The sequence below is a fragment of the Geotrypetes seraphini genome, chromosome 6, assembly GCF_902459505.1.
Source record: "Geotrypetes seraphini chromosome 6, aGeoSer1.1, whole genome shotgun sequence".
Taxonomy (NCBI): Eukaryota; Metazoa; Chordata; class Amphibia; order Gymnophiona; family Dermophiidae; genus Geotrypetes; species Geotrypetes seraphini.
The window spans coordinates 204,679,646-204,744,916 of NC_047089.1; the positions used below are offsets into that span (position 1 = coordinate 204,679,646).

Sequence of the window (65,271 nt, forward strand, 5' to 3'; positions counted from 1 at the left end):
AGCTGGTGTTATTCTAAAAGCGTACCGCGCGATTTAGCGCGCAGTAATTTTGTGCGTGCGCTAAAAACTTAGTAAAAGGAGCCCATAGTCTAGCAGATATTCAAAGCTATTTAGCTAGCCAGGAATCAGTGGCATAGCAAGTTTATTTAAAATTTGATTGATCACCTAATCATATATTCAAGGCGATGCACAATTCTAAAAACAGTTTATGACAATGTACAGGGAAACAAATATTATACCAGATGCATGATTTACAGGATAAACAGAACCAATATGGAATGTAGGGATGGAAATACAATAATTGAAGGCAAATGAGGAGTTTTGGGGTGGGTTTTTTTTTTTTTTTTAAAGAGTTGAGTCTTCAACAGGGTTTTACGATGTCTAGCAGTCAAAAGCATCTTTAAAAAGAGAACATTTCAACTGGCTCTTAAATCTATCAATATTTCGTTCTTCCCTCAAATAAATTGGTAAGGAATTCCACAGTTGGGGAGCCACAACCGAAAAAATATATTGTCTTTGTGTATTAATGGTTTTAAGTGAAGGAACAGTTAGCAGTTGTTGGTCACTAGACCAAAGTATTCTAGTGGAAGCATAGGGAATTAGAATCCTATCAATGAAAGCTGGGAGCTTATAGAGCTGAGCCTTAAGTCTGGGGCAGTGTCACTCACTTCCACCCCCGCCCCGGTCTTTCCGCATTCCCATGCTACTCTCGCGCCTTCCCTTCCCACCCCTGTACCTTTTTTAATCTTTGTCAGTGCGAGCAGTTTCTCCATTCTGCTGCTCGCATTGATGTTGGCTTTCCCTTTGATGTCATTTCCTGGCCCCGCAACCTGGAAGTGATTTCAAAGGGAGCCCGGCTGCGCAAGCAGCAGGCTAAAGTAGTTGCTCACAGTGGTGAAGATTTTAAAGAGGTAAGGGGGTGCAGGGAAGGGAGGGTACAAGCATGGCATGGGGGGCAGAGAGGTGCCAGAAATAGCTCCTGGCAAGCTAAATAGTACATAGCCACCTAATATTCAGCATGAGATGGCCACTGAATATTAGAGGTTAGTCAGCTATCCATGAAATTCAGACTGCTGAATGGCTAAGTCGAGCAGCCAAAATGATCCACACAGAGCCTATAATGGCTAAGGCCAGCTATGGGCACTGAATATGGAGGTGTCCCCTGAGGATGGAGGTTAGTACTAACATATTTATCATCCTAAATCCAACATCTCCCTTCGCTTTTCCCCAGCTCCTCTCTATCCTGAGTCTAACATCTCTTTCTCTGTTTTCCCTCCCTCTTCCCCTTTTCTCTCAGTCCCTACATTTCTTACTTTCTCTTCCCTCTATGCCTCCCCTCGGCCCCAAATCTGGTATCTCCCTCTCTCTCTGAACTCCTCCTCCAAACACACACACGGTACCTCCCCCTCTCTGAACTCTATTCCCCCAATGGTCCAGCATTCCCCCCTCTCTTTGAAACCCCATCCTCATGTTCTACCATAACTGTATTTCTGGTGTCAGGTCAAAAACGCGCCGGGACAAAGGCGCACGCAGACAACTGAGTGCAATGCGGAGCCATGCGCCGAAGAAAATGACTGTTTTAAAGGACTCCGACGGGGGGGCGGGGGAACCCCCCACTTTACTTTATACAGATCGCGCCGCGTTGTGGGGGCGTTGTGGGGGGTTTGGGGGGTTGTAACCCCCCACATTTTACTGAAAACTTTACTTTTTCCCTAAAAAACAGGGAAACAGTTGTTTCTAGTATAATGAGGGGGGTTACAACCCCCCAAACCCCCCACAATGCCGCCGCAATCTGTATTAAGTAAAGTGGGGGGGTTCCCCAACAAAAAACCCCGTCGGAGCTCCTAAAAACACTCTTTTTCTTCGGCGCGCACTTCCGTCTTGCGCTCAGTTGTCGGCGCGCGCCTTTGTCTTCGGCGGTTTTGTCTATGAACCATATTTCTCCTTTGAGTCTAGAGCTCACGACCAGTGGCAGCAATTCACCTAAGCTGTTGGGGGCCAGCCTTGGAATCTTCCCTCTGTGGTTTCTCACCCCTGAGAAAACTACTACTACTACTAATCACTTATATAGTACTGAAAGGTGTGCGCAGCGCTGTACATTTTAACATATATAGCTGGTCCCTGCTCAGAAGAGCTTACAATCTAACTTGGACAAACAGACATGACATATAGGGTTGGGGATGCAGAACCCAAGGTGAGAGGAGTTAGGAGTCGAAAGCACTCTCAAAGGCTTTTAACTGGGCCTTGAACACTGCCTGAGACAGAGCTCACTGTAGGGATTCAGGCAGCTTGTTCCAAGCATATGGTGCAGTAAGGCAGAAGGGATGGAGTCTGGAGGCGGAATACCACAGTGTAGATGAATTGCTGCTGCTGCTGCTGCTGCTGCCAGCAAGCTCTAGAATCAAAGGAAAGACACTGTTTAACATAGAATATAAAGGGTCAATGTCAGAGAAAGAGGGGAGATGCCAGGGTGCAATATAGACATCTACATTCTTTTTTAGGATAGGTACCTCTTAGGTGCCCTCAGAGCACCTATTTAAGAATGCCAATTATAGAATATCCTTCATTATAACTACTTTTTTACTTCTTTTATTTATTTTTTATTTATTTATTTAATTTTCTCCCAGGAGAGCTCAGAACAGTTTATATGAATTATTCAGGTACTCAAGTATTTTTCCCTTTTTACTTCTTTTATTTACTCCATTTTAGGTCTTACGCTCTGTTTCCCCCTATTCAGCAGGACCATTTTCTGTTTTTTTAAACTGTAGTCCTCCTCCCCCATTTAAAGCAATAGGCACCCCCTATAAATTTCTTTTGTGCAGTGTCTTCGGGGTTACTCTTACCCTCCAGTTCAGAATCCAGCTACACTCTATAAATAGTTTGCCTCCAAAACCACAAAGGCCTTATGATTTGTTGGCAAAACATACATCATATAGCCTAGTCTTCTCCTGACCCTGATGCTATTCTCTCATGCTTCTGACAGTTCCTGGACTCGATGTGTTGTCTTGAGAGTAATAGCTCATGACAATATGTGGGGCACATTTGATGCACACAAACAGAATTGCTCATTTGGGCATGTTAAAGTTTGAAAGGTTCATACAGAGGTGTTCACGTTTCACATGCAGACATCCTGCTAATTCTAGCCTCACCCAATCGCACTGTACACATTCACTCAGTGTTAGAGGCAATAAACAAGCTGGCTGTCATATTTCTTGAAGGCCTTTGCATCACATGCAACCATTACTGCATAATTGAACTGTACAATTATCCCTCAGGCCCAAAGTGTTTCAAGACTCAATAGAAGCATTAAGGTAATTATGTGGCTGATTAATTAACAGTACTAAAGTGAAATGATTGCAATATTCTTTGTTAGCTCTTTAGCTGTTAAGGTCACCTTAGTTTACAAAGTGGTTTGAACTTTCTAATTGATAGCATAACAAAAAAAATATACTGTATAGATAGTAAGTCATTGGCAGGGCAATATCGCTAGCACCCATCCTATTCCCTCTTTTTACTTGCTCCCATTCCACTGTGTTCTGAGATTTGTAGCTATTGGAGAGGGAGCACAACCTCCACAGTACTTGAGAAACCAGGCATGGATCAGGCCAATATGATTGATGTGTATTGGGTAGCTGTAATATTTTTTGGAGCTCAGGGGTCATCCCCTCAGTAGCTACTCACATCCCTGATTTATCAGGAGCTTGAGCACAGGCTGTTTGGTTCCTTCCTAGCTTGGCCGGCTACATGGTCCTCACCCCGTAGCGGCAAGAAAGTTCTCAGGTGTTGAGGTTCAGTATATCATCAGTCCAATTGGCAGCCCGAAGATCAAGTTCATAGAGAAAACCTATGAGGTAGAGTTTGTCTCCATGTTCCATTTGTTCCAGCTGCACTTCTAAGCTGAGGCAGGCAGGCAAGCACCAAATGGCTATTATAGTCTAAGGGTAAAATCTGGAGGGGTCTGGAAAAATGAAATTTGAGGGTTTCTGGGGCCAGAGCTAGGGTTCCCCTCTTCCAAAACCCCTATCCCTGTAATTTATGAATTTCCGAGGAGCCACCCACCCTCCCCCCCCCCCACAGATTTCTTTCTACTGTCATGAAGAAATTTGCACACAGTTATGTGCAAGACTTTTTATAGTTCCATAGTTTATTAAAATTTGATTAAACGCTTTACATAAAATGCAAAGCATTGTACAATAAAAGTTGTTTAAAATATAATTAGGGAACAAACTACAAATAATAAACATAGTCGTACGAGCCAAACCAATTTGAGGGGGAGGAGGTTTGGAAAACAAAAGGGAAAAAAGGGAAGAACTATAATATGTAAGAAAAGAAAACATAAACGGGAAGAAACAGTAGGGTATGATAGGGTAGGGATTGGTAGAGAGAGAAGAAAAAAAAAGTGAAAAAATCCTAGATAAAGATTGTGTAAAAGGATTAATCAGTTGTAGGCATCTTTAAAAAGAAAGCATTTTAAACTACTCTTGAATTTATCCATATTATGTTTTGTTCTGATGTTTAGAGGGAGAGACTTGCAAATTGAAGGAGCAGTGACCGAAAAAATAGAACCCCAATGGATGCCAATGATTTTTAGTGATGGGACATTAAGAGTGTTTTGTGAGGCGGCAGCAAGTTTTTAGCGAGTGATTCCAGCTGCCATTTTACCCTTCCACTGCCATGTACCTACAGACCTCCAAACAGACTGGAGTATTTGCCTATCTCTGTGAAGAATATAGCAATTGTGTAAACATATAATGGGAGGCTCTCAAAAAATAAGATCTTCATGATAACTAACTTACACCAAACTCAAGATCTTTTAATCATAAAAATATTGTTAAATAGTGACCACAGTGCTCAGTTAAAGTAACACCTAAACACTGGTAAAGGTGTTAGCAAACACATCATAGCACTCCCTATCTGACAGTTTTACAAAGAAATCTAATAGTCACGGACCTGTTTGAGAACAGGGCAGTCTGTTCTCAATCAGGTCCGTGAACCCACTATATATAAAGGCACATGGCAGACCTCACAGCAAACCAAGAAGAAAACCACAGCATGATGGCTGAAACATCGGTTCTTTCTACACAGACGCGGCAAGACCCAGAAACCTACTACAATCAGGTTTAGGTGTTACTTTAACTGAGCACTATGGTCACTATTTAACAATATTTTTTATGATTAAAATATAGTTCTTGAATTGGGTATAAGAATATAGCAATCTCATATTCCTATAGACCTCCAATAGACTAAAGCTAATCAACCTTGACAACTTGGGATGGTTTCAACTTATTTATTCTTAATTAAACCCTTTGGCCCTTTAATAAGGACCTGATGAGGCACCAGAATTTAATTCACCTTGCTCTAATTATAGCATAATCAGGGCACCTAGAACATGTTTAAATTTTTGTACTGAAGAGAGATTATTAGCGTTTCAAAATTGATATGTTCATTAAGAACATAAAAATAGCCTTACTGGGTCAGACCAATGGTCCATCAAACCCAGTAGCCCATTCTCACAGTGGCCAATCCAGGTCACTAGTACCTTGCCAAAACCCAAGGTGTAGCAATATTCTATGCTACCAATACTCTCTAAAATTGAAAGGGGATAGATTCCGTACAATCATAAGGAAGTTCTTCACCCAGAGAGTGGTAAATAACTGGAACGCTCTTCCAGAGTCTGTCATAGGGGAAAACACCCTCCAGGGATTCAAGACAAAGTTAGACAACTTCCTGCTGAACCGGAACGTACGCAGGTAGGGCTAGTCTCAGGGCGCTGGTCTTTGACCAGAGAGCCGCCACGTGAGCGGACTGCTGGGCATGATTGACCACTGGTCTGACCCAGCAGCGGCAATTCTTATGTTCTTAGGGCAAGCAGTGGATTCCCCATGTCTTTCTCAATAATAGACTATGGACTTTTCCTCCAGGAACTTGTCTAAACCTTTCTTAAAACCAGCTACGCTATCCGCTATTACCACATCCTCTGGCAATGTGTTCCAGAGTTTAACTATTCTCTGAATGAAAAAAAATTTCCTCCTATTGGTTTTAAGATTATTTCCCTGTAACTTCATCGACTGTCCCCTAGTCTTTGTAATTTTTGACGGACTGAAAAATCGATCCACTGCCGTACAGAACAGCAGTTACAAAATCCAGCTCCCAAGAATTCATCACCAGATTCAGCTTAAGTAGAGGGTAACCAAATTTATGACAAATAGACTGATTAGAAAAACACACATGAAATTGTATCTCATGGATAACTGAAGAAAACCTGAAGGCCAGACCTGCTGGGGGGTTCTTGAAATTCTGATTTAGGAACCACTGTTGTAGGGGAACATGGAAGAGACCATGCTTTTTGCCAGTGACCTGGAGTCCCAGATAAGTGATATTCAGTCTGGGTGACAGTAGTGTAAAAAAAACTTTATTAATTTCTTTCCTCAAAACCAACAAGCTGCGTATATGGTGATTGATCAAGACCTCAGTACTGGGAAGACTATAATGGTGTTTCACAGTTTTTACCCCGGGCTGTAACGATTCATGTGACCAGCACCAAACGAATACCTAAATGAGTCTGCAATATACATCAAAAGTCTTGTCTTGATTGCAAATATATATATCTTCATGAAAATACTGTTTTATATTATTTTACACACAGCGCTCTTTTGAGTGAAAAGGAATAAAAAAATGCTTATAAGCAATCCACAAACTAATTTATCAAAAAAAATATATTATCCTTCAATATACAGTGGTGCCTCGCATAACGGACGCCTCGCACAGCGAACGCTGCGCATAACGAACTTTTTGTCTTGCTCCCTATAACGAACTTCGTTTCACACAACGAAGTCGCCCGAGGGGCCCGGGGGGGGGCGGAACTACTCTCGCCGCTTCCTAATGTGAGCCGGGAACAGCAGCACCCTCCTGTCTGAATGTAGTGTTCCATCATCTCCCTCCACCTTACCTTAGATGCCGAGTTTTCCGGCTTTCTTTTTCGGCCAGCCACACACTTTCAAAGAGCAGCACATGCGCGCATGCTCTGTTGTTCAATCTTCTCCTCTGACGCAACCGGAAACCGGAAGTTGCAGGAGAGGAGAACATTGATCAACTTCAGCAGCTGCGCGTGCACAGCTTTTTGAAAGCATGCGGCTGGGTGAAAAAGAAAGCTGGCAAACTCTGCATATAAGGTGAGGTGGAGGGAGGGAAATGTAGGGCTGCAGAACGAATTATTTTGTTTTACATGTATTCTTATGGGAAAACGCGTTTCACACAACGAACGTTTCACATAACAAACTTGCTCCTGGAACGGATTAAGTTCGTTGTGTGAGGCACCACTGTATAGTAATGAAACTGAAGCAGTGAGAAAAACTTAACTGAGTCCCACAGAAGTGTTGTTACTACTCGACAGAGCTCCGTTTCGCTTGCTTCATCAGGAGCAGAAATGGGTGCATGTCCGTGAAAAATGCATATAGAACGGCAGCGATCCTTCGCTGCTATAGTGTTCAGATGAACACTATAGCAGCAAAGGATCTCTGCCAATAGGGATGTACATGAGTGGAATGCAGGTGAACGCACAGATGTACTTGTAAATTAGAGAATACAAGAACTTATAAATTATAGAATACAAGAACTTAAACTTGTTCCTGCATATACATAGTTGAGGACATTGAAGCCGTCTGCGCAATGTGCAGTGGTAGCGAAAAGGGCAAACAGAATGCTAAGAATGATTAAGAAGGGGATCACGAACAGATCGGAGAAGGTTATCATGCCACTATACTGGGTCATGGTACACCCTCACCTGGAATACTGCGTCCAGCACTGGTCACCGTACATGAAGAAGGACACAGTACTACTCAAAAGGGTCCAGAGAAGAGCGACTAAAATGGTCAAGGGGCTGGAGGAGTTGCCGTACAGTGAGAGATTGGAGAAACTGGGCCTCTTCTCCCTTGAAAAGAGGAGACTGAGAGGGGACATGATCAAAATGTTCAAGATACTGAAGAGAATAGACTTAGTAGATAAAGACAGATTGTTCACTCTCTCCAAGGTAGAGAGAACAAGAGGGCACTCTCTAAAGTTAAAAGGAGATAGATTCCGTACAAACGTAAGGAAGTTCTTCTTCACCCAGAGAGTGGTGGATAACTGGAATGTTCTTCCGGAGTCTGTTATAGAGGAAAACACCCTCCAGGGATTCAAGACAAAGCTAGACAAGTTCCTGCTAAACCGGAACATAAGCAGGTAGGACTAGTCTCAGTTAGGGCACTGGTCTTTGACCTAGGGGCCGCCCTGTGAGCGGACTGCTGGGCACGATGGACCGCTGGTGTGACCCAGCAGTGGCAATTCTTTTGTTCTTATGTTCACTTAAATGTGCATGTATTTGTGACTACATATGCTAGTATTCTACAAAGAAAAGTTGAAAATGAGGCGTGTCAAGATGGCGACGATGTGAGGAGCAGTGAGAGACGCGCTGAGATCTCTCTGAGTTTGCTTAACTCTGACAATAATTATACCTCGATGCCCCATACAAAGAGGAAAGGGGTGGTTAAGGGTCCTTCCCCACCGGCCCTGGCGTCCACCCCGCTGCAGCAAACTATGGACCGCTCTTTTTCTGCTCTTCCGGCACCTGTAATTTCCGGAGTGGAGAGCCTGGCTTTGGGCGGCGAGGTGAGTGAGTCGCTTGACCTTTCGGGCATTGAAACATCTTTGTCTCCTCCGGTTGCCCTCACACCTCCATGTCCAGCGACCGCCGAGACGCTGAGGCGAGAGATACGCGATCCCGGAAGTGGATGCGCGGGGGTCTCCTGACGAGGGCACAGCATCCGAGCCTGGTCAGCTGATGGAAGCAAGCAAGAGTGGGGAGAATTTGTCTTCACCGACGGAGGTTTCCTTGCACAATATCTGGTCTTTGCTTCAGCGGAAGGAGACAAAAATGGAAAAATCGTCTGAGAACATAAGAACATATGCAATTCCTCCACTGGGTCAGACCTGAGGTCCATCATGCCCAACAGTCCGCTCACGTGGCGGCCCAACAGGTTCAGGACCTGTGCATTAATCTTCTACCTATACCCCTCTATCCCCTTTTCCTGCAGGAAATTGTCCAATCCTTTCTTAAACCCCAGTATCGTACTCTGCCCTATTATGTCCTCTGGAAGTGCATTCCAGGTGTCCACCACACGTTTGGTAAAGAAAAACTTCCTAGCATTCGTTTTGAATCTGTCCCCTTTCAACTTTTCTGAATGCCCTCTTGTTCTCTTATTTTTCAAAAGTTTGAAGAGTCTGTCCCTCTCTACTCTCTCTTCGCCCTTCATGATCTTGTAAGTCTCTATCATATCTCCTCTAAGTCTCCTCTTCTCCATGGTAAAGAGACCCAGTTTCTCCAATCTCTCAGCGTATGAAAGGTTTTCCATCCCTTTTATCAGACGTGTAGCTCTCCTTTGAACCCTCTCGAGTAACGCCATATCCTTTTTAAGGTACGGCAACCAGTACTGGACGCAGTACTCCAGATGCGGTTGCACCATCGCCCGATACAACGGCAGGATAACTTCTTTCGTTCTGGTTGTAATACCCTTCTTGATTATACCTAGCATTTTATTCGCTCTCTTAGCGACCGCTGCGCACTGTGCCGTCAGCTTCATTGTCATGTCCACCATTACCCCCAAGTCCCTTTCTTGGGTACTCTCATTCAATAAGATCCCTCCCATCGTGTAGTTGTGCCTCGGGTTTCTGCTTCCCACATGTAATACTTTACATTTCTCAATGTTGAACTTCATCTGCCATCTCGTCGCCCATTCTTCTAATTTGTTCAAGTCCCTTTGCAATTCTTCGCAGTCCTCTTTTTTCCGAGCTCCACTAAATAGTTTGGTGTCATCCGCAAATTTTACTATCTCACACTTCGTCCCTGTTTCTAGATCATTTATGAATATATTAAATAGCAGTAGCCCGAGCACCGAGCCCTGCGGAACACCACTCATAACCTTCCTCCAGTCCGAGTAGTGGCCCTTCACTCCTACCCTCTGTTTCCTATCCACCAACCAGTTTCTGATCCATCTGTATACGTCTCCTTCCACCCCATGGCTCTTCAGCTTCCGGAGTAGACGTTCATGAGGCACCTTGTCAAAAGCTTTTTGGAAATCTAGGTATATGATGCCACGGGGTCTCCTCTGTCCATCCGTTTGTTAATTCCTTCGAAGAAGTATAATAAGTTAGTTAGGCACGATCTCCCCTTGCAGAAACCATGTTGGCTGGTTATCAGAAGGTCGTTTCTTTCAAAATGTTCATCGATGTTTTCTTTTATCAGTGCTTCCGCCATTTTCCCTGGTACCGAGGTCAGACTAACTGGTCTGTAGTTTCCCAGGTCACCTCTTGATCCCTTCTTAAAGATGGGTGTAATGTTGGCCATCTTCCAATCCTCCGGGATCCCGCCTGTTTTCAGGGATAGGTTGCAAATTTGCTGCAATAGTCCCGCTATCTCCTCCTTTAATTCCTTCAGAACCCTTGGATAGATTCCGTCCAGACCCGGGGATTTGTCAGTTTTTAATTTTTCTATCTACCTGCGCACATCTTTAAGGCTCACTTCCATGGTTGTTAATTTCCCTGCTTGATTTCCATAGTACAATTGCTCAGGTTCCGGTATGTTGGTTGTATCTTCGTTTGTAAATACAGACGAAAAGAACATGTTACGTCTTTCCGTGACTTCTTTCTCCTCCTTCACCACTCCCTTCCTGTCTCCGTCATCCAGTGGTCCCACCTCCTCCCTTGCCGGCTGCTTCCCTTTAACATATCTAAAAAACGGTTTGAAATTTCGTGCTTCCTTGGCTAGCCTCTCTTCATACTCTCTTTTGGCTTTTCGAACCACACGGTGACATTCTTTCTGATACATCCTGTGCTCTTTCCAGTTCCCCTCAGTTTTGTCCTTCTTCCATTTCTTGAATGAATTTTTCTTATTGCCTATCGCTTTCTTCACTATTTTAGTTATCCACGCCGGGTCTTTTGTTTGACTCTTTTTGCACCCCTTTCTGAATCTGGGGATATACAGATTTTGCGCCTCGTTCACCATGTCCTTGATAAAAGACCAGGCATGTTTGCCATTTTTTGGAAGTGTTCCTAAGTTTCTTCCTTATCATTTCCCTCATTGCTTCGTAGTTTCCTTTCCTGAAGTTAAAACTTGTCGCTATGGTTCTCTTTCCTTTCGGTATTCCTACTTCAACCTTGAACTTGATCATATTATGATCACTGTTTCCCAACGGTCCCACTACTTCCACTTCTTTTGCACTCTCGCTTCATCTCGGCTTCCATTTCTTCATCGATATCTCCGGTTTGCCCAGGTGGATGATAGTATAGGCCCACCTTTATTTCAGGCCCTTTGCTTCCCAGTATTTTAACCCATTACGATTCCAGCTTGTTAGTTGTCTCTGCTGAGTAGATTCTTGTCGATTGTATGTTTTCTTTTATGTATAGGGCTATTCCACCTCCTTTCTGTCCTGACCTATCCTGGTGATAGAGCTTGTACCCCGGCAGTGCTGTATCTCATTTGCTTTCCTCATTCCACCATGTTTCAGAGATTCCAATGATGTCTATGTCCTCTGCATTGGCAATGACTTCTAATTCCCCCATTTTGTTTCTTAGGCTCCTTGCATTAGTATATATGCAATTTAGATCCTGGTATTGTGATTTCTTCATTGCCTTTCCCTGTGCTTCGGTTTTTAGTTTCTTCTCTTTTGTTACAAGCCTTCTAACCTCTTCTTCTTGGTTAGATGACTCCTGTAATTTGTCCCTTGTTTCTTCCCAGCCTTTATTCCCCTTAGTATCTTCATGGGATACCTTCTTCCGAATGGTCGATGCTTAGTCGACTGTCGGCTTTCCCCTTCCTTTTAGTTTAAAGTCTGTTATATTCCTCTCTTGACGTTGTTTGCTAGAAGTTTAGTTCCTGCCGCACTCAGGTGCAGTCTATCTCTCCTGTAGAGCTTGCTCTTGACCAGAACGTTGTCCAGTTCTTCACAAAGTGGAATCCTTCTTCCTCATACCATTTCCTCATCTACGCATTTATTGATTGTAGTTCCTCTTGCCTTTTCACATCTGCCCTCAGTACCGGTAGGATCTCTGAGAACGCTATCTTCTGGGTCCTCATCTTCAGCGTCCTTCCCAGAATCTTGAACTGGCGCTAAATATCAAGAAAACAAAAATTATGATCTTTAATTGGAAAAACAATCTTAATCTCAAATCCCCATTTATTCTAAATAATACTATAGAGATTGTTCACAATCTAAAAATTTTGGGAGTTATAATCGACGATAAACTGATTTTCCATGAACATATCAATAATATAGTCAAATCCTGCTTCTATAAACTGCGGCTAATAAGATCGATCTCTAAATTCTTGGAACCTAAATCTCGTAACATTCTCATCCATTCTTTAGTTATATCAAAGATCGATTATTGTAATTCCTTATTAATTAACATCACTCAAAAAGAAAAACGACGTCTTCAAATCATACAAAATACCGCTATCAAATTGATTTACAATGCAAAGAAATTTGATCACGTTACACCTTTATTGATCGAAGCTCATTGGCTTCCTATAAGCCATCGTATTTTATATAAGGTATTGTTGCTTATATTTAAAACTCTAACCTACCATGAGCCCCAGTTTGTATCAAGAATGTTAATCCCTTACAACCCCATTCGTTCTTTAAGATCATCCTCCCAAAATTTGTTAGTCATACCCTCTTTGAAAACAATAGGAACAAGAAGATCAGACATGTTCTCTGTCATGGGCCCACAATGGTGGAATTCTCTTCCTCAATACATTACCATCGAAAGAGATTTACATTCTTTTAAAAAATCCTTGAAAACATACCTTTTTAAAGATGCTTTTAATTCTTAATATTATTTAATCTATTCTTTGCATTTTAAATTTTAATCTAACCCTTTCCCTATGTTTTTCCCCCTATATGTTTTCTTAACTAAGACAGATGTAATCTTTTCCCTCTCTCTCCCTCCACCTCAAGTTTGTCCTGTCTCAAATTATGTTATTGAGTTTTAATTTTACTCTTAATATTTTATGTTTTATTTTTGTACATCGCTTTGTAAACAGATTTAGCGATATATCAAATGTTAATAAACCTTGAACCTTGAACCTTGATCAGCGTGCTTCTTCTGTAGTCTCTCCTGATGACATCATTCATCTCCGCTCCTTCCAGGATCTTTCCAATTTTGTCCACGATGTCCTTGGTTCTCGCTCCTGGGAGGCAGGTCACCAGTCGATCCTCTCTCCCTCCTGCTATGTGGCTGTCCACATGCCTCAGGATCGAGTCTCCCACTAGGATTGCTGACTTACCCTTCTTCAATTTTCGCTTCGGTCTCAGGTCAATGTCCTCGGTGTGCTTCGCTCTTTCTTCCTCAGGGCATCGACTAGCCAATTTCTCCTCCTCTTGCGCTATTCATCTGTGGGTGTCTTCTTCTTCTTTGAGGTCATCTGCTTCTTGTTCTCCTTTCCATGTTGGTGTCGGTGCAACTTCATCTTTCATCTGAAGTTCATTTTCTTCCACCCTCCTCCTGTATGCTTCCTCAATGAATTTCTCGAGTTCCCTGACTTCCTCCTCAATGCGTCTCTCACTCATGAAGTCTTCAGCTGTCCTGGTTGGGTCTTCCGTGGTAAAAAGTCCTTGTAGTTCCTGTATCTTGTCCTCTAGTCACTTGACTTCCTTCTTCAAACTTTTCAGCTCCTGACACTGACCGCATACATATGACTGTCTCCCTTAGGGGAGGTAGTCATACATATGACAGTCTGTGCAGAATACTGGAAAGCTCATCTTCTGATTTCCCTCTGATTCCATTGTCGTTCCTGCTTTAAGATAACAGTTAAGATTACGTTGTGACCTGTAAGTGCCCTCTCTGCCTGCTTTGTGCCCCCTTTCTCTCTCCACCTGCTGCTGGTATCCTCTCTCTCTCTGCCTGCTGCTGGTGTCCTCTCTCTCTCCGCCTGCTGCTGGTGTCCTCTGTCTCTCTGCCTGCTGCTGGTGTCCTTTCTCTCTCTCTCTGCCTGCTGCTGGTGTCCTCTCTCTCTCTCTGGCTGCTGCTGATGTCCTCTCTCTCTCTCTCTCTCTCTCTCTCTGGCTGCTGCTGGTGTCCTCTCTCTCTCTGCCTGCTGCTAGTGATCTCTCTCTCCCTACCTTGCTGTCTTTTTCTTTAGTGTGCTGTCCCTACCTTACCTTTACTTGTGTGTGCTTCTTTTATGCCTGCCGCGTCCTTACTTGCTGTCCTTTTCTGCTGTCTTCTGGTGTTGATTCGGCCCTTCTTGAGGCTCTTCGCAAAGGCGCTCTCGCCGAACAGCTGCGCGCCGTTGGCTCCTCCCCTTTCAAGAGGGAGTTCGGCTGATGACCCTGTCGATGCGGTGGGGGTGGGCAGAACTTACTCTCGCCGCTGCCCCTAGCTATCCACTTGTCTCTGCCTCCCTCCTCTGCTCGTTGGTTTGCTGTTTAGCTTGCCTTTTCCTCCTCTCTCAGCTGCTTCTACCCTCCTCTCCTGCTGCTGCTGATCGCCGCGTGTGCCGTTGGCTCCTCCCCTTTCAAGGGGGAGTTCAGCTGATGACCCTGTCGACGCGGTGGGGGTGGGCGGAGCTTACTCTCGCCGCTGCCCCTAGCTATCCACTTGTCTCTGCCTCCCTCCTCTGCTCGTTGGTTTGCTATTTAGCTTGCCTTTTCCTCCTCTCTCAGCTGCTTCTACCCTCCTCTCCTGCTGCTGCTCCTCTCCTGCTGCTGGAGAAATTAGACTCATTGACTAAAACTGTGGAAACAATGAAATTGGACTCTGTGGCTCAAACTAAGCAGATGCAGGAGGAGATACTGCATTTACAACAGTTTAAGGTGACTTCTATTAAAGATAATACTTCTATACATAAAAAATTAGAGCAATTTGAAAACTTTAATAGACGCTTGAACCTCCGTATTTTAAATTTTCCCCAAATTCCGGGTATATTGCCCTTTGACTTATTGAAAAGATATTTGATTGAAAATTTAAAGATTTCCTCAAATTGTATTCCTCCAGTAAATAAAATTTACTATTTACCAAATAAGAAGATACCTGGAAGAGAAGGAGGAGAGAATGAGATTGAGAAAGATAAAAAAACAAAAAATAATGAAATAGAATTTGCTAATGTGACTGCTCTTCTTGAACAAACAATAACTTGACACTGATAGAGCTACGCTCTTAGTATCATTTGTTTTTGAGCAAGATGTGAATATGATTATGAAATTGTTCTTTAAAAACTCACAAAAGAGATTTGGGGGTACTGATTGACAGAACCCTAAAGCCTTCGGCACAATGCGCGGCAGCGGCGAAGAAAGCAAACCGGATGTTGGGCATGATTAAGAAGGGGATCACGAGTAGATCGGAAGATGTAATAATGCCACTTTATAGAGCAATGGTCAGACCGCAATTGGAATACTGTGTACAACACTGGTCTCTGTACCTCAAGAAATATATAACTCTGCTGGAGAGGGTACAGAGGAGAGCCACTAAACTTGTCAAGGGATTAGAGAATTTGAGCTACAAAGAGCGCCTTAGGAAATTGGGACTGTTTACCCTCGAGCAGAGAAGACTGAGAGGGGATTTAATAGAGACTTTTAAATTAATAAAATAGACCAAGAAGAAGCATTACTAACTTTTTCGGAGGTGACACGGATAAGAGGTCACAGACTAAAACTGAGTGGCAGCAGGTTCAGGACGAATGTCAGGAAGTTCTTTTTCACACAGCGAGTGCTGGGAATTTGGAATGCTCTCCCAGAGGATGTTGTGACAGAGATTACTGTTCTGGAATTCAAGCGCAAGTTGGATGCACACCTTCTTGCAAATCATATTGAGGGCTACGGAATATCTGGGTCTCCAATCAGGAGTAACTAAATGGGCCGCCGCGTGTGCGGATCACCGGACTGGATGGACCTCGGTCTGATCCGGTGAAGGCTTTTCTTATGTTCTTATGTTCTTATGGGGAACAGAAAATATGGATATACCCTGACGTCGCAAAGACTGCGAAATAACGGAGGAAAGAATTTCTTTCTATGCGTCAAGATACTATTAATTTGGGAGCAACTTTTCTTCTAGCATACCCCTGCAAATGCTTGGTTAAGTATTTGGGAGTCAAATACACATTTTTTTCTCCAAACCATCTGAAGGAATTCTTGGATGTGAAGAAGATCATCAAGGACTGAGGGATAACGAAATTTTAATCTGGTGCTTAGATACATTAAGCCTATTTGTTAATTAAATTCTTCTTTAATTTTTCTCTCATATATTTTCTTGATTGACCACCCCCCTAAAATTGTGGTCTAAGAAGGGGATAAAGAAATACTTTTTATTTCTATAAGTATGAGTTTATAATACATCTGTGCTGTTTTTGCCTCCCTGTGTTTATTGTAGCATGATATATTCATGTAAATTTTGTTGAATAAGAAATAAATAATTAAAAAAAAGAAAAAAAGAAAAGTTGGTGCCTACTTTTTTTATAGAATGGGCTTCAAGTATATGCTGTGCCTAGTGCCATACAATTATCCAAGATCACTCATGTACATCATTCTATTATGTGGATGACATTCAAACCTTCTGTTGTATCACTGACTTTTCTTCCATCACTGATCTCAATGACTGTCTTACTCATGTCTCAACCTGGCTAAAGTCCAATCATCTTTTCTTGAATTCTGCTAAATGTGAATCTACTCTATTTTCTATGCCTTGTGATTCTGCACCCCCCCCCCCTCCCACCTTTCCCTTTATAGATGGTCACCTTCTCCCCTACAAGGAATCCACCAAAATTCTATGTATTCACTTTGTCTCAAAGCTTACTTTCAAGCTTCAAATAGACAGCTCCTGGCTGGTTAAATCACTTGTTCAAGGCTTACGCATTATATTAAGCAGCTCTTTAACCAGATGCGCCTCTGAAAATATCTGACTACTGCTCAACTCAAAACCAGCTATTTGGGGAGCATTCTGGGGTGGAGTCAGCACATAGCCTATTAATTGCCAATATTTAGCACTTAACCAGCCATGGTTACTACATAAATAGGACCGCATGTAAGTCAGTCCTACATTTATGTGGTTTATCATAGCCAGTTAAATGCTGAATATCACACTAACATGCTATGATTTTGCTAGCTCCATAAACCTGGGAATTCAATGCCAGAGCCCAGTTGTGGCATCGAAATTCTAGAGATAATGCTGACAGCGATCAGCAAAATGCTGATCACTGCTAGCTGAATATCTGGCCCAAAGATTATAAGATTCTATAATATATGCTTTCATAATTTAGATGCAAGCATTGGCACCAGCTCTATGGCAGTGTAAGTGCTCATGTCTGAAATATACACTGTAAATATTCATCTCTCTGCAAAGGGAACTTGTATACTGCCTTTTTGTTGCTTTGGCATTTCAAAGCTGACATTCAAAGTGGTGGGCACTGGAGGATTAAGTGACTTGCCCAGGGTCACAAGGCACAGCACTGGGATTTGATCTTACAACCTCTACAGCCCTTCCCATGCAGCATTCCCCTTTGTGTCCCTGTTCCTATGCTCCCATCCATGCCCACTTTTTCCCTGTGTTCAGCTTCTCCCCTCTCTTACTCCCTTACATCAATGTGTCTCTCACCCTCTCTCTTTCCTCCCTCCCTCCGCTATGTTCAATATTTCACTCCCTCTTCCTTCATCTCCTTGACTCAGCTTCTCTCATTCCCTTCCCTTCTCTCTCTTCTTCTCTGCAGGTCCTGCACCTCTCTCTCTTCACTTGAGTCCAATACCTCTATCCCCTCCCTTCAGCACCCAGGTGTGGGTCTAGCACTTCTCCCTTTCTGCCAGCTCCAGTCTCCCCACCACATGGGCCCAGCATCTCTTTCCCTCGCCCCCTCCTCCCCCCAATCTCCAGACCAGATCTAGCACCTCTGTCTCCCTTCCCTTCAGCTCTAGCTCTGGGGCCAGATAGTCAGCAGCACCCCTGCCCCCCACCCACATATACACACACAATGGGTCCAGCAACCCAAGCAATCCCCCATTCATTGGTGCACCAGCCTCAGCAAACCCTCCTCCATGGTAAAAACAACCCATCAACTTCATAAATGTTTAAATAACCAATTCTCCAGGACCTCAGCGACACCATATTTTTCTCTAAGAAACCCCGGACACATGACCCTGTCCTGTTCCACCTCCAGCCCCACCCTGTTCTGCCCCAAGCCCCGCCCCCACAAAGCCTCCTCTCTTCTTCCTGATGAGCTCGCATCTGGAGGGCCTGGAGCATGTGCATGTGTGTGTGACATTATCCGCGCATGCTCAGAGGCCCTCCAGGTGTGGATAAATGTTGGGTTTTGAAAAGTCCATCCAGGAGCCAGGACAGTCGTCTAAAAAAAGGACATGTCCAGGTTTTTCTGGATGTCTGGTAGCCCTAGGTTTTAAGGTGGCTCTGTCACTGTGAGGGGGTGCAATTAAGGGAGAGGAGCAGCATCCTATACACTCTTTCATATATTCTTCTGTAGCATTTCTAACCAAACAGAGATCAGAAGATCAAACCCAGGTCCCTCCACATTGTAGGATGCAGCACTGCTACTGAGCCATCAGGTTTGGTTCTTCTGCTGAGCCATATGTGGTACCCTCTACTTTTCAACTATATTTCAATGTCATCACTCCAGTTTCTTCTCCCCCCCCCTCCCAAACTGACGTAAAAAAATATTGAAAGGAGTTCTTAGTTGCACAGAACACCTCATTATAAAGCAACAAAAGATAGAATATGAACCACTGGAAGCCCTACAATTACTTTTCCTTAATTAGGCCCATAATTAAGAAGTGAACACACTGAAAAAGACAGATTCGTAGATGACAAACATTCCGTTTTGTTTCAGTGTCAGTCACTAATTACAGACAAAGGCAGTCACAACTGATCTATCTGCTACCAATTATGATTCTGATAGAAATCTTTTTATTCTGCTGTATGTACAGTGAATAAAAATATCCATTTCTGGCACTTATAACAGCTACGGAAGGTGTCAATATAGTGGTTTGGCATATACAAGTGTTTTCCCATCCAAAGGCTCGATAAATGTTATTATAGTTGACCAATCCATCGCAAAATTCATGTGAAGACCAACCATGATTTGCCTTACTGAAAATCATCAGCAAGAAAAAGTGTAATAAAATATAGGTGAGTGTCAGGTGGGTTAATAAAAGTTTTTTAACTGTTTTTTTTGAAGGTTAGGGGTCAGCTGGCACTTTATCCACACTCTCCGCACATCTCTATCAATCAATAAAACAGTTCTGTACGATGAAGGGTTTATTCAGATTTGGAGTTCAGATAATTGAGACTATTCTTCAGAGCAACTATGTGCACCGCTTCTATCAATCAGGCAGATATAGGCAAGTTAGATAATACATGCTGGGTTTTACTAAACAGCGCTAGAGATTTTTAGTGCGGGCCGGTGAGAAATGCTCTGACACTCATAGAAATTGTATGAGCGTCAGAGCATTTACCTCGCTGGCCCACACTAAAAACCTCTAGTGCTGTTTCATAAAAGGGTTTCATGGTTTTTACTGTATATTCTCTAATCCTCTATTCTTAGTTGTATTTCTTAGAGTAAAGCTGATTCTTCCTAGAGGTGATATTTGGTGTTGAAGGCTTTACCTTGGTTGAACTTCTGGGACTGTTTCCTGCAGTGGCATACCTAGTATATTTGACATATGAGGCTGATCATTTTTAACACTCCCTCCTATAAATTAAAAAAAAAATTATTTTTAGTAATAATCCATGAGTCACACAGCAAGGGCATAACTAGGAAAAGGCAGCATCTTAAACACTGCAGTGAGCACTAGAACATCAATACACTGATTGTAAAACTAAACAGCCAGATTAGTAGAGATCGATCCTACACAGTCAATGTTAACAGAAAACCGTGTCTTTTTCATTCACGCAGAAAACAGATGCACCCTTGTCCATAATGGAACAAGTAATCACAAACTAAAATTAGAAATATGTAAACAAAAGTTAAACCGAACCGCAAAGAAGACAGACTTTGCATTCGAAGGGATGCTGAAAGATTTTCAGCCCAACCAACTTCCTAAATTTTGGGCGCTATTTTGCCACTGCATTGTCTGCCCTGTTTTTTTGTCCCTTCCATAAACTATCTACCCTCTCCCCTTCCATCCAGCCTGAGCCCCCTCTCTCCTTTTTACATGATTCATTCCAGCTTCACCCCTCTCTTCATATTAGACCTATCTCGAACACCTAGCAACGTTTATGTTTACCATGCCTATTCTCCACCCCCTAACCACACCTACTTTTCAGGTAGGCATCATTAGGTGTTGGAGGGCAACTCGACTTAGGCATCACTAGGCCGATATAAAAATATACAAGCATAACACCTATTATCAATTAAAATAATTTTTTAAGAAGTTTTTAATGGCCTAATCTAGATGCCATTTATAGAATCTGGCCCTGTATTCTAAGGTGCCCACAATGATGCCTGTCTCATCTTTTCTCTGCACAGTAGATTTGTATTTATTTCTAGCAAACAAACCATAGTGAGAAAAGGCTGACAAAGAGGATTTCATGGACAGCAAATCTAATTACTACATGAAATAAAATGATGTAAGTATCATGTATCCCAATGTTCTACCATTGCTCTTAGCATTAAGCATCCAGCAGAAGAGATGCAATTGTATAGGGCATTTAAAATTAAATGAATACTCTCCAAATGAAAATAGCATCCTTTCATTGTCTATAGATTGTTTCATTGAAATAATATATTTTATGCTCCACATAAAATTCTGAATCCTAATTTGCTGGCAGTTCATAGATGCAATTGAAAGAGAAGAAGAATTATGAGCACACAATTCAATGGGATTAAACTAGACCTGGCTTCAACCTGTCCCTCACAACAGAGTTTTCTCTAACCTGTCCTGAATAGCTGTAGTAGAAATCGTGAGATAGAGTTGCCTGCTGTATAGATGCACTATAGGTAAATCATTCTCATGATCTGAATAACCTAGAGCCAGTCTGATTTGAAGGATCTATTACTAAAGCTTAGTGTGCATTAATGGAATTAATGCTTGCTGAATGCTATGCAGTCTATTTTATATCTATAGGCTACATGGCACTTAGGCCCTGATTCTATAAAAGATGCCTATAGTAAGGTGCCTAGGTTGACGTGCTTAGCCGATCTAGACACCTAAATTATTTTTTTAATTGGCTTAATTAACACTAATTGAAAGTGCCATTAAAAAAACAATTGAAAAAGATTTTAAAAATTAATTTGTCGGTAGGTACCTAACTCAGTAGGGGCAAAGTTTGGACATGGGTTGATCTACCTTAGGTGCACTCATTTAGGCCAAGGAAACCCTGGCCTAAATAGCAGTGCGCTGCTAGATGTGATTCAATACACAGCAACTAGTGGTTGATTGACAACCACTCCAAATAGCACTTAGGAGTTAGATTCCATTTATAGAACCAGAGCCTTGGCATGCACTAATTCTATTAATATGCACTAAGCTTTAGTAAAAGAGCCCCTAAGTGTACTTTCAGGGTAAGGTTTGGAAATACTGTCTTATGACATAGAGATTATGCAAGATTGGATACTGAGAAGCATTAAGTGACAATAAGTTCCTAGGATCTGCAAGCTTACAGAAAAACTTCTATCTGAGGAGGGGGCTAGGAAGGTTGAATAAGGGTATTGCAACTAAAGACTTTTATAGGCGCCTCCAGAAAGCAGAACCTCATAGAAACTGGTGTTACTCATAACAATTTTTGCTTAAGCCTTTGCTTATACTGTTTTTATTTGGAAGTTGTCTCCTTTTGCCAAAAAGATTCAGGATGCCAGATTCTAGCCTGAACTAACTCTTTATATGATAGAGGTGTGTGAAGTGGGTGGATCACCAGTACCAACGAGCACCCAATGAAATTGCTTCTGGCCCTGATCCACCAAGAAGCCTTATATATTTTTATAAAGTAACTCTCCTAAGACTTCTCCAGGTAAAATATATCCCCCCTTTTACAAAACAGCGCAAGAGGTTTTAGCACCAGACGGCACACTGAATGCTCTGCGCTGTGCCAATGCTTATAGAAACTCTATGACCATCAGCAGCGCTGAGCATTTGGCACGCTGGCCAACACAAGAAACCTCTTGTGCAGTTTTGTAAAAGGTGGGGGTGGACAGTATCATAGTTACTAATCACGATAGTAGAAAAAGGTTGATCAGCCTCATCTAAGCACAGTTCTCATCTATCATTACTCAGATAATTATTGAAAAATTAAAAAAGCTTTGAGCTGCTAGGGGAATGATGCATAGCTCTCTACTCCTTGTCCTTTAAAATGTAAGAGATAATTTTTGCCCAACATTCAGTAACCAATTAAGGGCATTTAGCAAAAGACTAGCACATTTCTAGCCCCTTCCATTATCCTTGTTGCAATATGCTGGACTATCCTTAATTTCATAATTATCTTCATGAAGCAAATTGTAATAATTGAGGTGACTGAGTACAATCGATCACATAGCCATTTTGAAAGCAGTTGAAGAAAAAGGTGAAGCTATCTCACCTCCCTAATTAGTGGTAAAGATTTCTTATCTATGGCATTCACTTGACTTTCAAGCAATGAAGAGGGATTCAGTAGGACATCAAAACTTTGTACTTCAAATAGCAAGGTATAGAAACATGACGGCAGATAAAGGCCAAATGGCCCATCTAGTCTGCCCATCAGCAGTAACCATTATCTCTTTCTCTCTCTGATAGATCCCACGTGCCTATTCCAGGCCCTCTTGAATTCAGACAGTCTTTGTTTCCACCACCTCTTCTGGGAGACTGTTCCACACATCTACCACCCTTTCTGTAAAAAAGTATTTCCTCAGATTACTTTGGAGCCTATCACCTCCTAACTTCATCCTATGCCCTCTCATTGCAGAGTTTCCTTTCAAATGAAAGAGACTTGACTCATGCACATTTACATTATGTAGATATTTAAATGACTATCATATCTCCCCTCTCCTGCCTTTCCTCCAAAGTATACAGATTGAGATCTTTAGGTCTGTCCCCATACAAGTTTCAAGTTTATTAGTTTTTAATATACCGACCATCAACAAATATCTGGCCGGTTAACAATAAAATTTAAAAGGGTAAGAAAGATAAAAGATAAAATAATAGGCATTTAAAAATGAATAGAGTGAACATAGATAACATCAACTAGACAAACTTGAAAGTGAGGGTAAAAGAGAAGGGATGGGAAAAGTTACATATTTGAGAAGAAAAGGAGAAAGTGGGAATGGGATAAAACGTATAGGGTAGGGTCGCTTTGTTAAAGCGGTCGGTTGCTTAAAAGAGAAAAGGAAGTAAAAAAAAATAAATAAATAATTTTTTTTTTTTTTTTTTTAGAAAAGGAAAACAGAAGGTAAGTCTAAACACAGCCGAATGCATCACGAAATATTCTAAATGAGGTTTCACCAGAGTCTTATATCCTAATTCTACATATGGCACTCAAAATTGTGTGTGCAAATGTAGGTACAATCTATGCATTGTGACAGGGAGAGTCCTGTCATGCTGGAAGAAACCCTGCAGTGTTCTAAATCTATCCCTAAACCTTCCCCTAGAAGCAGGCAGGTTAGGGAAACTGTCCTGCATAATTTATCCCCAGTGGCAACCCAAATAATTGTAATTGTTCGCGATATAGATCAGAGTGACAAATTGTAATTCACGTTTTATGTTACAGATTCACTGTCAGACCCCTGAGGAAGCCCACTATTGGGTGAAACAGGGCCCGTTGGGTTGCGAATTGCCACAGACTGAGAACCAGCTGTTACAACGTATTACTGAAAGATAAGTGCTGGTTACTTCAGTTTCTAGTTGCTTTTTAACATGAAGTATTTATCCTAACACTTTATAACGCACGTAACAATTGCTTAATAAGCGCATTAATCTGTATGAGTTTATTCTTTTGCTCGATGAAAGATACCTTATCCCTGCATTACTTGGTTTAAAAACCTTGAAAAACCAACGCAGGCGTCTGAGAGCTTTAGAGACCATTCAGATCTTTATTGGTGACAATTCTTTAAGTCCTATTTTTGGTTTGCACTTTTCGTAAGAGGACGTCATCCATTGTGGTTTATATAGTGGGGTTTACTGTTAAGCAATGGCCGCCGACAGGTGGAAAACTATTTTTAGTTTTACCTCAGAACGAGTGGGTAAACTTTTGGATGTCTCCAAGCAATTTGACACCATTCAACACACTAATGACATAGTAACATAGTAACATAGTAGATGACGGCAGATAAAGACCCGAATGGTCCATCCAGTCTGCCCAACCTGATTCAATTTAAATTTTTTATTTAATTTTTTTTCTTCTTAGCTATTTCTGGGCAAGAATCCAAAGCTTTACCCGGTACTATGCTGCACTTTGGACTGATGTGACTAAGTTGTTTAAATCTACAATAGGCATGGAAATTAACAGCCACATGCTTATTGAATATTGTACAAAAGAAAGAATACCAAGAGGCTTGCGCATTAACAAAGCGCCACAGATTTTCAAAGATGACAGCCAGTTCCTTGAAACTTGGAATAAGATCTTAAATAAAGGCGCACTTGATTTGATGCTATTAATCATAGAAAACAGCAATAAGATTATTAATCAACAGAAGGAGCAGTTAGATAAAGAATTAATCATTCTAAAGGAGAAGATGGTAGAGGTTGATTTCATGAGTTAATTGAAAATATGGACAAGTTCAAAGAGAGTCTAAAGAAGAATAAAATGAAGAAGTTTAAAAGGGACAAACAAGATTACATCAATAATAGAGTCTATCCATGGATGTATCAGTCTGATAAGAGCGATAAGAGGATAGACGACACAATCAGTTCTGATGTCTCCACATCCTCCACTACCAGTAGCGGCGGCAGCTCTGCCACTTTTTTAAGAAGAGGCCAAAATACAAGACGTGGCCGCACAAGAGTGAACAGAGGGACACAACAGTCCAGACCCCATACCAGGTCCCAGATCCAGAAGAATCAGTGGTAGTCAATCTGTCCAAGAGAGTATTCAGTGAACCAGAATTGAGGGTGTTATCATATGGTCTATCATTCGTTCCTTCGACTCCTTTCGATGAGTTTCAGTTCCATATTGATTTAGAAAAATTTATAAGAAAATTGCAATTAAAAATTTATTTTTTTGATAAACCAAGTACGGAAGATTGTACCATTCTGTCTCCAAAGACAACATGGTCTCCACCTATACCGTTGGATTTAATCATCAGCGCATTTAAAAAGTGTGTACTTTAAGATATTGAGAACTGGCAACAACTAGGTACACATTCTTTCAGCAATTTAAAGAAAGAAGAACAGCTAGCAATGAATACTTTGAAAAGAGATGAGACAATAATTATAAAGAAAGCTGACAAAGGAGGGGCCATCGTAGTAATGGAAAAAGAAAAATATCATCAAGAAATTATGAGACAATTAAATGAAGAAGACACATACGAGAAACTATCAATGGATCCTACGAAGAGATTACAAAGACAAATTTCTAAAATAACTAATCAAGGAGTAATGGCAGGTTTTTTAACTTCAAAAGATTATAGATTTTTAAATAAAAAAGCACCCATGATTCCAGCATTTTATGTATTACCAAAAATACATAAGAGTTTAAGTAACCCGCCTGGTAGACCTATTATCTCATCAAGAGGTTCTTTACTAGAACCACTTTCCATGTTTGTTGATGAATTTCTCAAGCATGAGGTGGTAAAAATTGAATCATAAGTACAAGATTCTAGAGACATAATGGTTCTACTAAACGAAATCCATGCTGATAGTTTCCCTTTCATTTTAGTCACACTTGATGTCACTTCTTTGTACACTTCAATCCCCCAGGATGAAGCCTTATCGACCATTCAAAAGGTTTTTGACACTAGAGAGAGACCTCATAACATTCCTACATCATTTTTGTTAAATTTGGCAAGACTTTCTATGAAAGAAAATTTCTTCCTTTATAATAACAAGTTTTACAGACAACTGAAAGGAGTAGCGATGGGGGCAGTGTTTGCACCCTCCGTAGCCAACCTTTATATAGCAGAATTTGAGGCAAATTGGATTAAACACTCTCCTTTTGAGAACTGCACATACAGTTGGTCCCGATACATAGGTGATATTTTAGTACTTTGGAAGGGTAATGAGAAAGATCTTTATAGGTTTTTAAATTGGCTTAATAGTTGCGACACCAACATAACATTCACGATGAATTTCTCTAAAACACAGCTGGTATATTTGGATCTGACGATCATTCAACAGGAAGATCATTTTGAGTTTGACATCCATACTAAACCAACAGATCGCAACACTTTTTTGAATTTCAACAGCTGTCATCCGGCTAGCCTCAGAAGAAACCTTCCTTTCTCACAGTTCTTACGTTTAAAGAGAAACTGTTCCACTGTTAAAGGTTTTAAAAAACATGCAAAATTGTTAAGTAAGAAACTGGAAAAAAGAGGTTAGCCTAAAAACATCTTGATGACAGCGTTTAAACGTGCAAAATATTACCAAAGAGACTGGTTATTGCAGAAAAAAATGAGAACCAAGGAAGATTTAATGACAGACAAATGTACCTGTGTGCTTTGCTATTCGGCACAAGGTAATGAGGTAGCAAGGATTCTTAAAGAAAATTGGAAGATAGTACAAACCAATCCTATCTTTAAAGATTTAGATTTACAGATAGCCTTCTCAAGTGGCAGAAATCTGAAGGATCTCCTGTCCCCGACAGTAAATTATGTCGCTGATAAACCATCCAGAGTGTTACCCCTTGGTTTCTATAAATGTGAACACTGCAGCATTTGTCAATTCACGATATCTCAAAAAACATTTATTAATCCTGGAAATGGTAAAGAATATGAGATTAGGCATTTTTTGACTTGTGACTCAGACCATATTGTGTATGTGATTAGGTGCCCATGCAATAAGTTATATGTTGGCATAATCAACCCGTTCTTTTAGAACCAGGATGGTCAAGCACAAGTCTAACCTCAAATGTAACAGACTAAATGCCCCTTTAGTAGAACATTGTATTGAGATGCAACACCGTTTCTCTGATTTAAAATTTTTTTGCATTGACAAAAAAGTGATCCATGTAAGAGGGGGGGATAGGAAATGCAAATTACAACAGAGAGAATCCCGCTGGATCTTCAGACTAGGCACATTGAAACCTAGGGGACTCAACACATCTGTAGATTGGCATTCGTTCTTTTGAGTCCACCAGTCTTTATCATATAACTTGACCATATCAGTTCAGCATATCATTTATATATACATGTCCGTTTGAATTTTTTGTTACACAGGGTAATTTTTTAAGAGTTTAATTCACAGGAGTCTATTAGTATTAGTTTATTTTCTTGTGTGGGTTTATCATTTTTTCAGTTATTAGGTAAAGGATTTGTGTGTAGAGCATCAGGAGACTTCAATGAGCATGCGCGGTGCATAATAGAATCAGCTGTGGATAAGCTTAAATGCGCATGCGTGGCGTTAGGCAGCCGCCAGCACCATTTTTCAACTTTTTTCAACTTTACGAATTAGGCTTTAGAAGCACAGTAAGTACCCGTGGGCATTTTGTAATTGTTCGCGATATAGATCAGAGGGACAGATTGTAATTCACGTTTTATGTTACAGATTCACTGTCAGACCCCTAAGGAAGCCCACTATTGGGTGAAACCGGGCCCGTTGGGTTGCGAATTGCCACAGACTGAGAACCAGCTGTTACAACGTATTACTGAAAGATAAGTGCTGGTTACTTCAGTTTCTAGTTGCTTTTTAACATGAAGTATTTATCCTAACACTTTATAACGCACGTAACAATTGCTTAATAAGTGCATTAATCTGTATGAGTTTATTTTTTGGCTCGATGAAAGATACCTTATCCCTGCATTACTTGGTTTAAAACACCTTGAAAAACTAACGCAGGCGTCTGAGAGCTTTAGAGACCATTCAGATCTTTATTGGTGACAATTCTTTAAGAATATAGATAGATATACATGTAAATCCATTAATGGTGCATCCATAAGTCAAACATGCCTTCTAAAATGACCTTTTAAGTATACTGCTTAACAAAAATATAACAGCGTTCCTTGTGAAATTTCTCTGTGCCATAAGAAACAGCAATTCAACATGCTGCACTATATTGCTGGCTGCATCCTGGCAAGAAGCAAGCTAAAGTTATTGGTATTTCTTTAGATTTGATTTACAGTGCCAGCACTGCAGTACCACAGTGTATGCCACTAAGGTTGTAGGGTTATGGTTAAAGATAGTGAGCAGATGTGTGAGATTTAAAAAGGTGTCAAAAATGATTATTTATAGAGGCCTTTTCTCGAAAACTGCTCACTTTAATAATACTGTTGGAGAGTTTTTTATATTCATTGTATTGTTTTAAAAAACTGTGTATGTATCTAGTGAACCGCATACGTTTAAGCGGAGTATACGTTTTTTAATAAATACATTTACAGAGCAGGATTTCGTGGTTATCTAGAACATTTTGATTATAACAGAGTGATAACAGTTCTATAAATTTCAAAAGCCCTCTTCAGTCCTGGCTAAAGAACAGCACCATACCAAGGGCTTTGCGAACAATGTGGAGGGGTGCAAACATTGCTCCGAGCCATCTCCTCTCATTTGAAATGGCAGAACAGGCAGGGCATGGCACGCCAGTGGGCAAGTCACACAGAGTGAAACTGTAGCTCAGTATGATTCTGCTAAATAAATTAAACAAAATCTATGGGTTAGAGAGCCTAGAAATCTAATTAACTGAAAAAAATGGACTAGGATTACCCCCTCCCCCCACTGGCATTACTTGAAAGAAAATCCAACACATTAAACAAAACCAAACAGAGAAATTGCTTGGCGTATTTCCATTAAAACAGCATGTAAATCCTAAAGGCCTTGATTGACAAGTGTAAACATGTCAGCCACGTCGCCAAAGCCCCAGAGGAGACCATCGACCCTGCCTGCAGGGTCAAACCAGTCCCTCTCCGCCTCCCCCACAGCCGGGAGAGGAAACTTTTCGGGTTTTTTTTTCTATTTTTTTACTTTTGTTATCTCTCTTCCTTCTTCAGCGACAGGAGCCAGCCCGCGCCGCCAAAGCCACAGAGGAGACCATCGGCCCGAGTTGAGAGGAGCGTGGGAGCACTGCTCCGCCCCTCTCCCGAGCAAGCAGGAGACCTCGAACTTAATAAACCTAAAACACCAGCGACAGGAGCCAGCCACGCCGCCAAAGCCCCAAAGGAGACCATCGGCCCGAGTTGAGAGGAGCGTGGGAGCACTGCTCCGCCCCTCTCCTGAGCAAGCAGGAGACCCCGAACTTTTTTGTTGTTGTTCTTGCCGCAGCTCGGTGGACCGCGTGCTGCCAAGAACCGCCCCTGCACAGCCGGAGAGGAGCGTGGGAGCACTGCTCCGCCCCCTCCCGAACCAGCAGGAACCCGACTGCGAAGCACCTGCGTGAGGCACCCGCACAGGCAGCCTCCGATACCAGCCTACTGACCACAGAACCTTGCCCAGACCACAGAGACCACAGAGACAACCACTGATCTCCACTACTGTCACAGTCCCAGCAGCCCGACAAAGTCACAACTGTCTCAACCCCAAAAAGGAACTCCTTCCCACGAGACAGACCCAACAGCACCGACTATCCAGCCTCCCGGTCTCGTGGTTACAGTCCAGATAACCCTAACCGGACAAGTATTACTGTTACTTAATACTCAGTTGTATAGCCTTGCTAGACCTGTACAGACTATAGCACCACTGTATTGAAACTACATTGTTTATCCTTTCTACATTGTTTAACCTACAGGAATCTACTAAACCGCTCTTCGACCCGCGAATCTAGTACCCCCCAATTACCGTCCCCCCTGCACTAATCTTGACCTCCCAAGCAAAAACACAATAAAAAAAAAAAACATCCTGAGTCATCTTGCCCCCTTTTTTTCCCCCCTATAATCACCCGCAGGAAACTCCCCAACTTCTCCAACCGCAGTTAACTGCAGGAAACGTTACCCATTGGTCTTTATAGGACTGACACACACCTTGAGTTAAGTTTTAAATACCTAGTTACATTGGCTTTCTTCTAGAACTAAAACCATCTTCTCTAATGATTATATATATATATCACAGAATGTTATGATAAGAGGTGACAAACTCAAAAGCAAGCTGGAAATATTTTTCTAAAAATTCTGAAACTGGGTTGCTTTAAATCAGGCACTTGTGTGCCTTATTGTAACAAGATATCTGTGGACAGCTGCAAGGCTGCTATATTTTTGAATAAAAGAAAAAACATGCAATATAAGAACTTTTACAAGACTAGTGTATTGGAAGTTTTTCAAACCATCAGGATTGCTAGCAGTATGAAGGAAACTTAGGGCTCCTTTTACGAAGGCGAGTTAGGGCCTTAACGTGCGGAATAGCGAGCACTACCGCCTCCTCTTGAGCAGGCGGTAGTTTTTCGGCTAGCTCGCGCTAATCCAGTGCGTGAACTAAAAATGCTAGCACACCTTCGTAAAAGGAGCCCTTAGTGGTCTGTTTAATAAGGGGCTTTTTTACTAAGCTCTGTTAGGCATTAAGGCATTAACGCACACCTATTACAATTTAAAAGGGTTTCCCGTGGGATGCACTCAGGCATCCTGAAGTACATATGGTATTTATACGCACAAAGGCCCTGATTCTATAAATGACTCCTAAACTTAATTTTCTTAATTGGCTCAATCGGCACCATTAAAAAACAATTTTAAAAAACATTAAAAAGCAATTAATTAACTGGTAGACACCTAACTTAGTAGGTGCCTACCACTTTGAGGTAGGTGTCTATTCTGAGGCACCTACCAGCAGGTTGGCATGGTTAGGTACAGAATCCCTGGCCTAAATGGGAGTGCACCTAAGGTTTCAATGCCTACCGACACCTAAGGGTTGCTTAGGTGCCACTAGGCACAATTCTATAAATGTTGCGTAGAACATGACTGACACATGCGCTTAACAGCATCTAGGAGTTAGGTGCCATTTAATGAATCAGGGCCAAAGGCCCTGATTCTATAAATGATGGCTAAATTTAAGTGCCTAGATCAGCACGCCAAGTCGATCTAGGTGCCCAACTTAATTTTCTTAATTGGCTTAATCGGCGCCATTAATTGAAAGCACCATTAAAAATAATTAATTAGATGGTAGATGCCCTAACTCTGTAGACGTCTACCACTTTGAGGTAGGCATCTACTCTAAGGTGTTTACCAGCAAGTAGGTCTAAATGGAAGTGTACCTAAGGTTTCAATGCCTACTAGTACCTAAGACCACTTAGATGCCTCTAGATGTGATTCTATAAATACCACCTAGCGGATGATTGACAATTGTACTCAACAGCACCAAGGAGTTAGTCACCATTTCTAGAATCAGGGCCAAACTATGCATAAAAGGTTTTTTCTTTAATTTTTTCCATTGTGGAGGTATGTTGGAGTTAGAAAGTGAGCGTTTCTACACTAATCAGTTAACATATCTACATTTAATATGTGCTAACTGATTAGCACACGAGCCCTTATCTGCTACAAAATTGTTTCGCTATAAGCGCTCACACACTAATCTTTGTTAATGTCCACATGGTTGCTACAGAGATGGACTTTTCTTCTTACTACAGAGATTACATTCCAGGGGAGGGGGTTCCCTCTCCTTTTTTTTGCAGGGTAAAGTTAGAAATTCTAATCGAATATACAAAATGCATATATGATTAATTACATTTTAGTGAACTAATAACGTAGGAACTTTCATATTCAAGGGTTCAGATTGAAATATAATTACCTCTAAAAATTGTACTGGGGGATGCATATAGGAAAATGTAGGGTTTACTCCCCTTTTCTTTCACTGAGACACGGGATTTTCAGTGCATGCTCGTAAATGACTTAGTAACATGGGAGCAGTAGTTTGACTCTTAAAGAGAAATGATTTAAAGCTGTGTGTATGGATAATTTTTCCTCTGTAAGTATATTATATTGTAATACTTTTTCCTGGTTTCTTCTTTACCTTTTCTTTATTAGATAAGCTAGTATTAAAATGTAACTTTTAAGAATTCTTGTGTGAGGGGGACAGACACTCCCCTAATATGCATGCAAGTGCCTTATATGGTATCAAGTATTCATGACCAATTATATGCAGGCAATAAAATGTCGTCATGTATTAGGTATATTTAAGTGAACCTAGCAGAATGGAATTTTGAGGGTGTTAAGTCGGGGAAGTTGTATTTATACTACCTGATTTGCAATGTGCCTCCATTGTACAAATGAATGCCTTGAAACAGGACTGTCTGTAAACTTTGAATAAAAAATATTTGTTGGGAAATATTTGTACAATTATCATCATTTCAGTGCACCTATGAGCAGGGTAGAACTAAAACTCTGCTCAACCCCTATGCTACATAATAGCAATAATGCTTGTTTATTGGCCGTACACAAAAATTTTTACAGCATGGCATTTTAATAATAATGAGCTGTGGAGCAAGTAAATGTATGAAAAGTAGCACATTATGATATGAATATGAATGCAATATGAATGAAGAAGCTTGCATTAACCTTCACAAGCTGTGATATTCACTGAATGTTAATAGCATCTCAAGAGGTATAGTTAACTTACTGGGAGTATCAATTTACAGGTGTAATAGTGTCATAGGAGCTAGGGATGTACCAAAAATAGTCCCCCACCCCACCCCTAGTCTCTTAAAACAAAACAGTGTCCCTGCAGACTAATCCTCCCACTCTGATCCTGTAATCCTTTTTACATATTGAAATTTCAATACCCCGCCCCTTCCTTCCATCACTAATCCCAGTCCTTTCACTAAACTCAGAGTCTCAAATTCCATGTGGGAGGGAGAAGCAATTTATTTAATGACTCATTTTAAAACGTCCATCTAAAATTATGATGCGCTATAAACTAAACTTTGAAAATAATAAGATCAAGATAAACACACAAATAAAACACATTTCTACTGTGAAACAATAATCACATTTAATATCAAATACAGAAGAAGCCCTTTAGCCCCACAAAGTCACAATTTTATAATAAGTCACTTAGGTTGAAATGTCAAGCAGGCTTTTTTAAGCCTAAACACTGACAGGTACCTAATATGCGAGAAAAATGTCCCATTAAAGCTACAAAAATTACAATTAAACTATATAAATTCAAACCAATATATGAGGGGCTGCTAAAGTTCCCAGCCCAACCAAGAAGAGAATGATATGGAGCCATGAAACTTATGAGTTATTCCACACTTTTCTTGACACTTTTCATTCCAATGATATGAAAAAAAATGAAAACTGTTAAGAAAAGTGTGGAATAACTCGTAAGTTTCATGGTTCCATATCATTCTGTTCTTGGTTGGATGAGAACTTTTTAGCGGCTCACTCGTATTTTAGAAAGACTATGCCTGCTGCACAAATTCTGCTGCCAGAGCTCCTTGAACTGAGTTTCAGTAGAGATTCCTATAGTCTTAACTAGTGTTCAAAACAGAATGATATTAGAAGCTATTTTGATGCCTTGTGAGGCATCCTTAATGGCACCCCATTGTCCCTTAACTGAATACATTCAATCCGTATTCCATTCACTATTTAACTTCTTGTTACTCTTCCTTAAGGCAATTAAAAACAGTACCTTGCTATTTTTGTGATTGCCATACTCATTTCTACTTTCTTTTCTAGATAAGAAAAGAGTGTTGAGCTCCTAAAAGCAATGATTTAATTCAGAAAATAATACTGAGTTTGCTATAATTATGACACAAATATTTGCAAACAAAATGGTCACCCTAGACTTTAAAGCCTTTTTTGTGTTTTCTCTTTTTCATTGAAAACATTTTTAAAGAGCCACTGTTCCTACATGGGTTTCACAGACCAGCAACCATGTTGTAGCTGAATGCATTCTTTATCAGCTCAATTTTGTTTTTGAGACAAGGTGCTTACTGCTGTTCAGTTTTATACCTGTGGTGACCACATACATGCGATACTGAGCTCTGTGGAGGAAAAAGGCAGTAGTGTTAAACATTGGAGGGAAAAAAAATCTAAAGTCCCAAATACTGCCAGTAATGCAGTGAAGAGAGCAGTGTTGCCACGAGTCAATTTTAAGAAATTAGTTGGGGTGAATGGATATCGATTTTAGGCTTCTAGAGGTTCATGCCTCTTCTTGTTCACTGTCGTGTGTGCATAAATTACATATGCACATTCTGAATGTGTTCATTCTGAAAATAGATCTCTAGTCCTGCTCTTTCCTTCTGCTACATCAGGGGTGTCCAATGTCGGTCCTCGAGGGCCGCAGTCCAGTCGGATTTTCAGGATTTCCCCAATGAATATACATGAGGTCTATTTGCATGCACTGCTTTCATTGTATGCTAATAGATTTGGGGAAATCCTGAAAACCCGACTGGACTGCGGCCCTCGAGGACCGACATTGGACACCCCTGCCCTAGAGGGAGTGGATGACTCAAGAAGTGATCTACAAAATGTAGAAAAATGACCTGAGGTCGGTCAAGTAAAGTTTAATGCACAGAAGTGCAGTGATGCACTTGGTTTTAGAAATCCAAAGAAGATGTATGAGATATGGAGCTAGAGGCTAATAGGCACAGTTCAGGAGAGAGACCTGAGTGATAGTGCCCGCCAATTCTATAAAACTTAGACACTCATTATAGAATCACACTAAGCATGCTTAGGAGGCACACAGTATCCTAACATTTAGGTGTCCCCAATTTATGCCAGGGTTTTTCTATGCCTAAATGTAGGCACCGATATCAGAGCCTAATGGCATCTGATTCACAAAGAGATGCCTAACTCAAAAACATGCCCATAATCCACCTCCTAACTACGCCCACATAGTGTAGGCGCTTTGGACTAGGTGCCTACTTTTTATAGAATTGCGTTTTTCGAGTTAGGTGCCTAACTTTCAATTACGGTAAGTCCAATTGACTGAATGTGATGTGTTGAGTGCCCAAATCAGCACTGATTAAGCCTATTGCTCGAATTAACCTAGGCGCTGATATCAGGGCCTAGCTTTAGGCGGACTATATACAGTAGAGTCAGGGCCCTAGTGCCAAGCTTCTAGCCCTGGTTCTGACTGAGCTGGAGTCCCCACAGAGCAGAAGGAAATTAAGTCAAATAAATAAAGCCAGCATAGGTTCACCCATGCAAAGGTCTTTGACCTGATGCTAAAAGTATGGGCAAACAAATTGCAGCAAAAAAGCTTTGCATTCTGTTTTAAGTATTATTTGTGATGCTGGAATTACACGTACCTATTCCTCACTTTCATTATTTTACATTTAAAAAAGAGAACATTCGATTCATGTAGATTGAAAAAAAAAAAAAGGAAAAGGGTAATTTTGTCAACCACTTTTCTGTGCAAAACATTGATTTATGATCGTAAATAGTCTCTTATTAATTATTCCAAGATGAAAAGAGGCAAATCCAACTGCAAATATTAAATGTCCAGAAAGAAAAGAGTGGAGGAGTCACAGACTAGTGTCAAACCAACTAAAAGGTCATGAATTTGATATATTTTAAATGGTACAACCAAAACAGTTTACATGTACAGGTATTATTAAATGCAAATACTTTATCCTAGTGATCTCACAATCTAAGGGGTTGTTTTGGGGTTTTTTGTTATTGTTGTTGTTTTTTTTGGGGGGGTTGTACCTAGGAAAAAGGAGGGTAAAGTGACACCCAAGGTACAAGGGGCTACAGTGGGAATTGAATGCTATTCCTAAGGGTCGCAGATCACTTCACTAACCAATAGGCTATTCCTCTACTCCCAACTTTAATAATAGTCTCTCCTGCTCCCGAGCATCATCCGATCCCCCTGCCTCCTCCCCTCTGGCAGTCAACAGCAGTCCAATCAGGTCCAGATGTGGAGTCCACACATGGCCCAACATTATCTGGGACTAACCCCCCTCCCCTTTTACAAAAGCATAGCGTAGTTTTTTTGCACCGGCCGCAGTGGTAACATTGTAGTTCAACCTGTTTCCCTCTTGTTTCATATATTGTCAGAGTCTTAAGGTATTTTTTTTGTATTTTTATTAAAGCCCTGTTTTTATATTTGTAAATCACATTGGATCACAATATTGCGATCAAATCAAATTTTAAATAAACTTGAAACAACTCCGATGCTCATAGAATTCCTATGAGCATAGGAGCTGTTACCACTATGGCTAGTGCTAAAAACTGCATAAAGGGGGGGGGGGGGAGTAATTTAGCTGGCACCAGTAAACATTTTTTTAAATGATGACTGCCATTTCCTGAATATTGACCAGAAAATCTTTAATAAATGATAGTGGTACCTTGGTTTACGAGCATAATTCGTTCCAGAAGCATGCTCGTAAACCAAAATACTCGTATATCAAAGCGAGTTTCCCCATAGGAAATAATGGAAACTCGTTTTGATACGTTCCCACCCCCCACCCCCTGTACAAACCGGCACCCCCCCACCCCCACCCGAACAACTTGAACTTCCCCCCCCCCCCCCCCTCTGCCGGCCTTGATCATGCATCTGCGCATGCTCAAGGCCTTCTAATTCTCCCTCTCGCCGAGGGGCCCTTGACAAATTAATCCTGCCCTGGCTATTAGCTAGGGAAAACTTCTCTTATTGAGCTATCTGATCTCTTATATCTTTCTCCCTGCTTGAGTCCCAGCCCAGAGAGGCTGAATTACTTTCTTAATGTCTAACATCCCCTTCTTCCCAGAGATATAACTGCAGCTTCAGTGAGGAAAAACCCCTGAATCTCTCACACTCTTCTTGGTTGGGCTGAGAACTTTTCAGCACCCCCATGTACCTTGCTTGGAAGCTGCTTATGGCCTCCTAGTGGTTACCAGTCCTGGCCCTTGTCCCAACCAAATAAATACTGTTTATATAGGGGTTCCCACTGCTTTCTGGGCATAACACAGAAATCACCTATTACATGCAGGTAGAGTTAAATCAAAAATAGGGGTGTTTTTTTTAACATATTGTGGCCGGGCACTAGGTAGGTTGTAAGCCCAGCCTAGTGTCAACCCGGTACATGCATCGAACCGAGCAGCTAAGTAGAAGTTGGTAGAGAGGAGGGTAAAGCACAGTCAGAAAGTTCAATGCAAATAATGCTTCTTCTGCAGCCAAAGTTTTATTCAAAGGCAAAACAAAACATGTGCAGTTCAAAACCAGTACTCACAGAAGTTGCTCTTCAAATAATTGTACCCCAAAATTTCTCAGCTTCAATCAGCCATTTTAAGCTCCTCTTGCATTCTTATTGTGATTAACCAAAAAGGGGGTGGGGCATTTTCTTTTATGCTGACACCTTTGTAGTTCAGTTCCAGTTAGGCTTTGGGAGCCTGCCTCAAATCAGTTCAGGGATCCCTACAAGGAATGGCAAGTCACATGCTCATTTATACTTCTGCCCTTACTCTTTTCAAAGTTCACGTTTCTTTTCCCTACCCCTTCAGCCAGGCTTTGGCACTAGATTCAGCCTATCAACCAGACCAATATACTCTTTCAAGGAGTGGCAAGCAAATCCATCACAACCCCTCTGAGCTTTATGTAAGTAAGGCCAAGGGCATGAGGTACTTCCACCCAAAACAACATGGTTAAAAAAGATAAGTAAGATTAGGATAATATCTGAATGGGATCAAGGAGGATTGTAGCCTGATCGAGTTATATTACTCTGTTGGTAGTCTGAAGATCCCTTAAATCTGCTGTATTGACTTTCACTTTGTTTTTAACATTATGACACCTCCAAAATTATGACGCCACCAATCTATCCCTTCCTTTGAGAGTCCTACAACATGGGTAAAAGTGCATGTATTGTGGAGCCACATGCAGAACTTGACTTTTAAGTTACAAATTTTCAGACAATTGCTGTGTTTAAAACACTTTTTATCAGTAGAATTTGCTCAGAAAATTGTTCTCCCAGTTGGGAAAAGTAGAAAAAAACAGCCATTACTATCTTAGCAGCAAGGGATATGGGTACTGGGTTGCTTGTGCTGAATCATTGCAGGTTACAATAAACCTTTATTGAGTCAACCTAATTATCTGAAGACAATGATGTACATGAGATCTTGAGATTGTATAGAGTCCTCTTCATCAGATACATAGTTGGTGTTCAAATGCACCACTATCATATTTTCAGTTTATAATTTCATAATCAATATTACAAGAAAAACTTGTATGGAGAAAACAACCAAATGCAATCAAGATAATAGTTATTCAAGAACTGTTCAATAAACAGCTAAAGTGAATTAATACATAAGATCTAATCTGCCTGCAATAGTAAGGGGCACCTAGCACAATCAATCCCAATGATAAATATCACAGGAAAAATACGAGGCTGCATTAGAGGGAATGAGCACTAAGATAAAGAACAATCTCAAAGCTATCCTTATTGAACCTCAGATAATAATACTGGAGGGTAAAGTTTTACACATAGAGGGGCATTTTTAATATGACATCTAAATCCAAGTTTAGATATTTTCGGAAAAATTCCAAATATCCAGTACAGAAATTGGCCATTTTCAAACCAGAAAAACACCTTCCTTTTTTTTTTTTTTTTTTTTTTTTTTGCAAAAATGGTCATTTCCTAGATGCGTTTGTCCTCAGTGCATCTATCTTTTTGATCCACTTTTGAGAAAACAAAAAAACAAAAAAAACCTTCCACATGAAAAATGCACAGAAACCAGCTTGATGTTTATATGAATCGTAAAAAAAAAAAAAAGCATAAATGGACTCTTGCAAAAGTGTCCATGTATGTTTTTTTTATGACTCAATATCAAAAAACATCCAGTATTCTTCAGCACTATATACTAAAAATTGGAGAAAAGACTTCAGTGTCTAATAGGAATTACAAAAAGCAAATTTCTCCACATAGACTATCCTGCTTCAATATTACACAAATTTTGAAGCAGGGAGACACATCCTCAGTCTAAAAATCTCCAAAGGGCAATTATCTAAAAAAGGCAATTCATCCTAAAGTGCATAGTTCAATGTCCCATAAAGTATATAAAGTGCAATCTTCAATTCATGTCAAATGCCTAAAAAACATGCCCATTTATCTTTTATAAAGTGTCCTAGTGCTGGATTTGTTTTGAAGCAGAAAAAATAGTCAAAATGAGGTTAATGCTTCGTGTAGAAAAGTGGTCAAGCTGAAACCGTAGCATCTTCCAAAATGTCCATTAAATGTCCATTTTGAAAGATGCTGCGGTTTCAGTTTGACCACTTTTCTACAGGAACATTGACTTCTGCTTCAAAACAAATCCAACACTAGGACACTTTATAAAAGATAAGTGGGCATGATTTTTTAGGCATTTGACATGAATTGAAAATTGCACTTTATATACTTTATGGGACATTGAACTATGCACTTTATGATGAATTGCCTTTTTTAGATAATTGCCCTTTGAGTTTTTTAGACCGAGGATGTGTCTCCCTGCTTCAAAATTAGTGTAATATTGAAGCAGGGTAGTCTATGTGGAGAAATTTGCTTTTTGTAACTCCTATTAAACACTCAGGTCTTTTTTTCCAATTTTTAGTATATAGTTTCCAGTTTCTTTATTTGATATACCATCTATCAAAACAAATAGTGCTGAAGAATACTGGATGTTTTTTGATATTGAGTGATTAATATTGACATCTTCACTTGAGTTTTTTTTGTTTTTTTTATTATTCATATAAACATCAATGTAATGCTTATAGTATTAACTCATGTAGATGATTCTGTTTTCTTGATGTTTTTATTTGCATATTATCCATATTTTTAATTATTGTCAATTTTTAATGTTTTAGTTGGTTTGTCCCCTGAAGAAGGCAATCTCCTGCCAAACCAGGATCCTTGTTGGGACTGTATTCACACTAATAAAAGCTTATTTATTGGCTGGAATTGGATGTCTTCCTTGCCTTCCTTCTTTGCTGTTGCTTCATTGAGGTCAAGTTGGCTCCCTTTTTTCTGTTTAGTAGACTGTCCACATAGACATCCCAGCAGAGCAGTGGGGCACCCTACGGGGCACTACAGTGAACTTCACATAAGAGATCCCAGATATGCATTACACTTTATGGTGAGCCCTCTAAAACTCACCCAAAGCCTACTGTACCCAAAGGTATACTACCCCAATTGTCCTTATGTTTGCAGGTGTCACCTTTATGTAGGTAGAGTAGGGTCTGGTTCAGTTTGGAGGGCTCACACTTTCCACCACAAGTGTACTAGTTAGAGTAGGATATGGGCCTGGATCCCCATCTCTGTAGTTCACTGCAGGCTACTCTAGAGACCTACTTGCTGCTGTAATAGGACTGGCCATAACATCTGAAGCTGTCAAACAGGCTAATATGTACTGTTTCATTCACATCTTTGGGGGATGGGAGTGGTCAGTAACCACTGAGGAAGTAAAGGGGGCCTTTTTAAAATGGAACCTGGGAGGCCAGATGTCATTATAGAATTTACACTTATCACGCTGCATCTTTTGGCAACCTTTAAAGAACTGTGCCCTATATTTTCAGGCTTACCTAAACAATTAACACTGCCTGGTAAACCCCATAGGTAATTTTAGCCCAGAAAATTTTCCACAGTATGATCATAAATATGCAAATATGGATCTTTTCAGATGATGGATTACTGCCCTTCAGTGCTGAGCAATTCAGGCTTACTTCAATTAGGATAGCAAGTTGAATTTACATCTTCTTCACATCAAGGATGAAAGTGGGTGTTTTATGGTTGCTAAGTTGTCTGGACAAGGTTACCTTTCCAGCTAAAGAATAATATTCTGAAGCATTAAAGCACTCTTGTGGATTCTAGATTTCACTTTACTCTCAATAAAAGGAGCATAACACTCACTTACACTGGACTTATGATGATGAAATGGCATTGGATGTCAGCCAAAGTTGGTTTCCACGAGACAAAGCAACACTTAGCACTGGTCTACAAACCATGATCATCTCTGCATAGAAAACCAGATCCAGTGCTCTTGAAGACTCATTACTGTAGGCCAAGGTTCGAGTCTCTGACATGAGCGCAAAAGGAGAAATTGATTATTTGTATATAATTAAAGTCTACTAAGAGCTGCAAATCTGATTGATACTTAGGCAAAGCTTTGTGCTATCTTCTGCAAGAGTTTTACTGGTTTCTATTTCAGTGGATGAGAAACAGCTGAAAGTCCTTCAGTCACCTTCCCCACTGGCACAAATGAGAGGCATCTGCACTCTGGTAGCAATCATGCTTTACTAATTACCTAGACCAGGGGTTGGCAACCTTTTTAAAGCAAAGAGCCAAGATTTACAAATAGCTGCAATGGGTAGAGAAGGGAGTTTGAGATATTCTAGGTCTCTCACTCTCTCTTTCCTCTTTCTTCCCTCCAACCCCTCATAGGTCTCTGCAACTCTCTTCCTTCCTTCTCTCCCCTGCCGGTCCCCCTTCCCCAACCCATAGCTAAGGTTATCTCCCCTCTCCAGGCCCCGAACCTTTAATCTTCCTCCCAATCCCATGATCACCCCTGCCCGTGGGCCTACCAATGTACCTGGTGATTCAGTGGAGTTTTTGTGGCAGGAGTATGGCCCCCTTGCTCCTGCCTCCATGTGGCTGCCTTCTAAAATGGTTGCTATGACCTTAATGGCTGCTCACGGCATTTCCTGTAGTACCGCAAGCTGCTGCAAGAGGTCGCGGTAAACATTTTAGAAGGCAGCCATGAGGTAGCAGGAGCAAGAGGACCGTGCTCTTGCCACAAAGACACCCCCCCCCCCCCCCACTGGACCACCAAGTACCATGGTAGGCCCAGGGGAGGGGTAGAATCATGGAGTTGGGAGAGAGATTAAAGGGTTGGGGGCCTGGAGAGCTGCAACCACATGGCAGAAGCCATGGCTCACAAGCCGCAGGTTGCCAACCTCTGACCGAGACAAAAAAGTTAGCTTGATTCAGATTACAGTAATTATGGAACCTGCCTTAGTACTACAAAGAGTAGGAATCAAAAATAGTGTGACACACATGTTGCTCACAAAAGTTTTACTCATCCAGATGTTCACTAGAAGGCACCTACAGTATGCATAAAAAGCAGAAATTTTAGACATCTACGAAATGATTCATTGGGGCAAATGCAGAAAATGTGTTTCAATTTTGAGTATGGGCTGGGGAGGGCTTCAATGGCTGGAATGGCTGGAGTGAGCTTTGACGGAGACTCCAGTAGTTAGAACCTAAGCACACTATCGGGCAGAACTCTGGGTTTCTGGTCCAAAAATATCTAAGAAAAAGGGCCAAATAAATTAAATTATTAATTTAAAGAGCATGGATAGTTGGGCAGACTGTATGGACCATTCAGGTCTTTATCTGCCATCATTTACTATGTTACTATGTTCTTTCTCAAGGGCAATGCCATGATTCACCAGAAAATTAGTAAGTGCTGCTCAACAGCTTTCATCATCACAATTACAGTGCTGAGAAGTAGAGAATGACACGGTGGCAGTTATCTACAGCTAGCCGTGGGTAGCCGCAGGTAACCCACCAAAACGGTGGGGGGGAAAAAGTGCTCACTGCAGGCACGGGGACAAGGCTATCCATCGCCCCATGGAGCGGTGAATGTCCTTGTCCCCACAGTTAAGGGAGGGAAGGCGAGTGGTCACTGATCGCACGCGGCCCCCTCCCTCCCTACCTACCTACGGCCAAATCGATCTCCCTCCCTCCCCCTTACCTTCACAGCGCTTCAGTAAAGAAACTTACTGAAGCCGGCGAAGCCTGCCTGCAGTCGTGTGTGTGTGGGTGGAAGCTTCTCCTCTGATGCAACTTCTGGTTGCGTCAGAGGAGAAGCTTCCGCCCACACACACGCGACTGCAGTCACAGGCAGGCAGTCTCTGCCTGCTTCAGTAAGTTTCTTTACTAATGCGCCGCAAAGGTAAGGGGGAGGGAGATTCTCTGGCCGCTGAAGGGCGGTGAGGTGGCGATAGGGAAGGGTGGATGCTGCATGGACAGGGATGGGGCAGTGAAGGGGACGGCAGAGATGAGGATGGGGCGGTGAAGGGGACGGTGGTCCGATGACAGGGCAGTGACGGGAAGAGATTTTTTTCCCCATGTCATTCTCTACTGAGAAGCTCAAACAGTTTGCAAATCTACCCAGTTTTTTTTCACAAGAGCTGACAATTTTAATTTTAAAGGTTTTGAGAAACTATGAGTTCCTTGTACTAAACTGCGGTATAAATAGCCTTAGCGCACCCTTGCGCATGTTTTTCCCATGTGCTAAGGCCATTCTTACTGCAGCTATAAAAATTGCCTTTTTCTATTTTTATTTTTTTTTATTAATAGCCATGCGCTAATGTTGCCATTAGCCCGCAGCTATTAAAAACATTTGTACATGTGCACTTACTGCCACCCATTTTGTAGGCAGTAAGACCTTGATTCTATAAAAGATGCCTACAGTTAGGTGCCCAGATTGGCATGCTTAGCCTATCTAGGCTGCTCACTTACACTGGGTTTTACCAAATCATGGAAGAGCTTTATACCACGGGCTGGCAAGGTAAATGCTCCAACGTACTGTTTATTATTTCTATAGCACTGAAGAGGCGTATGCAGCGCTGTACATATTACACAAAGAAAATCTCCCCACTCCCCAAAAATAATAGGGTAAGGGGGAGAGACAGCCCAAACAACGTACTACCACAACACAGAATATTAATAATATTAATGATAGTGGAAGGGAGCCCTCAGTCACACAGCCTGCAATGGGGTCACAGCCCTAGAGCACCAGCTGTCACAAGCATATACCCAGAAGGGTATCTGTGAAACATCCCTGGGCCACCTTCATGTGAGTAGTTGTGATAAACCAATACACACAAAATTGTGTTAAAGTGAAAAAGTAAAAATAAATAATGCACACACAAAAAATTGTTAAGGCTGTCTCTACCCCTCATCCAGGGGGAAAGAAAGGCAGCGTCCACAATCAGTGATGCAAACAAGAAATCTAAACATCTACTGGAAGTACTTAGCTTCTCCGTAGAAATTTAGCCAGCAAGAAGCAAAGTTAGTCCAACGTGGCTCCATTTCAGGGGCAAAACCCCCTTCCTAAGGAACCGGCTGCTATTTTTGAAGAAGGCTCTCAATCACCAGCCACAAATGATAACGCAAAGTTGAAAATGGCACTGGGCCGGAGGGGACGCCTCCCATAGTTATAACTGCAGTACGCATGATGTCACTCATAAGGAAGTCACATGATGAACAGCCCGGGAGATTCACAGGTCTCTCTCTGGAGTCTCCAAAAGTAAATGTAAATTCCATACGAAAAACCTGAAATAAAGCAGAATCCACAACTACTCAAATGAAGGTGGCCCAGGGATGTTTCACAGATAATACCCTTCTGGGTATATGCTTGTGACAGCTGGTGCTCTAGGGCTGTGCCCCCATTGCAGGCTGTGTGACTGAGGGCTCCCTTCCACTATCATTAATATTATTAATATTCTGTGTTGTGGTAGTACGTTGTTTGGGCTGTCTGTTCCTCTTACCCTATTCTTTTTGGGGAGTGGGGAGATTTTCTCTGTGTAGTTCTTGTTTTTTCTCCCCCATTTTCGGGTTTGTTTAATGTGCTGTACATATTAACATACAATAGGCAGTCCCTGCTCAGAAGAGCTTACAATCCAATTTAGACAGGACTTTAAAGGGTTGGAGAGATTATGGTAGAGGAAATGATACAGTGGGTATAGGTATGCTCATAGGAAGCATCTACTTCGCCAGCCCACTGTTGGAATCTCTTCCGCGGTTTAGTAAAAGAAGCCCTTAATTATTTAATTAGCCTTAATCAGTGCCATTAATTGAAAATTGCAATTAAAAAAACAATTAAATTGCAATTAATTAGATGGGAGGCACCTAACTTGGTTGGTACCTACCAATTTGAGGTAAGCATCTGCTCCAAGGCACAAACAGAAAGTAGGTGTGGTTAGGGGCGGATTCTGGTGGGGCACCGGCACCTCTCTTCCCCGCCCCACTCCTTCCCGACCCCTCCCGACCCCCCCATTACATGTGTGCGCCCCTTCCTTTCCCTCATACCTCTTTAATTTTCCCACCTCGAGCAGCATCACAAACTAGCTGCCTGCGTCGGTGTCGGCTCTCTCTGATGTCACTTCCAAGTCCCGTACCTAGGAAGTGACATCAGAGGGAGAGCAGCAGGTTCATGATGCTGCTCGCACCAGGAAAATTTATGAGGGATGGGGAAAAGGAAGGGAGGCGTGCACGCAGCAGGGGGGGCAGAGCAGAGGGTGGGGGAGAGACACCATGCCCTGGGCACCATTCACCCTCGCTACGCAACTGAATATATCCAAAAGAAAAGAAAATAATAATTAAAAAACAGGTAATCAAACCCAATTAGCAACTATCTACTAAGTAAAGTCATCAAGGCCCGAGTTCTTCAAATGGCACCTAAAGGCGCCAATGAATGTGGCACTTAGCACCTGTCAATCTTCAGTTAGGCACTGTTTATAGACTCGCGTCTAGCAGTGCCTAAAATGGACTTAGGCACCCCCTATTTATTTCTACCTGGTGTTTAATTCCACACATTCCCTTTGTTTAAAGACCTCTAGGCTGCCCCTCTGCTGCACAGGAACATCTGTGTGCCCATTTTTGTACAGACAATGCCAGACAGATATTTTATGTCTTTTGGGTTTTTTGGGGGGAGGGGCGTTCATATTTTAGATGTTTTGTTTTTTTGAAAATGGCTGTTCATTTTGAATATTTTAAATGCAAGAACGTCTTCTCACATATTTTCAAACCGGAAATTTCAATGTTTTTCCTTTTCAAAAATGGCTGAGACGGGCAGGGGTTTTTTTTGGATGCCATGAGCAGGGCATCTCAATTCTGACTTGGACATTCTTCAAAAATGCCTCTTCACATGTCTTTATTACACAGGATAAAACTAGATACCTACTTGGCCTTCACACAGGCAGCCAGTTTTATTATTAACCACATAGTGGCAGCCGCTGTACCGTTAACTGCCCTGCACACTAATTTTCAGTAGAACTATCATAGGGCAAGAGCAGAACATGGATAGTCTGCTTAATTTTATGATAGTTAATGATATTCAGTAGATTAAGCCTATATGGCTCACTGGTAGAGTTGCTGCCTCTGCACCCAGAAGTTGTGATATCAAATCCCAGTGCAGGTTCTTGTGATCCTGGGAAAGTCACGCAATCCTCCAGTGCCCACCACTTTGAAAGCCACAAAAAGGTGGTAAATAAGTCCCCATTCCCTTTCCCTTTTACAAAGCCACACTAGCAGCTGCCGCTGCAGTAAGTGCCCCGAAGCCCATAGGGATTTGAAGGGCTTCGAGGCTTTGTAAAAAGAGGGGGTAAGTTAGGCCAGCCAAAAGTTGTCTGGAACTGAATCACGTGGCTGTACAGGGTTTCATCCCTGACAGTCCATCACCGAGCCACTTCAACATGTGACAGTCTATCACCACATTACCTCATCACTTAGCCAGTGCATCACATTACACTTCTTCACGGCAGACACTTCGTTACGCATCAGTTCATCACATATTCCAGCTAAATGTATTCAAATTACATGCATAGAAAACATCTGGGAAATGGAGGAGGGAGGGCATATCAGCACATATTGCTACAACAGTGCATGATCTTTTGCAACTAAATATGAACCTCGCTGAAACGTCTTACAGATAACGTTTTCTGGAGGCTCATATTTAGGTGGAAGAGGCAAAATAATATGACTATCAGACAACATTAAAATGTGAGGCAATAAGAAAACTATGAGAGAAAGGAGCACGTAAAAAGAAAAGCATCACCATACTGTGCAAAGTACCTCCAGGGACCTCTGAAGAACTAACAGGTTGATGGTACCCTTGTAACTGTCTGTCAAAGATCCTCCTCATCTCCTGACAAGACAGGCAGTTCTCCTGGCAAGAGAATGTGAATGTGAATGGTACTTCTAAAATAAGCACCATAGGTACTTATATGTCTTTATAAAATAACCTCAGAAAATCTGCAGTAACAGTTAAAATGCATCCACATATATTTACTGTTGCTTGGAGCAAGTGTCAACATACGTTGGTGAAGTATGTACATAAATGTTAGCATCTGCTTTATAAGATTTCCCCCCCCCCTAATTGTTAACAGGAACTCTTTTTGAAAGATAGAAGTCACATTTTGTGCTCAATTTTTCAGCAAAAATCTGAGCTGTATATGCAATACATTGCATATGGTATTTTTCGGACCATAAGATGCACCAGACCATAAGACGTACCCACCTGTAGAGAAGGAAAAACCAAGAAAAAAAAAAATTTGGTTCAGAATTTTTTTCTTCTTGGTTTTTCTTCCTCTACACATAGGTGCATCTGGTGGTCTGGTGCTGGGAAGCCTGCAGCCCAAAACAACCTGCAGCCTAAAGCCCAAAACAGCCCAAAGAAGCAGCCTGCAGCCCGAAGGCCTCCCCCCCCCCAAGTACCTTTTTAAAATAGTGGTGGTCCAGCGCAGTCTCCTGCTGGACGGCTGCCTTTCTCTGTAGAGCAACACACAATGCAGAAGTGAGACCTTTGCCCTTCCTGCCTGGTCCCGCACCGCTCTGTGATTGGCTACAGTCAATCACAGAGCAGCGCGGGATCAGGCAGGAAGCGCAAAGGTCACGCTCCTGCATTGTGTGTTGCTCTGCAAAGAGGCAGCTGTCCAACAAGAGACCACGCTGGACCACCGCCACTTAATAAAGGTACGAGGGGGTGCGCGGTATATTTGGTCCGTAACACGCACCCCCCTTTTTGGGGGTGGAAAATGTACATCTTATGGTCCGAAAAATACGGTAAATGTCGCCATAACTTAGGCACTGATAGGCACCCTACCAGTACCTAAGTTAAGTGCAAAACTCCATTTAAAAGCGGTCGTAAAACATAATTCAAGCTGCCTATCGGTGCCTATAAAAACAGCACCAGAATTGTACCTACAGAGGCCCTATACAACGTTTAATGCCTCTGTAGGCATGGCTAATGCTGGAAGTGGCATTAATTACTGTACATTCTCAATATTTCAATGAGAAGTTAAACCACTGAAACAACTGATGCTTACAGGGATCCTCAGACCGCCCCTCGAGTAATATAACTCAAGGTGGCATCAATCCTCACTGATCCCAGCATTAAGGTTTGAACATGTCAAATTTTCTATAATAATTTAATGATTTTTTAAATGCATTTCTTATGTGTCATAGTCTGACTTAGCTTTATTTTTGATCCATCCCCTTGCCCACATAAAAGGTAGGTGCCAGAAATATAGGCCTTAAAAAACCTGGCCTATATTTCCAGCGCTTATTTTTTCTGAAGCCGTGATTCTATAATTGATGCAGATGCATGATTGACATGCAATCAGCGGCCGCTTTTAAGGCAGTTGCCGATAATGGCACCGTTTATGGAATCCGAGCCATACTGCTTTACAGCCAATAGTAAGGATGAACTTCAATGTTGCTGCTGAGTCCTGCATAAATAGTAAGCACGCTCTCAACCGTTAGCGCATCAGACACTCATTGTAATGAACCGCGTAAACAACATGAATGTCCATTGGATCCCAAACCCCTGGAAATCAAACAATTATCCAATCCAGAGATTACTCATGCGTTTCAAACCGACCTACCAGAACCACTCAATTTCTGCATTCAAACCTTTAGGAATCAAAGTTTCCCCTTACTAAACCAGACCTGCCACTCCGACATCACAACTTAGTTTTCAAAGATCTGGTTTATTAAGGGGGCATTTCCTTAAAAAAGCCTGATGGCAAAACATGTCGGAAGAGTTCTCGGCTGACATAAGTTAAATGAATCATATAAAAAAATTTATTTGGATTCTAAATTGCATTTAAAGGGAGATTTTGCACTTTTATATGAAGTGAAATCAAATGAAGCCATAAACGTGTTCTTAAGTATGAGTCGTGTAACTCGGAGACTGCTGTATTCTATAAGTTGCAAGTGTTGCTTCATGCCATACCCATGACCTGCCCATTTATATGCAATAGCTCTTATATATTACTTTATAGGATAGCGTGAGGTGCAAATAAAGTTCAAATGTCCCATCCAGTCTGCCCATCCACAGCATCCCTAAGAGATCCCGCATGCCTGTCCCATGCTATAGAAATATGAAATATGATGGCAGATAAAGGCTACCCTAATTGGCATATTTCTGCCAGTTAGGGTGGCACTTGCCCACGTGCACATAACTGCCTGTGCCCATTAGAGGAATTGCCTCTGTTTTGAGGCTAGCTGGCTATATTTTGCCCCAAACAGAGAAAGGAATTGCAAACCCAGAGACCTAGATGGTTGGATGTCTAGATCCCTTTGGAAAATTAATCTTAGAAGACATTGGGAACTTGTTCAAATGAAAAGCACAGCATAAATCCTGTTGTTCCAAGTGATATATTTATTGTTTTATTGCAGAAGAGCAGTTTAACATTGCCAAATATTTCCTGCTTAAAACCTTTCTTAATGCAACACCCAGCTGTTAGAAAAATGGTAAAAGGAATATATAGCTTACTGAATTAACATAGTACATAACAGAAAAAAAATCCCGTAAGCATTCTATCTTCCTCCTGGGTTCACTGCCCTCCAAGCATCAGTCTGCTCTGCTGACAGGAGACTGAAGTCCCTGAATCTCCTTTGACTTTGTTTGCAAAAGAAGCATAAATCTGTCATTAATTATGCCTGGGTCTCCACTTGCAGCATAATAAGAACTGATTTGCTTTCAAGAGGACAATGTCAAGGATTTTTCCGAAATGCTTTCAAAAGTTGCTCATGTTCTATTTCTCCTCCCCCCACCCCCCCACCCCCACACACACATACATATATTCCCCCTGCAAGTTTTTGGTGTTGCAGTATCTAACCCACCCCACTTATGTTGCATAATCACCTTTCCTTCCCTTCCCTCCTCCCCATAAACCCAGCACAATAATCTTCCTGTCTCCTTCTCCCCTCTCCCTCCCCCCCCCCCAAAGAATCATCTTCCCCTCTTCACCTGCAAGCACAATCAGCAATCCCTCTTCCCCCATATCTCTTCCAGCTGACTACGGTGAACAATGCTTACTTCTATGTTTGCTAAGCCCTCCTTTTCTGTCAAGCTTCCCTCTGAATTATGAATTATACAGGGGCCCACACTCTCCCAAGACTATGGAACACTGCATCATGGTAATGGGGGCAAAGGGAGAGAATGGTGTCAGCGGCTCTGGGCCTGCTCTTCTCACTGCTGAAACCACCAAATCATGCCACTGAGTGAATTTGGCACACATTATTCAGCAAAGGGCTTAAGCCTGCATGAGTACTGGGTGAGAGAAGCACTGGGATAAATGGAAAATACTTGGCTGGAAAACCGTCACCAGTGGAGTGTCGCAGGGTTCGGTGCTTGGACCCGTGCTCTTCAACATATTTATAAACAATCTGGAAATTGGCACAACGAGTGAGGTGATTAAATTTGCAGATGATATGAAGTTATTCAGAGTAGTGAAGACATAGGAGGATTACGAAGACTTGCAGCGTGACATAAACACGCTCAAGAAATGGGCTGCGAAATGGCAAATAAGGTTCAACGTGGATAAGTGTAAAATGATGCATGTCGGTAACAAAAATCTTATACACGAATACAGGATGTCTGGGGCGGTACTTGGAGAGACCCCCCCCCCCCCCAGGAAATAGACTTGGGAGTACTGGTCAACAACTCGATGAAACCGTCCACGCAATGCGCGGTGGTGGCGAAAAGGGCGAATAGAATGCTAGGAATTATTAAGAAGGGGATCACGAACAGATCGGAGAAGGTTATCATGCCGCTATACCGGGCCATGGTACGCCCTCACCTGGAATTCTGCATCCAGCACTGGTCACCGTACATGAAGAAGAACACAGTACTACTCGAAAGGGTCCAGAGAAGAGTGACTAAAATGGTTAAGGGGCAGGAGGAGTTGCTGTACAGCGCAAGATTAGAGAAACTGGGCCTCTTCTCCCTTGAAAAGAGGAGACTGAGAGGGGACATGATAGAAACATTCAAGATAATGAAGGGAATAGACTTAGTAGATAAAGACAGGTTGTTCACCCTCTCCAACGAGAGGGCACTCTCTAAAGTTAAAAGGGGATAGGTTCCCGTACAAACGTAAGGAAGTTCTTCTTCACCGAGAGAGTGGTGGAAAACTGGAACGCTCTTCCGGAGGTTGTTATAGGGGAAAACACCCTCCAGGGATTCAAGACAAAGTTAGACAAGTTCCTGCTGAATCGAAACGTACGCAGGTAGGGCTAGTCTCAGTTAGGGCACTGGTCTTTGACATAAGGGCCGCCGTGGGAGCGGACTGCTGGGCACGATGGACCACTGGTCTGACCCAGCAGCAGCAATTCTTATATTCTTATGTTCTTATGGAATTTTATCTGCAGGTCTGCAATGGTAACTGCTTTGAGATGCAGAAGTGTTGTGATAATTTATCATAGATCACTAGATGTCATCATTTACAAATAAAAACATTCCAATCAGTATTCTGAATTTCTTTAAAGCTGACTACCAATGGCTAAATTAGACCCAGACATTCAATACCTGCCCCTATGTAGGTCAGGCAGCTACCGGGTGTTACCCAGCTATCACTGCTATTTAGCGGCAATACCCAGAAAACTATCCGGTTAACCTACGACAACCTAGGAGAGTGTAACGCAGTGGTTACAGCTACAGCCTCAGTACCCTGAGGTTGTGGGTTTCAAACCCATACTGCTCCTTGTGACCTTGAGCAAGTCACTTACCGTATATACTCAAATATAAATCTATCTGACTATAAACCGAGGTAGCAAGAATTGCACACAAAAACTATGTCTGACCGAGTGGTCCAAAATACAGAATGTAAACATACAACACATTCCACTCGCAGTCGTTGAAGGATCCCTCTATTAATTGATCATAAAGCACAGTATTTCTTATACTTTGGGGAAAAAAGCTTCAGAGCATGGAGCTATACGCACAGAAAAGCCTCACTGTTTTACTGTTTTTCAAATAACTCCCGCTGGCATTGTGCTGCTGATCTGGGAGATTTGTTACACATGATATATTCCTGTCCTATTATTCAAGATTTTTGGTCTCAGGTCTGGCGGTCCATTCTCAAGATCCTACTTATTCACTCCCAGCTTAAATTGGACATCATTATTTTTAGATTCTTAGCTCTTACTGATGAGCTGGATAAATGGCAACAGTCCCTCTTTAATATTCTCATCACCCTCACAATTCAAATGATTTCACACAATTGGAAATTGGCCAATCGCTTAGAAATTAGATAAGCAATTAAATCAACTTTTAATAAAACCTTGAAACCTTGAATATTACATTTTGGTGGAACACGATTCTTTTAATACACCTATATGAATCTAAAGCGGCTGCCTTTTCTAATAGGCAAGTCACCGTAGACAAAATCTGGGCTCCCATTTTGAATTTTATGGGTTAATCATTGACATTCCTGTGTTTCCTGTTCTTTTTTTTATGCCAAGTGTCTCCTAATTCATTTTTTTCCACTCTTTTTTATTTAATATGGATTTTATCCCCTCAGGATCCTAGTTTTACTATGTGATGCATTTTACTGCTCCACACGCCAACTCTCTCTCTCTTCAGGTTTCCTGTTTGTTATGCGGAGGATTGAACATGCATGTCTCCCTTACTTCTTGTATCCTCATGGTTGTTAACTTTTTTGTACGGTTACGATGTATATGTTGATCTCCTCCATTATCACTGGATTTGTTCCTTTTTTCTTCTGTATTTCAAAATTCAATAAAAATTTTATGAACTTAAAGAATTGCTCCTAATTTAAGTCATTGGCAAAAACCTCAGCTATTATTTTTCTCTTCTTTTAATTGTTGTTATCTACATTGGCAAATTAGGGAAATCTCTACTTTTTAAAATTACTGAGTTGTGGAATAATTTTCCTGTTCAACTGCGCGATCTGGACTCTTTCCAACTATTTCGAAAACATCTGAAAACTTGGCTATTTTGACCATTGCAAATTACGTTCCTCTCCATACTATTCCAAATTCATATTGTACTTGTTCTCTCTTCAAATTTTTTGGTACATCGTGCCGAGCTCTATTGTTATAGAGAAGTTCCGGTATATAAGCCTAAGCTTTACTTTAGTTTAGTTTTCAATTTTTTTAATTTTTTATAAACAGTACCGTGATTACATTAGGGAAAACCTGCAACAGAAGACTATCAGCTGATAACTTTGTTTGTATAAATAATAATAACTTTATTCTTCTATACCGCCACAATCTTGCGACTTCTAGGTGGTTTACAATCAAGAGTGCTGGACATTCAGCGAAATACAATAAGTAGATATTCAGAGGAAATACAGAGATCTGAGACCTCAGGAGGCAATAGTATAGAAATACAATTTGTACAAGTGTACAAGCACTTATCTTTAACATTTCTTTTGTAGCTTGCCACTCTCTCTATGTATACACTCCGTGCCGCTAAAAAGCCGACGCAGCCAGCGTTTCGTGGAGTAATATTATTTTTTCCACTGCCTTAGGGCTAAATGACGGTGGCACATTCAGCTCTACAAAAAAATCAAAAGAAAACAAGGTTATTCCCCTTATTAGCTATTTAACTAATGAGCATAATATTTATTTACTCATAGCATTAATCTCACTGCCAGTATCTTCAGATACTAGTAAAATAGCGGCAGCAAGTAAAAGAGCAGAGAGTCAGAACTAATGAGGAAAAGGCACAAGTGACAGGGAAATGAGGTAGGCCAATAAAAGTGTCCATGTTACTAAGGGCACAATGATGTCACTGAAGCCAGCCGACCAAGCTGCTGCCAATAACTTCAGTGATTGGAAGGAAAGGATCACATGCAGGAAACTGAGCTTTTAGAATGCAGGTTACAGAATCAATCAGGACGTATCTTAGATTGTTGCAGTTTGTAAGTGCAATACAAATAAATGTATCATGTAACGTGGCAGTGGAAGCAGAAAAGTCGGCGCAAATTAGCACTGGAGCTTGTCCTCCCCACATGCCAGAAATGCCCTGGTTTTGCAGTTAACACATATTTTAAATTATTATTAGTGCCTATTAACAACAAAACATTTAGCTAACAATAAAGCAATAAAATGAAATAAAACCAAAATGAATCAAGATAGTTTTCCACGAATACTCCTACTGTCTCATCAACTACTACTACTACTACTATTTATCACTTCTATAGCGCTGAAGGGTGTGTGCAGCCCTGTACATTTTGACATTAAATAGAGAGTGCCTGTTCAGAAGAGCTTACAATCTAACTTAGACAGAAAGACATGACGTTTAGGGTTGGGGAAGCAGAACCCTAGGTGAGAAGAGTTAGGAGTTGAAAGCAGTCTTGGAGAGGTGGGCTTTTTAACTTGGACTCGAATAATGCCAGAGACGGAGCCCGCCGTAAGGATTTGGGCAGTTTGTTCCAGGCATATGGTGCAGTAAGACAGAGTTGACAGAGGAGAAGGGCACATATAGGAGGGACTTACCAGCTGAGCGGAGCTCATGGGGAACACTGAGGGAGATCAATGAAGATAGATCATGAGGGCCAGTTGAGTAAATGCTTCTCCTGCTTAGAGAATGACACTTACTTATCCCCATCCCCAAAGGAAATCAATTTCCCTGTGAGTTATGTCACTGTCCTTATTGTTGCCCCATTACTTAACTGCACAAGCCTCAAACACTTATGATTGTAAAGTGTTTGAGGCTTGTGCAGATGAGGACAGAGCTTAGGCATTGGTGGAATGAGGCATTAGGACATCACAATCTGAGCTCTAGAATGTTGCTACTTATGATTTTAAAGTGTTTGAGGCTTGTGCAGATAAGGACAGAGCTTGCAGGAATGGGGCAGGGATAGGAAAAGAACTCGACGGGATGGGGGAATGAGTTCCCGTGGGGACGGGGAAAAATTTGTCCCCGTGTCATTCTCTACTCTTGCTCTCCCACAGAGGAGAAAGCAGTGATAACAATTGCCTACCATGTTGTGAACTATCATCAAATCTTTCCCAGGATTGTATCACTTTCCAAGGGCCTAATGGCAAATCCTTGCTCTCTGAATTACTAATGCTTGGAGCACCCTGTTTGAAAGGAAAAGAGGTGGGACAGGAGTCATTTTCTCCCTGTAGAAGATAGATTAATTACTCAACAATAAATAATTAAAAGCCTTATCAAAATGTGTTAACAGGAGCATTCTGCTTTAAATGTTTAATAGCTCGGTGCTTAAAAATGCAATTAAGAACCAGATGTTATAAAGCTGAACACCGAAACCAAACACTCAGAAGCATAGCTTATCTTTTGTTATTCCTGAAGTCTATTAGGATGAACCAATGAATGTATCACATTTATGTACATCCTAATTCACTCCAAGTTTCCATTATTTCATTGGACTCTGACTGTCATGCCCAATTTCATGGGATATTATGTTTCTAACACCAGTTTTGAAATCTCCTGGACAGTTTGATAGATGTCGGGCACTAGAGAACCACGATTTAGGGCTCTCTTCTTGTCCTTCTTCCCCCACCTTACACACATGCCCCAAATCTTTCATTTCTTCAGAACTTTTGAAAGAACTGAGGAGCATGTAAGGTGCCCGTGTGCTGAAGAGATGCTAACACTAGCTGCATTGCCTCCTTCAAAGTGACCTGAAGCTCCAATTGAATTTTTTAATTTTATTTATTTCCCTTCTGTATCCATATTTTGGGAGTTCTCTCTATGTAGGAAAAACTTTGGATAAGCAGAAGTTTGTTTGCAAAGAGGGGCCCTTTAAAAATTACCCTTCCAGACTTGGGGGGGGGGGGGTAAAAAGTGTACTGTCAAATTATGTCAGGTAACAAATTGCACAATCCACAAAACAAAGGGAAATCTATAATTTACTCAACAAGATAAGTCAAAATATCTAACAGCTGAGAGTAAAGTGTTATAATTCAGCTTCATCAATATCTCAGATTTTCATAGATACAACAAACCTCATATACCTGGGACATGAATAGTTTGTTGGGTTTTTTTTGCACTAGTCTGATGAAACTCTTTCAAAGGAAAAAAACCCACCATAAAAAAGAAAACAAAGGGCTCCTTTTACGAAGGTGCGCTAAGCGTTTTAGCGCACGCATCGGATTAGCGCGTGCTAGCCAAAAATCTACCACCTGCTCAAAAGGAAGCGGTAGCGGCTAGCGCATGTGGCAATTTAGGGCGCGCTATTCCACACCATTAAGGCCCTAGCGCGGCTTTGTAAAAGGTGCCCAAAGTCCCACTCTCCCTTTTAAAATAATATGTAAATCTGGTTTTATTTTATTGAAAGTCAGAACGCTACTGTGCCAGTCAACATGATTCAAAATTCATAATTTCATAAATGTTTAAAACAATATTTATGAGAGTATTTTTTTTTTTTTCAGAAAGGGGAGAAGGATCTCAAAAAGATCTTCACATGTGCAGTAACATCCTTCTGGCTTTGTGTCAGAGCCCTGTGATAGACTTCTTTAGCCTCAAGCCTCATAACACTTCTGATGCATGCTGGGAAATATTGTAATGCACACCCTACTGGGTGCTACTCCTTTGTACACTGGAAACAGCAGCCTGTAGTTTCCATGGAAATCTTTTGCACTCTGATTTACTACAGATAAGTGCCTCTTTTCCCTTGATTTTACTTAGAGTGGACTGGTTTACATACCACCAGCATGTTTATACATTGAATTTCAAAGTCATATGTGAAAATTATGCCTGTAATCCAGTGCTCTCCCCACCCCCCACCCCCACTCCCCCAGTATTTTTTAAAACACCTCCACAATAATAAAAAGAGAAATCCATCTAAGATCATTGCATGCTTCCCTGACCACAAGAACAGTATTTGGGCAGAGATTAATTCTAATGAGCTGTGTCTTAGTTCCTAGCAATTATATTATACAAAACTGTCTAAACAAGACAGATTCTATAAACAGTGCTTAAATCAACCGTTGCCTAGAAAAAGGGCACCGGCCATGTGTCAATCGCCCTTAGATGCTGTTTACAGAATTGCACCTAATGGCGCCTAACAAAGAAATTAAGCATCTAACCCCCCTTTTACTAAGCTGCTGTAGAGGTTTCTACCATGGCCTGGAGCACTAAATGCTCCAACACTGCTCTGACGCCTAAGTACATTAGAGAACCATGCCTAGCGGCATCTATATCTGTCTCCACCCCAAAATACATCCACTTAGGCATGATAGGCACCTACCCCTTTTAGAATCTGATAGGCTCCTATTGGCCAACTAAAAAATTTTTTTTCTTCGATTAAAGCTCATAATTGAATCTAATAAGGTCATTTTTGGCAATTATGTTAGGTGCCTAAATCTATCCACTTATAAGGTAAATTCACTCGTTGAGCTGTCCTATGAGATTTCTAGTATGGGTGGGAAAAAACTTCAAGTGCTCACTGGTACTGCACATTCGAATAAACTAGTGCAGTCCCCTTGGTATGTGAGCTATCATTAGTCAAAAAAAAAAAAAAAACCACGGTTGTTTGTTTATTAAATCAATTTATGTTTCAAATTGTACTACTACCACCACATATATTATAAATGTGTGGAATGAGTACTTAGTTGGTAATAAAGACTGAAGGTTCAACGGAGCTTCCATTTCACTTCTATAGGAGCTTCTTCAGGAACCAGTCCTTTGTGCCAAGCATAATCTGCTTCATTTCAAAAAGAGCTATAATGAGTGTATTCTTATTTTTTATTTTTATTTTTTTTTAATTCTTTATTTTCATTTTATAGTATTGACATAATATTAGTCAAGACAAAGAAAAAATACAATACCAGTTCAAACTTTTAAGATGAGGCAATAATCAATAAGAAAAGTATACATTAGAAACACAAAATCAAAACAAAAAGTTTCTTTTCTCATCATAAAGGCAAAACATTAGAACAAAATAAAAATTTTAATGGATTGTAACATTAGACCTCAATTAAAGGGGGAGAAAGCAATACAATAGCTGAAACCTTTATCAAATAATACAAAGAAAATAAAAGATGGTAACAAGGGAGAACAAGAACCTTATTAATGAGCTGAATTAAAACAAAAATTCTCTCAAAAATTCTAAGTTTGCTCTTTAGCAGAAATAAATTTTGTCAACTGCTGAGGTTCAAAGAAAATAAATCTATTCCCTTGATAGGTCATTACACATTTACAGGGGAATCTGAGTACAAACATCACACCTAACTGCAGAACCCTTGGTCTCAACATAAGAAATTGTTTTCTTCTCTTTTGGGTCATTCGTGACACGTCTGGATACATTCTCACTATTTTAGTCATGAATGGTACATCTTTAAACTTAAAAAACAATTTAAGCATCCATTCCCTGTCCGAGTCAATGGCAAATTGTACAAGTAGCGTCGCAGTTGCCGGTATCTCTTCACCAGACCTCTCCAGAAAATTTGTCAAATCCAAACTATCAGCAGACAAATTCTGCTGGTTTGGTTTTTGAGCAGATACTCTAGTTGGTAAATAATATATTTTAGTGAGAGGCGGATGGGAGGTTTCGGGAACTTTCAAAACTTCTTTCAAATACTTTTTAAATGTATCCCGCGCTGAAATAAGTGGTAATTTTGGAAAGTTGGTAATCTGAAGATTACTTCTTCTAATCATGTTTTCCAACATTTCCACCTTAAAGTTAAGGTTTCCACTATCTCTTACCCAGACCGAAGCCTGGGACTCCACTGTTTTTATTCTAATTTCATGTCCATCCACTTTAGTTTCCAAGCTGGATAACCTATTTTTCATTTCCAAATTTTCAGACACAACAGAAGTGTAACGTGTACTAAGTTGCTGCATTTGAGTCCCCAAAGAGATTTGCAAACTAGATATTGCTTCCCAAATTGTCTCCATATTAAAAAACCTTGGGCCTCTGCATTGGTATTAGTTCAGAACCCAGATCCTCTGATGAAATAAAAGTACCTGGAACTTCAGCTGGCGATGAATTCAGTGTCAGGAAATCCTGAGGCAATTTCTGTTTCAACTCCTCCGAGTGCTCTGATAATTGGTTTGGCTTCACAACTCCTCCTACTGAGTCGACTCCAGATCTCAGCCGGTCAGGAGAGGGAACACCCCGGGACATTCTCTCCTCCATCGACTGCTCAAGCGCCCCAGGATGACTCGGAGGACTTCGCTCTTCCGGAGTTATTGATGTTGCCTCGAGGGAGAGCTGTAATGCTTCAGCAGACGTGTCTCTCCCAGCCGAGGAAGCCTCCGGCTGAGTTGTTCGTGTCCCACGCTGAAGAAAAACGTCCATCGGGCCCAATGCTGCTGACAAAGGTTCGTTGGGGAGAACCCGAAGTTTAGATTTGCGTTTCACCATACCGAAGGTAAAAGCAGCCCGGGAGCTTCCGTGGCGTCTAGCTCCAGCTACCCGCAGCCATCTTCCTTAAGCCACTCTCCCGATGAGTGTATTCTTAAAAACACGCTCTTCACCAGAGTTTGTCTCATAGAATCTGGCACTCAGAGCTTTGTAAAAGAAAGGGATAATTAAAATTCTGAAAGTTTGGCAAGCACAAATACATATACTACAACAGGAAAGACGCACCTAAAACAATAACATTTGCCTCTTGGCAAGAAAGGCCTTACAACTCTTATCTGAAGCAGAGGCATAGCCAGACACCCAATTTTGAGAGTGCCTGAGCCCAAAGTGGGTGGGCATCTCTCCCTCCCTCCCACCAGCTGATCAAGGGGTCACTTACGGCCTCTTTTACAAAGCCGTGCTAGCGGCTGCGTGGCACTAACGACCAAGAAGCCCAAGAAGAGATTTAAAGGGCTTCGGGGCTGTTGCCACGTGTCTTTGTAAAAGAGGCCATTATCTTTATTCCTCCAACCTCCATCCCTCCCAGTATCTTTAAATCCTTTAGATCTTTGCCAGCAGTGAACAGCAACTCATTCCTCTGATTCAGTAACAGAAATTGAAATCGACATGCAAGATATCAGAGATGCACATTTTCCAAAGCTGGCAAATTACAATTAATTAATTCAGAAAAAATACTTTTTAAACCTTTGTTGTCTAATCATTAATTTGGCCCAAGTCTCTTTTCTCCTACTTGTCTTGGTTTGTTTTTTTTCTTTCCTCTCTTTCCAGGGTCTCTTGTCCTTTTGAAATTTCTTCTTTCTATATATCCATCTAAAGTATCTTCTCTTGGTGTTCCTAATCTGTCCTGTCCAGAACCTTTCCTGTATGTCCCTGTCTATATCCTCATCCCCATGTCCAGAATCTGCCCTGTCAGTATCCCTATCTTCCCATCTCTTCTTTGAATCCATTTCTCTTCCTTTCTTCTTGCACCCTGATCCTGAGGACACCTTTCCCTCTCTCACCCTTATTCCTCTTTCCATGGTCTGGCATCTCTTCCTCCATCTATTGGTCCATCTTTCTCTCCTCCCTCTTTATCCTGATCCAGTTTCTCTGCTTCTCTTTCCTCCACTCCTTCCCCAAGCCAGCATTTCTCCCCTTCTCATCTACCTCTTTTGGTCTGGGTCTTTCTCTTTCTCTCTCTCTCTCTCTCTCTCTCTCTCTCTCTCTCTCTCTCTCTCTTTCCTCTGCTTTTCTCCAAATCCAGCATCTTAACCCCCTCTCAGATCTAATTACTCCTCTCCAGGCTCAGCATCTTTCCAACTCCCTTCCATCTCTCCTGTGTGGATCTGGCATGTCTCACTTCTTTTTCCCTTGGGTCTGGTGTCTCTCTCTGACAAACCTAGTCCTCCAAAATCATACTGGCAGAGGCAACAATGAAGACTCAACTAGCTTCTGGCTGGTCCTGCAGGGTCTTTCTTCTGCTATGTACCATCTCCTCTGATGCAACTTCTTGGGGATGGGATGCAACAGAGGAAAGGTTCTGGTGGGGCCAGCTGGAGGCTACATGCTTTCAACACTGCCACTGCCAGTATGAGTATGGATAACAACCATGTGGAGCAGACCCCTAACTCAATGGGGGGGGGGGGTAAGGGGTATAAAAGAGGAAGGGAAATTTTAAAAAAGATGCTATGAGAGGAGACAGAAAGAAGTGGTTCAACAGCAGGTGGCCCCTACTATTAGATATCCCTGGGCTTTCTGCTGGGCTCAAATCAGTGTCAGCTTTGCCTCTGCCTAGAGCTTCTCTGTCCAGGTACAAATGATACACTAATTTTTATTCCACTGGAAAAAAATACCATAAGACCCTCGGAAAATCTAATTTTCTATATTACCTATTTTACTTGGTGGTGGAATAGCCTCAGACTTAGGGCTCCTTTTACTAAGCTGCGATAGCGTTTTTAGCACGCGCAGAATTTTAGCGTGCACTAAACCTGCACTACATGGCTAGAACTAACACCAGCTCAATACTGGCATTAGCATCTGGCGCGCACGGCAATTTAGTGTGCGCTAAAACCGCTATCTCAGCTTAGTAAAAGGAGCCCTTAGAGCGTCTCCACCACAAGGTGTTAGTATCCAGCTTTTTTGGTCACTCTTTTTTGTAATCACTGGCTTCCAACCACCAGCCCCCCCCCCCCTTATTATTTATATTTTTTTTAAATCTTTTTATATTCTTTTTTCAATTAATTTTATCTTCTTTATTTCTCCTTACTTCTTTTAAAACAATAAATATTTTAAATATTTTAACCCTTTTCTTTAGAGGTATGTATATATGGGTGGCAGGCAGTATATCATACAAAGAGTGAAATTCATAGTCATACTTTCTTCCAAACAGCTATTTCGCTGGTATGCTGTTCCACTTGTTGAAGAAAATGCGCTTCTAGATCTTAAATTTCATCAATTTCAAATCTTATGATATCAGATACGGAAAACACTTGCTGTAAAAGATGCGCTTCTAAATTTCAAGTGTCACACTATTTCAAACTCTCAGTACTTATCTTGAAATAATTAGCTTTGAACACATGACATTTCCAGCCACTTCTAATCACAGGTAAACCATCACACTGTGTGTAGCCGCCTCACTGAAGTTAGATTTTCTGAGGGTCTTATAGTATTTTTTTCTCATTGGAATAAAAAATAGTGTATAGTGTTTAATAGTGTACAGTGTTAAACAGTGTTGCAGGTACAAATGATAGCCAGAGGCCTTCTTCTCTTAATCAGGCTACTGGGCTTGATGGACCATTGGTCTTATGTTCTTAAGAGACCCCACAGTAAAAAGAGGAACACAGGCAGGGCATTTTCAATATGACGTCTAAATCTGATTTTGGTCATTTTGAGAAAAACGTCCAAAAAATACTGTACAGAAAACGACAGTTTGCAAAGCTGAAAAACATTCAACATTTTGCTTGAAAAATGGCCATTTGCTAGATGTTTTTGAGCTCGGTGTGTCTAGGATTAATGTCAGGGGAAAAATGTCCAAGGGAAAAAACACACAAAAAAATAAGTCATTAGGATGTATGTGGGGCTAGCATTCTTAGTACGTAGACTGGCCATGCAGACATCCCAACAGAGCAGTGGGACACCCCTTGGGAGCTCTGAAGTGGACTTCCCATCTCGCCGTTACATACATTGTATGGTAAGCCCTCCAAACCCCACCAAAAGTCTACTGTACCCAACTGTACACAATTACCACAGTAGCCCTTATGCTTGGCGGTGTCACCTAAATGTATGTACAGTAGGGTTTTGGTGGGGTCACCCTTTCCACCACAAGTCTACTAACATATGGGCCTGGGTTTCCTACTCTGCAGTCCACTGTACCGACCATTAGACTACTCCAGGGACCTGCTTGCTGCATGAACAGGACTGGTCATAACATCTACAGCTGTATGTACTGTTTCTTTTACATATCTTTGGAAGGATAAGAGTGGGTCAATGGGACTGGCTATTTTCAAAAATGTTAATTTCCGCTTCCACCTCCCACCAACTCCTACTGTACTTCCCTTTTAATTTTTGTAAACTGTGCTGAGTTCTATGGGCTCCTTTAACTAAGCCATGTTAGGGCTTTAACGCACGGAATAGCATGCGCTAAATTGCCGCCCACACTAGACCTTAGCGTCAGCATTGAGCTGGCGTTAGTTCTAGCCACATAGTGTGGGTTTAGCGCGCGCTAAAATGCGGCTTATAAGGAGCCCTATATTTATAGAGAAGATGCAGTATATAAGCTTAAGGTTTAATTTAATTTTAGGGGGGGTCATGCCTCTAGTGTTTATCTGGTTATTTGAGCACCTTTTTGGTACTTATCTGTTACTGAAGCAGATCTAGCCTCACGTGTCATATTTTTTTCCCTGGACATTTTTACAATGTTTCATTATTGCAGAAAAACATCCAGATCATAAGCTTGCCCTAGGCCTGCCCAAAACACATCTCCAACACACCCCCTTGAGATTTGGATCCACAGCAGATGACCGGCATAGAAAAGCGTCTTAAAAATGGGTTTTGAAAATATCGATTTGAACATTTGGGTGAAAAAAACTGTCCATCGCTTTGCATCACTTTTTTCTGTGTTGAAAATGAGCCCCTTTATCAAAGAGATAGAAAAACGAAATTAATTTGTAAGGGACCAACATAAACCTACATATGTTCAGCAGAAAACATTTACAATAGACCCAATAACTATTCTCGTTCACTTTCACATTTTAAATTTTAGAAATGAAATTGTGGTTGTTCAAAAAATAATTTCTTTTTTTTTAAATACTAACATCAAAGACCTATACATATTGAAAATACAGAAGTCTCAAAGGAACTGTAGCTGCACATGGATAACAAATCTGAATTGTAGCGAGTAACACAGTTCCACCATTCATTCTGCATACTGTAAAGCTGATAGAGTTAGATTTATATGAATTCATTATTACACAAAATAGTTTCATAAGAACAGAATGCAGGAAATGTATTTTGAGATTGATCTCAGGGTATTTGTTGGTACTTCAAAATAGACAGTATCATTTGTTCTCAATTGTTCAAGGTGAGATGAAGATGCTCTTTAGAGAATATTACATATCTATGTAGACTGTGCAATAAAGGAGAGAATGCATATGCAAGAAAAAAAAAAACCACAACTGTGCTCTGAAGGAGATTGCAGCAACCACCACTAACCATTCATATATCAGTTTGGAAAAGTGATGTACTGATGATGTCCTAAAGAGCTTTGGTTTCATTTCAGCACGTATTCCAAATAGACAGGGTACTTACTAGTATTGAACCAAGTTAATCACTCTTAAGACTTTAAGGGCCCTATTTATTACAGTGTGGTAAGATATAAAGTGTGGTAGTTATTGCACATTAATTGCAAAAATTAGTGTGTGGTGACTGAGAAACTCCTGCATTAACTATTTAGGGGTATTTCCAGCAGCTTCTCATTCAGTAAACCCAGAGGCATATTTATCACCGCTCACTAATTCCATTACAGATAACTCAAGGCAATTAGCTATACCTATTCAGAAACTGTTAGCGATACTATATTTCCTGCCTGTGTTAAGTACCTCTACTTTAACCTTAAGGGGCACAGTTCCTGCCCATTTTTCACCTAGTTTCAGGATTCAAGTTTATTTTAAATTTGATAACAACACTTATAAAAATTTTCTAAGCGCTATACATAATAATAAAAATAGGGGGTACGAAACAATCAGAAATACAAACAAGACAATCTTTGGACAACTACTAAGAGGAACAAAGGGGAAAGAGGGGAGAACTACAATGACATAAAGAAAAGTTCACAATAAAGGAAAAAAAATGATGGGATGGGGACACGACTAGAAAAATTTCTTATGAAAATAGAAGAAATTGAGGAATTAACTGATCGGTTGTTTAGACATGATAAGGCTAGAGCAGGGGTAGGCAATTCCGGTCCTCAAGAGCCGGAGCCAGGTCAGGTTTTCAGGATATCCACAAGAAATATGCATGAGATAGATTTGTATCTCAAAGAGACAGTGCAAGCAAATCTATCTCATACATATTCATGGTGGAGATCCTGAAAACCTGACCTGGCTTCGGCACTCGAGGACCGGAATTGCCTACCCCTGGGCTAGAGGATTTAAGTTTCAAATACGTCCTTAAAGAGAAAAGTTTTTAAGCAACTCTTAAATCTTTTCAGTATGGATTCCTCTCTAAGATAATTTGGGAGTGAGTTCCAAAGCTGGGGGTGCGGTGATTGAAAAGATCTCATTACGCCTAGTGCTGATGATTTTGAATGAGGGTACTGAGAGGAGATTACGGATTATGAAGAAGAAGACACCATGGAGGTCAATTAACATAGAAACATGATGGCAGATAAAGGCCAAAGGCCCATCCAGTCTGCCTATCCCCAACATCCACTATCTCCTCCTGTCCCTAAGATATCCCATGTGCCTGTCCCACGCCTTCTTGAATTCAGACACAGTCTTTGTTTCCACCACCTCTACTGGGAGACTAT

General features: G+C 41.2%; 1 long non-coding RNA gene across 1 annotated transcript; it reads right to left on the bottom strand.

Annotated features, from left to right (window-relative positions):
* Positions 1-2,274: 2,274 nt before the first annotated feature.
* LOC117362394 lies at positions 2,275-37,253 on the bottom strand. The gene is made up of 3 exons (XR_004539874.1): positions 37,162-37,253; positions 19,636-19,720; positions 2,275-2,395 (listed from the first exon to the last, which is right to left on the bottom strand). It is a non-coding gene; the product is annotated as an uncharacterized LOC117362394 (long non-coding RNA).
* Between the last annotated feature and the right edge of the window lie 28,018 nt (positions 37,254-65,271).